This window comes from Passer domesticus, chromosome 1, assembly GCF_036417665.1.
Source record: "Passer domesticus isolate bPasDom1 chromosome 1, bPasDom1.hap1, whole genome shotgun sequence".
Classification (NCBI taxonomy): domain Eukaryota; kingdom Metazoa; phylum Chordata; class Aves; order Passeriformes; family Passeridae; genus Passer; species Passer domesticus.
Window position 1 is genome coordinate 149,477,866 of NC_087474.1, and position 60,948 is coordinate 149,538,813.

Here is a 60,948-nt window from a genome sequence, read left to right on the forward strand (position 1 = left end):
TGCCTGATTTAGGAAGTGGTGCCTACTTTGAACCCCATCTGCCCCAACAAGCCTTTCTATTGCCAAACACTGTAATGAAGTGTATTGATTTTTTTTTCTTCAGATGTTGCTTCAGACATGGAATTACTCAGCTTGGGTGAATTCTCAAGCCTTCCAGCCTCTGCAAAGCTGAGTTTTAATGGATGAAAGACTTTCCAAAAGTGAAAAAAAAAAAATTGTCCACTTCACCGGAACAGAACTTAATTGGTGAAGCAACATAAATTCTGGTTTTTTCTCAGTTTTTGACTTCACAATCTTAATTATGCAGGTTTTCTCTTATTCTAAATATGTTCAAGAGAGTTCCCATGGGATTAACTGTAGAAAAATATTATGGAAATCCCCTGAAAAATTATTACACAGAATCTTACAACACATCCCTATGTCAGTATAACTGGGTTCATCGGACAGCACTTCATCTGTCTTTTTACCCACAGGAAATTCATATTATTTGCTTTCAGAAGTTAAGCCCTAAACATTTTACAAGATATTATTACTTGCTAGCCAAATCTCTTTGATTGCCAGGAATAAAGCAGACAGTAAGATTTTGTAGAAACAAGTCTGGCTGAAGTTTCTTTAACTTCACATCAATGTGAATTATTGCTTCCTGTTAGGGAGAATTATCTTTTACTTTATTTTTTCAGCCCAGTCTTCATTGGGAAAAATGTTGCCAAAAGATACAGCCCAAGTCATATCATAGTCTCAAATCATGAAACAAGAAGTGAAAACATTAATACTTCAGAATCAAAGCAAGAAATATTTATGGTAGTCTTATTTCTCTTTCTTGTTTTTCTCCCTTTATATGTTTATGTACATATGCACATAGATACAGATGCACCCTTAGCTCTATCTACACATGTACATGCATACACACAACATGTTGCTATCTCTGTGTGTTTGTACTTTATGTTGTGTGTATGATAAAGCAATCAGTGAACAAATGAACAACAGCAATATCTGAATGTCTAACCAGTATTCAGAATAGTTAAATCACAAACTCTGCATATTTGACCAAACTAAAATAGGAGCAGCACAAATATGGCAATTAACAATGAATAAAGTTATAATCCTCAATAGTTCACAATTTCTCTGTCAGCTGAGTGGTGCTCTGCTATCTGCTAGGGTGATTTGCTGTTTCCATATTCCCTTCCTGCACCCCTCCAGCTCAACACATGGTGGAGAGGAGTGTGCTTCTAGGAAAAGCAGACAGTGCCAGAGGGATGATCCCAAGTACTGACCACACAGGCAGCACCAAGACTAGAATTCCACTGAGTCTCACTTTACTGCCAGCAATCAGGGAGGCACATGAATGAGCAGAGCAGCACTGACAGGAGGGTCAGAGTAAGAATGGAGATGCTGTCAGAAGACAGAGAGGAAAAGCTTGCAAAGAGAGACTGCAAAGAGAAAAAAGCTTGGGACACAGTATCTGTCTGATTTGAATCCAATCTGAGTAACAGCCTCCCCTCCAGCTTCTAGCTAGTTATGCAGGCAGCAGAGTGCTGCCACAGAACTTAGAAATTCACCACCAGTTCTCAGCTCAGCCGATCCACACTGGTCACCCTCCAGGAGATATTGTGGATCTTTTCTGCCATATTTTTCGAGATGGATGATATTTGGGAGAGAATTGCTCAGATGTGAATCTGAATATGATTGAAATAACCCCCAATAACACTTGTGGACACAGGTAACTGGCTGTGTCTACACTTCTTTATACACCCCATCCCTGAGAGCAATGTTTGCCTGTCAAGCCAATACTGACTGTGTCCACACTGCACTGCATCTGACTGAGCATCTCCTTTGGACACCATCTCACAATGGAGTGGGAGAAGAAATCATCTCAGTGTCTGAAATAATGTGGGACAATAATGTGAGAGTACCCTTGTGGAAGCTCAGAGGAACAGATTTGGGTACAAAACCTGTGGGGAGTGCTGGAGGTTTGTACCATGCAAAGGGAGTCCAGGTGTGACCTGCAGAGTCTGCTGAAAATAGGAGAAACCAGTAGAAAGTGCCCGGAAGCAAATCTACATTTTGTTTGGAAGAAGGCTGGTTGACCGGAAAAGGAAGCTCAGGAATGCACTAACATTTAGGCAGGAGACCAGGTGTAAACTAGGCAGAGACTGTTATCTGATAGTGTGAACATGCCCTCTACATCTGCTTCCCAGCAACAGTGAAACAAAACAGATTCAAAGACTGGATCAGCAGACTGGAAATTCTTAGATCTGACTCCAGTCTGATATCTGAACTCACAGTTTTCAAGCAGTTTCTTTATGCCATTGTTCACATATCCCACAAACAACCTGCAAACTGGTACTTTTAAAGGATGTATTTTACTGACTAACTGCTCCTCTGTCTACGTGGGGCCATTCCCCAGCTGCCTGCTCACAGGAGTATTTTGGTGGTATTACCTTACACAGACTGTATGATCAGAACCAGTTAAGCCAATGCAAACACTGTCATGAGGCAACTGTAGAAGGAAAAACAAACACGTTTAAAAATTCTGTTTATACATGTCTTTAAAACCTTGTCATTAAAAACACTGTTCAACATGCCAGGCAGCTCCCAATATACACAAATTTATGCATTTATGCAGAAAGAAGTATCACAGCTATACTTCATTAAATTAAAAGACATCACAACGAACTAATGACACTCAGGTAAACACAGAATCTTAGTTTTCCAGATCTGCTGTAGCTGGAATATTCAATTATCCATGCTTCAGGTAAGAAGATCCCACTGGTGATCACATAAATGAAATATGAACAGGACCAAATAATTAATGTATGATGTCTCCAATACTACAGAAACAAACATTTTGTGGGAAAGGCAATGATGACACAAAAGGGAAGAAATTTTAAGTTTCTGGATCACATGATACCTCAGAGATCTCCATTCAGCAGTTCTCATTTGGGGAAAATTCCTGTGCATCCTGACTGGATCTCAGGATTGAACTACCAGCATGGCATACTGCAAATACTTTCAACAGCAGATGGCTGCTCCTGTTGCTGGGGGGTGTCCTCCACATATGCACAAAGCAGGAACAAACCAGCTGATGGATCTCTGACAGGTTCAGTTTCAAGAACATCCCTAGAAATCTTGCAGAGGCTCTATTGTCCTTGACAACACCTTTCTTAAAATCCCAGAAATGAGGGTCAAGGGGTGACCAGAGGTAACCCTAGTAACCCCCTTACAGCTGTAAGAGTCCCTTTGGAAAAGGACTTCTGGCAGCTCACACCCATTGCTCTCAAGCTGCTGAGCACTGCATGGCAGTGCTTCAGCTTGGGCTGGTCAGGGATGCTGCCAGCTTCCTCATGCTTCCAGCTCTCCAGAAGATCCCCACTGAGGGCACCAGACAATAGGAGAAACACCAATTTCCTGATTGCAACACAACTATCCTGGATTTTGGCACAAAAATAACTCTGTAGTATCATGTGCTGTCTGGTGCCTCTCAAGGGCTTCACACAAAATTTTAAGTGCTTTAAACATATAAAAATACATAATTATATATTCCAGTACAGTGCTAATGTAATGGCAAAAAAAAAAGCTGTCTCTATCTTAATGATGATGGAGAATGTGTTGATTTTCCAGATTGAACAAGTTTAGAGATATTTAGATTCTCCAACCCAAAAGGAAACCTAGCTCCAAACCAAAGTCCAACAGAGCCCCCATTTGATGAATAGGGTCTAAAAAAGCCCTGACGAAAACCCAAGGGTGCTACTCACATGAGTGTGTTCAGCATCACCCATGTGAACCTGCCTGGAAAATCTGCAGCAAAGCCAGGGCAGAAGTGCCAATGTCAAGTGAGGTATTCCAGCCTCTGCTTCTGCAATGTTGCACTGCAAAAGATTCCAACATGCAAAGAAACCCTGTGTCATGTGAAATGAGCAAAAACTAAGCAACTGACCTTACATTTACAGTGAAAACATTTATATTGGTATTGCAAAGATACATTACTTGTACGTGCCCAGTATTTCCTGTTTGTGGTATTACATTTATGTCCTTTGTCAAAATGTAACAAAACATGTCTAGGAAAAAACCCTTTCTGTCCTCTCAAGAGGATGCACTGCAGAACTTTAAGTGCTCAGCAGTGCTACAAAAGTGAGTGGGAGCAGTAATGAATGGAAACATGTAATGATATCTCTGGGCCGGCAAGAGCAAAGCTGGAGACAGAGTGCTCAGTGATATGGAGATGAGGGATCACTGGTGACACATGGGGCTCCCTCCTGCACTGTGTCACCAGGGGCCAGCTCGGGCCGGAACCGCGTGGTGACACCAAGATAACGCTGTCCTGTGAAGGCAGAACCTGCTCCAAGGCTGAGAGCACGGAACAAAGCGCGTGGAAACTCTTAACTCATTTTTGCTACAGGGTTCTCTGCCTACCACTGAATTCTTTCCCAATGCACAGGGAACTGTATTTTTTCATACAGTCAGGCATACATAAATTACCCCAAATGCTGTTGATCTTAGAAATTCTAGAGGATTGCTGGCAAACACTTGGTTGCACATGGTCGCTTGTTTGGACAGAGCTGGGTGACTACCTGGGGGAGCCAACTGTGCTTATCGCCTGTTCTTTGATCCACGTTTTCTCTCAAATGCTTTGTTCTGAGTGCATGATTCCCAATCTGAAACAAATTGGTTAGCCCTCATTTGATCTTGGACAAGAGAGCTGCAGATGTCAAGATAAATTTAAACCCTCTGCAGCAATTCCAGTTGGTCAAAGAGACAGCCTAAGAAACAGGTCTGAAGGAAGAAAGCTGCAGGGAAGAACTGGCAGCCAAAAACCCAAGGCTCCTTTGAGACTCTTGAAGGGTCTACAAAGAGATAGAGTTATAGCTAAGCTGGAGATTGTGGCAGGGACTCTATTTAAAAAGGACAAATATCTACTTGCAGGAAAGTTCAATGGGAAGAAGGAGATCCAAGGACACAGCATACCTCCTCCCCAAATCTGACTGCAATCCTATGGATTCTGTTTTGCCTAAAGCTATACAATAATGTAACATCAGATAAATAATTTTTTCTCCACAGTTTTTGATCCTGACAGGTTTATAAATTGCCAGAATAAATTCACTTTGGTTTGAAATTAATGTGTGTATTCTCAGCATGCAGCCAACTTTATTTCACAAAATGGATACCAAAAAAAAATCCCACTAGAAAAAAAAAGAGTGATGGAGACACATTTTAGCCAGGGAAAAAATAAATAAGACACTACAGTGCCCTTTTCAGAAGTGCAAGTTTTTTGCTGTTTCACTAACTGAAAACAGCTTTGTTATAGTCTAAAAATTATTTTTTCTCTAACTGCCCACATCTATAAACATGCACAAAATAAGCAAAGGGGGAAAAATGAGATGACCAAGTTATTGTGGTTATGAAAGAGCTCTGTCACTGGCATTATAGAATTATAGTAATATACTGTTTACATAAATTAGACTCTGAATCTCTTCTAATATTTGGAGTCCTGTTGATATCCTGCCGTTTTAGAGAAAATCCTTTTAAAGGTCCTGTAGATTGTTATGCCATGGACAGAATAAAATCTTGGCTTTACTGAAGTGACTACGAAAGGTCTTATTGCTTTCATTGGAAAAGAGAATTTAACCTATTACCTTCTCAGGCTTATACTTGACCTGATGCATTAGGCAAGCAATGAAGAAAACAGTAAACATTACTCTGGTGTGACCAGAGAGTTGAGCAGAGTAGGTCCTTACAGGAAAAGTAAACTCTGTGGTTTTTATATTACAACACCAGCTTCTGTACACTCAGGGCAGTATATTTATACCTTAGTAAGATAAACCCTTCTTTCTTAAAGACCAGACTGGAACATGAGGGATGATGCTGTTGTGGTTTAACTTGGCAGGCAACTAAACACTCCACAGCAATCCACTCACTCCCCCAGTGAGATGGGGGAGGGAATAGAAAAAATGGTAAAACTCTTGGGTTGAGACAATATAATAGGACAGAAAATAAAGGGGGAATAATAATAATAATAATTGTAATCATAATAACAAGTGAAACACAATGCAATTGCTTAGCACCCACCGACCAGTGCCCAGCCAATCCCCAAGCAGCAGATCACCACTCCCCAGCCAATTTCCCCATTTTATTCTACAGCATGGCATGGAATATCTCTTTGGTCAGTTGGGGTCAGCTGTGCTGGCTGTAACTCCTCCCAGATTCTCATGCACCCTCAGTCTCCTCACTGGTGGGGTGGTGTGAGAACCTGAAAAGTTCTTTGAAGTATAAGAACTGCTCAGCAATGGCTAAACATCAGAATGTTATCAACATTATTCTTACATTATCTAAACCACAGCACTGTACCAGCTATTAAAAAGAAAATTAACTCTATCCCAGCAAAAGCCAGGACATACACCTACTTTCCATACAGCTTATGCAAGAAAAGGAAGTAAGATTCAGGACAAATACAGAAGCTGCACATTAACCACTGTTCTCTACATGTACAGGTTCAGGTGGTTTGGACTCCAACAAAGTTTGCACTGCCATGCTTTAAGAGACATAAAAATCTATCCTCACAATGCTGTCATATTAACTCAAGGATTCTGCTCAATACACACCTTGAAGGGGAATTTTGTTAATGGTCAGATGAAAAGTGAGATTTCCTGTCCTCACTGTTTCACCACAATTATGGAGCACTTTTGTGTATTCTCAGTGTTCAACTTCACAGCTTTTCTTCCCACATTAAGAATCACAGGATTTTTGAGATTGGAAGGCACCTCTGGACATCAACCAGTCCAACCTTCTGCTCAAAGCAGAGTCAGCAAGAGCTCACTACTCAGGGCTGTATCCAGTCAGGTTTTAAATATCTCCAGTGATGGGGAATCCATAGCCCCTCCAGGCCCCCTATGGTTGTTGGCAGCTCTAGGCACAAGGACACATTACTGCTCAACTTGTTGTCCACCAAGATCCTCAGACCTTCTCAGCTAGCAAAGCTGCTTTCCAGCTGGTCTGATGAGGCTTTTCTTCTCCAGGGACAGGACATGGATTTTTCCTTTGCTGAACTTCCTATGTTTCCTGACAGCCCATTTCCCTAGAATGCTGAGGACCCTTTGAATTGCAGCACAGGTCTCTGGTGTGGCAGCCTCTGCTCTGCCTTTTGTGTTATCTGTGAATTAGCTGAGGGTGCGCACTGTCCTATCACCCAGGCCATTAGTGAAAAGTTACAGAATACTGGCAGTGCCAGCCCCTGGGGTACATGTCTGTGTCTGGCCTCCACCTGGACTTGGCTGCTGATCACAACCCTTTGATCCTGGAAACTCAGCTAGTTTTTCAAGCACCTCACCGTGCAGCTACCTACCCTGTGCCTCATCAGCTTGCCTAGGAGGATGTTATGGGAGACATGAAAAGTCTGGCTAATGTCAATTTAAACAACATCCCCTGCTCTCCCCTCACCCAGTGGAAGAGTGATCTCACACAGGTTATCAGACAGATGGAGCAGGATTCCTCCTCCTTGTCAGTAACCCCCAGTGACTACTCCCAGCCATCTTGTCCTTCATAGGTTTAGAAATGGTTTCCAGAATAATTTGCTCCTTCCAAGAGAAAGAGGTGAGGCTGACTGGCCTAAAGTTCTCCACATCCTTTTTATAGACTATTCCAATATGTTTAGAAGGAACCAGTTTTGCAATCACATATGCTGTACAGCTAAATAGGAAGAAAAGACACCAAATTAATAGAATATATTGTCTGCTCTAATTCTATAGCCTGATGATGGCCATTATTTTGTGTTTAATGATTTCCTATGGTTCAGAACAAAAGATTAAGGGTAATTAAATTGGAATCATTGACATAATTCAATGATTTGGCAAAACATGATTCATTTATATCACTCATTGGTTTTTCCATCATAAAAGAAATATTAACTTCCCACATTTTAAAATACTTACATAAGTGTCAATAATATTTATATTTACTTGTACAAAAGTATACAATGATCATGTATACAACGTCCACTCTCATATAAGATAGAAAATATTAATTGCCACTACTTATTTATTTATTTAAAAGCATCTAAGTACACTTTGAACAATACTTACCCAGCCTGCAAGAGAGTTTATGTTATAAAACACGAGGGCTTTGTGTTTTGTCATGCAATCACTTCAGGATATTCTACGTGTGTATCTGAAGAGAACCATTTGCCAAAATGCTCTGCTTAAAAATGGTGAAATACAAAATTAGGGGTTAAAGTTGTCACTACTACCTGAACTCAAATGCCCAAATGCCACCTCTCAGTCACAGATACTTGCACAAATAGGAACAGTTGCCCTTAGGAACAGTTTAGACCACTGCAACGTAATTTATTCCAGGAAGGATTTCAGGACTGAGATTTTTTTTTAATCAGGTTTTTCTTCCAGAGCGGGGCTTATTCATGTAAGCCCACGCAACTGTGCCACCACAACATTGATTTAACTGAAAACATCTTTTGCTAATGGGGCATGGCATTTCCTTGTTGCATCACATTAACTTAATTTCTTTGGATCTGGTAATTAAGGCCAATTGTCTCTTGAAGACAGCAAATTAATTCCTGACACTGTTGCACTTTCTCGACTTCACATCCAGATTTTACATTTAAAAAAACAACCAAAAAAAATCCCAGAGATTTACCAAACTATTTAAACTGTGTTTGTACACTGTATGTGCTGACTTCTGCGGGCTAATGCAGTTTACACATTACCCAATACCACCAACTTCCCAGCTTTGGCACAGTGGAGGGACATTGCAGCTGAGGATGCAACGTCAGATGTGCTTGGCCTTTGGAAAAGACAGCCCAGAGCCCAAACACCAAATCTGTCAGCTGATAGTTTGCTCACATCATGGAAACGAGTGAGATAGCAGTGCTCAGAAAACAAATCTGCAAACAATCCTTTCTCAGCTTTGGGGAGATATGTCACAGGGCTTTTTCTTACTTCTTCTCAAATGTATGAGGGGAGAATGCCTTGGCTTGAGTGACTGTTCAGAGGAGCACCAGTTTACATCAGGATGTTGCTGTCTGTGCTTGTTGCACAAGCCAGGAGGAGCAGGGCACAAATGGGAAACTTGTGCCACCAAAGGACTCTGCTGGAGCACCATTAGTCTGGGATATCTGTGACCAATTGCAAAGAGTACATATATACTTTTTTACATACACAGGTATCACTAATTAGCAGCCATCAACAATAAAGACAATGAAAGAAAAAGGAGACCAAATTTCATTATTATTTGACAAATTAAGAAAATTAAATTGAATTTATTATTTCTTGGATGTTACTCAAGGCTGTCTCCCAGAAGCCATGAAGGAACAACTTAGCCATGAAACAAACTAAAAAGCTTTATCAGGTATCTGCCACACTTTTTTCATAAAAGAATTTCAGTTTGGGGATTGTCTTTGGAAGGAACCGAACAAGGTTCTCCCAGTCCCTTTTTTATTTCTGCCATGCCTTTGGCTTTCATTTTAAAGACTGTATATATTTGTCTCCACTCTGAGGACAGCTGGAGCTGCTTCAGGGTGTTAGCACAACTGCTCTGTTGGTATGAGAAAATTACTAAAAGCACTAGATAACAAAAAGTTGTTTTGAGGTAAATATCAGGGCAAAGGAAAGGGAAATTAATATTGGAGCAATTACATCATTTTAATAACTATCACAGCAGTTTAAATATCTGGTTCAGATCTCACTTTCCTTCCCCTTTCTTCTCCATGACCTCAGTTATTATCATGTTGGCTTTATCTGCCAGTGCCCATAGTGACACACAGACTTCCGTAAGACTGTGCAAAACACTAACCTCATTTAGCTGATGCAAATGCCCAGCATTGTTCCAGGGAGGGAACAGGCCTGCTGATTCAAAACTGCTCTGTTTATTTCAGGAAACTCATTGTTTCAATAAGCAACTTTCTTGTCTGGCCATTCTGGTCCTTGTTTCAGGATGTCAGTCAATGTCAAAGAATTGGCGATGGTGGGAAGATAAAACATCTTCTAGTCTCACTGAGTGGCACTGCAGCTCAGCACAACTGTAAATGTTCCCAGCCAGATCACGCAACAAGCAGAAACTAATTGCAGCAGTATTCAAAATCTCACCCTCTCCTCTCTAAGGCAAAAATCCCCTTCATTCCTGGGCTCTGTAACAAGGCACTCATGTCAAAATATGACATGACATGACATGACATGGTCCTTTGGATCGTAAGGGGTCACTAGGAAATACATATTTCTCATGGTCATTCAGAATCCCAGAAGACCACACTATGTAGAAAGTCAACCTAAATTAAGGATAGAGTCCCAAAAACTCCAAGACAGACTCTAACTATAGTGCATATAAATAGATTTCCCAAACAAATCTGATTTGTTTTCCCTTTCTTTGGTGTCTGAATATGAATTCAACTAAGAAAAAAATTAACTGTCCATGCTACATATCCCTTCTATCAAGAATGGGGCTAGGCTCAGCATTTGCTCTTGCGAACAATAGTCTTGTGTTTCTGCTTGACCTGCAGAGCATGACCACAGTGCTTAACTGCACCTCCAGGATTGAGACATGGTATGAAGCTGTACATGTATATATAATTTAAATTAATGTTGTATGCCATGTCTCTGCTTTCATGATAGGTTGGTATTTCTGGGTGGTTTCAAGGAAGTCACAGCAAAAGATGAACTTTTGTATAGATATTGTTTAGAACACATACACATATGTAAATTACATAAAGTGTTTATACACATATCAGTACTGTAAAACATATCTACATGTATGTATATATGTGTACATATGAATGTATATTTATTTCCAGTTCTGAAATCAAAGCTCCTGCACTACCAATGCCTTCTGCTTCTGACAATGACATTGTGCTTTTTCCCTCAGCTTAATTCCCTCACTTAGTGCAAAGACATTCACCGCTTCTACCCAATATATTTATACCAGCAAACCCTCACCTGTAAATGTAATCTCTCCCTCTTCCCAAATCTATGCCATTATAGTAGCATAGCAAATGTGTTTATGGAAGTGAAAAACACATCTCAGAACAAATTTTGCTACTACTCTCTGCTGTGCTTTCAACCACAGCTGCAAAGAGCTCCAAGATCTTCTCAAAGAGACTGAAAATTTCAGGAGCATCAACCACCCCCCACTGTGGTTACAATAGGAGGGATGAAACTTGCAGTTTCAAAGATTGTCTTCTCAGAGGAGAAACAGCAAATGAAGGAAGAGTAAAAGAGAAAGTGGAACCTCCTCAGAAGCATCTGGGAGTCTCTCACATTTTAGATAATAATTTTCAGGTCACGCCCAAAGCAGGGCAGAAAGCAATGGTTGCTCTAGTGGTCTGAAATATATTTCTATATTTCACTCAGTGAAGTTACAAGTGATAATAAAGAACTTTTGACATATGGTTGGTTCTCCCAAATCTTCTGGGCCTCTATTTCATATCCCCTGCAACCTCCATGTGGGCTCTCATTTCATGTTCCTGCTCACAACAGATACAATAGGTTTCTCTAACAAAAGACTTAAAAGGAGGAAAATTGTTGTTAGTCCTTTTCAATGCTTTACCAACTAGCTGTCCTAAGTACAAATCTGATATCCTTCAGATTCTGAATTATGCAAATATAACCAACAAGAGCAGAAATATAGGCAGCTTTGGGGCAAAGGACATCTGTTCGTGTTTTTAGGCACAGGACAAAAAGATCAGGGAAAAATATTTTTTAAAATATCTTATTTTCAATTCAGTTAAAATTACACAAGTAATTGCACATAAAAGCAATTATTCAAGTGACAAACTGGCAATTTGCATGAGGAATTATCCATTGTATGTAAATAACCTTCACTCTTCTGTGTGTTCCTGACTTCTAAAATTTCTTGTGTTAGATGGTAACATAGCCACTGCCTTTCACACTGGTCAGTTTTCTTCAATAAGGTGCTGGCAATATCAGTGTGACAATACTCATGCTGAACAACAGGATCCCACTTTTTTCTCACATGTGGCACACATTTCTTACACTTCAGCTAGGAGAGAGGTGAGGAAATGAACCCATATCTCAAGGAAGCCTTCCCATTCCTTACCTCTCATGTTGGATTGAGTCAGAACAGGCAGTCACACTGCAGCCTGCAGAGCAACAGAAGTACACAGAGTCCAGTCAGGAATTCATATTGTGTCCAGTATCATGTCAGACTTTGTTCCACCAATGTATATCAGCTGCTTTAGCAGGTGGTACTGCTAAGATTTTATTTCATTAGCAGGAATGTAAAATAAGGCAAACAATTTTAGGAAAAATATTTAATGGAGAGTTGGTAATTGGAACAAACCCCTCACAATCCTGTAGTAAAATAAAGACTTATAAAGTATTTTCAGTTATTAGCATTTCAAAAACAGCAGGAAAATCAACTCATTTACAAATATAGCCTCCTTACAACTAGACTAAGAGGATTTAGGGGATTCACCAAAAGCCTGAATAGACCCTATTGTTCAGAGATAATTTAAACCATCCTGTGCAGTTTCAGTAATTTAAAGGAGCACCAGCAGAGAAGATCCTGCTTAGTTCCCTGATTTTTGATCACACAGGAATCAGGGAGCACCTGAGGTTAGGAAGCATGTTTGACAGTCTCCCAGATATAAATATCCATTCCTATGTCTCCAAAGAGGCATCAAGTGCATACTTTGTCTCATTCTTTGGCTCTGTTCACTCTCTGCAACCATTGCTGGGAACACATTGTCATGAGACATAAATGCAGAAAAAAACATCCTGCTGTTTATGTAGGCCCTAATCCTACATAAAATATTTTGTGGGAAAGCCCCCCACTTAAGCAGTGTCCTACTAACTACAAGGGTTCCTCACTTGGGCTCTGGGAACTGCTGCAAAAAGTCCCTTCAGAGGCATGTCTGCATCCCTGAACCTGTGTCTCTTCTACGCAGCCAATGCACACACATCTCATTTAAAACTGGATTTTTGAGAAGGCACTTAAATATGTGTTCAGATTTAAGCAAAATCACAAGTGACATCTGAAGTCACAGGAGTTTTCTGGGCTTGAAATGCAAATGAAGTGAGACTAACTCAAGCCCAAGCCAGTTGGAAAACATTAAAAAAAAAAAAGCCTTTGTTTTCATTCTCACCACTGAGATTTGAAAGGGAAATAAAAAGAAAGAGGAAATAAATGGCACAGGGACATCTTTTGAGGGACAAGAGAGTGGGTGGGAGGATGCACTGAATTCAGAAGGAAAAAATTGAGAAGCTGGGCATTACCATGTTCCAATGAAGTAACAATTCAGAGCTCAGTGCAACTTTGATTGTTCAGTTCCCACAGGAGGCTCCTGTATTCCTGATGCAATAGGTTATTACTGATTTTATTTTCCATGAAACAAACACAGAACATTCTTTAGGAAAGGGTTCATTTACATCCACCGTAGAAGTCATGGGCAGAAAGTGAACAGGACAGTTAGGCCCCTTCATGGAAACTGGAAAAAGGAGTAGGTGTTGGAAGAAAAAGGAGTCTGGACAAATCCTAGGATTCTGTGTGCATATGGGAACAAAGCCCATCCAGATTGCAGCATTTCAGTAAGTAAAGTTCATTGTTAAACTTTGGCCCTGAGACAGAGTAGAACAGAATTAGACTCATTTGTGCTTAAAAGAGGAAATATTTGCTATGGTCATACCTAGTGAAATGTTATAAAAATTAGTTTTAAAGCCCTCACTTTAAAGAGACAGGACACAATATATTTTACTGGAGAGACTGGGAAAACAAGCAGAGCTAGGCTGTAAGGCCCTGTAATCCAAAATAAACCAAGGGACTTAACACTGACAGCAAAGGGTCAGGCACAGACTCCAGGCAAACAATCCCCATTGAAAGAGAGTGATACTGAAAATCCAGATTCCATCAAGGGCTCTTCCAGAAGAGGAGTGAAAGAATGAGAAAATACTGCACAGACTGTGGGAGTTGGTCAGATTTCACAGCTGGCCTGTGATGAATGACAAGGAGAGACCAGGCTGACAAACCCACATCAGCTGCCAGAGAGCAAATGGCAGGGTAAAGACCAACGAGTCCTGGAGTCCACCAGGACTAAGGTCACCGGGGACTGAGGTCACCGGGGACTGAGGTCATCAAGACTCAAGACTGAGGAAATTCTGAAAGACACAAGTAATTGGGAAGTACCTGGATGAGAAACTGTGAAACAAGTCAAGCAACCACCAGGAGCAGCCACCTGAATGGACTTTGTGCACAAAAGTGCAGGTGCCTTCACACAGTTAAAGCAAAGTGAAGAAATATGGTGATAGTCATAGACCACAGAACAGGTACTTGGAAGAGTAAAACTGATCAAAAGGAAAGCATAAAACACTACATAAAATATCACAGCCTTACAGAACAGCTTGAATGAATGTGGAGTGTAGGATGAGGGGCTAAATAAAGCCAGGCTATGGCATCCACCAAGAGATAAAGGAAGCACACCCAGAGAGACCCTGGGATAAGGATATCCATGGTCATATTTAGAATGGAGGGATTACTTCTATTTACCTTTGGGTGAATGGCACAAGTTTTGTAAAATACTGTATAAAAGTCAACCACAAGCATGTTTAGGCAAACACATTTTATGAAAACACATTTTATGTGGAGCCAGGAGAGGAACTGAGGTTTGTGCTTTGAGAGCTGCTGCTGCTGCTGAGAGCTTTAGGGCAACCAGTAAAGCTCCGTTCAGAGCAAGGTTCTACAAACTGAAACAATTCAGTCTAAGCCTGGCCATCTTACAAGAAAACCTACTCTGAGACATTATATTTTATCCCATGTAGATGGTGCCAGGATGTATGTGCAAGACAGGATTTAATTCCATGGTGGCTTAGCAGTAATCTCACCAAATTTAAGATTTGGCATAATAAAATAGAGGAATGTGTGTACTCAGTAGTCCTGAATACTCAGCTTAAAACACACCACACACACGTCATGCATTAACAAAGAGGTTTTGCAGTAAAAGCAAAGATTTGACAGATTTCTGAAATCTCAAACAGATATTGTGAGAAAATATCTGAATTGGAATACTCTTTCTGTGTGTCAGGAAGCAATAATGCTTCAGCAGATTACAGCTCTAGTTGGGAAAAGTGGTCAGCTGGCAGCCTGCAGAAATCAGCTATGGCCAGGAAACTGAGAACAAGTTTTGTAACCTTATTTTGTAACAGCAAGAGGCCACAGAACACAGAAAAACCAAACCCACTGCTGCCAAGTGGGAATTTTAGCACAAAACGAGCCTAACAAAGCTATTTGAAAGAAGAAAGCATAGTTTAAAAATATGACTGCAAAGACAAAACACAGGGAAAAAAAACAAAACAAAAACAAAACAACCTCATAAAACTGTTTTGTATTGCTGTGTACTCCCCCAAGTACCTGACAGCGAGGTTTTAAAGCACCATGGCTGACAGCACATATCAAAATTTGGGATGATGGGATGAGGTAGGTGACTCAAGTCTGAGGACAACACACAGCCTATGTTTCTGAATCCTGTCTCATACAGCTACAGAGGAATGGTGAGGTGCCACTGTCATGTGTCACTCAGGGTAACTGCTCTCTTAATAGAGGTAAGTCTAAACACAGCTCTTGAAGAACCAGAGAAAGACAAAGCCAGGATCAGATCCAGGAGGACTGAGGCAGAATCACAGGATCACAGATTCACAATAAGCTGAGCTGGAAGGCACCACAAGAGTCATCATGTCCAACTCCCAGCCCTGCCATTCCCAAGAATGACACCATGAGCCTGAGAACATTTTCCAAACACTGCTTGAGCTCTGGTAGGTTTGGTTTCCCTTGCCACTTCCCTGGGGAGTCTGTTCCAGTGCCCAAACATGCTCTGGGTGAGGACTCTTTTCCTAATATTCAACCCAAACACCCCCTGACACAGCTTCAGGCCATTCCCTCTGGTTCTGTCACTGGTCAGCACAGAGAGGAGATCAGTGCCTGCGCCTCCTTTTCCCCTCATGAAGCAACTGTAGACTGCAATGAGGTCCCCTCTCAGTCTCCTCTTCTCCAGACTGATCAGACCAAATGACACAGAGGTGCTGTCATCAAAGGAAATAAAATGTACTGCAGCAAAACATACTTTTTCCCTGGCCAGTCATCCTCCAACAAAACAAAAACAGAAAAAAAAAATGCATGCGATCTGGCTCTACATCAAGAATAATAACAGAAACAAGATATAACAGAGGAGTTGAAAAGTTGAAAATTTGCCCAAAACCCAACAGTTAAAGGACCAAGTGGATTAGATGGCATCCTTATAAGCACCACCTATGTGCACATGTGCTTTCACACCAGCCATTGCGGGGGTACTGCAGGATCTGAAAAGCCCCTGCTCCTCAGGTATACAATATCAAGGAAAAGGGAAGCTGTGGGAGGAAATGATACAGTAATATTCACAAAACAATAAACTGAGAAAATTAGAATTTTTTAAGTAAAATTTTAGAAGACATGACAATATCAGAAAATTTTCCTGAATGGGTCATTTTCCTTATTAAAAAGAAACTATTATGAGCAACAAATTTTTCATGTAAAACATATGTTGTTTTGTTGACTTATACTGTTCAAATTCTGCAGAAGCTTCAACTGAAACCAAACCAGAAGCATTTGTTTGTCATTGACCTTTTCAGAGACTCAAAGAATCATCTGGAGTGTCAAAGCAACATAAGTACTGATCTTCCCCTATTATTCCCATTCCACAGCAAGCTAAAAAGCAGTTTGCATTGGCATTTTTCTGTTAGTCACAGAGCCACTGAAACCTAATGGAGGTAAAAAAACCCTACACATCTTCAGCATTATGCATCTGAGTCTTCTCCATCCCCATCTTCTCAAACCACACTCTCGTCCTACATGTAATGAAATGAAACCTTTTGGCTTTCTTTCAGTACAGTAAAACCTGCAGTAGCTCTGTTTCTCGTACTCCAGAGACTCATTCGGTTACACTAGGCTGTGGGGAGCACACATGAAAGCAGGATGGTTTTAAAAAACTGCTTTAAACTGCCTTAAGGGACCTGTTGGCACCCAGCCTTAAGGGCTCTGGTGGCTCAGGGGCTGACACAAAAAGGTCCAGGGCTTGTTAAGACACCAGGAGGCTCCTGCTCTGTCACTTTGGCCACTGATTACTTCAATACCAGATGAGGAAACACATCATGAATGGAACACATTAATAGTGAAGCTATCCAAAGGCACACCTTCAAATTACCAACTTTTAGATCATATTTCTTTCAGTGTGCAAGGAAAAGACATGCACAAAGAAAATTTATGGGCACAGGAAAGTAAACCGGAACAGGACTTCAAAGGGGGTTTAGACAATCCCCTCACTCAGATGCCAAATCTCCCACTTGCCAAGACCATTTCTGACAGATGGTTGTCATGAAATCTACAGATTTCACTGCCTCTTTCAGTAGCATGTTGCAATGCTTAATTGTGCTTATAAATTTTTTTTCTCCTAAAATATCACCTGAATCTTCTTTGCTGAAAGGCCAGTTGTTTCTTGTCCAGCTTCCAAATGTTCACAGAACAGTTTACCACTGGCCTCTTCATAATAGCTTTAAATACATCAGAGAGCTCTTATCATGTCACCAGTAGACTCTGCTTCTCCAGACTAAACAAACTGTGTCCCTTAAACCTTCCTTCAAAGGTCATGTTTTTCAAGACTCTTGTTATTCTTGCTCCCCTTCTCTGACTATCTACAATTCGTCCACTTCATAGAAAAGTGGGCTTGGAAACTCGATATAGAACTTCAACTGGGAGATAACCAGAGGCAAAAAGAGTGAAAAATAATTACCCCTGTTATCTAACAAACAATACATAGGATAATCCATTATGAAATTTACTGATGCTCTGACCAAAAAACACCCAACCAACCAACCCCCAGCACTGATCAAGTGACTGCACACCAGTCTGTGTACACACATTGTTTGCATGTGGAAAGCAATACTGCCATGTGTGAGGACTTCTGTTTTGTTAAGCTGCATTCCTTTCAGTTATACTTAACACAGGCCAAGATTTTCAGAAGTACATGTTAAAATGTGGATTTCTAAATCCCTGTTTGGTTGCTGAAGTAATTGCCTTTGATCTTCATACACTGTCAAGATGCAGTAGCACCTAGTTCTGCAATCTCACAATCTCTGTAGACCTTAATACAGGCTTTGAATCTTAATTTTAAGCATCTTTTTGTTATTCAGAGCTGAAAACAAAAGCACTACTCCTTGATGTGTCCAGTTTACCATATTCTAAACTCTACAGGTCTGGTAGACAGAGTCAATTTGTTTTTACTCCAGTTCCCACACAGAGAGCTAGGGAGCAGGTGGTCAGTTCCTGGCATCACTCAGCACCATGTCCTGTTACACTTGGCTTTAAAAGAAGATCAAAATTAAAGATATTTCAATAAAGAAAAAAACAAATTTCTCTTAGAAGTCCATCCGAGTTAATGTTTGGGAATTCTGAAAATATGTCACCCTCTTGGGAGGCTCTGGAGTTAACTATGATGGCTAATATATTTGAGTCCACTGCTCCTGGGTTTAAACAGATGATGTTGAAGTTCTTGCTGGAATCCCCTTTTATCTTCTGGCTGCAAAGTCATAAATCTTCAGATATACTCTTATAATGCTCCAGGAAAAAAGAAAGATGTGAGAATTGAGATTGCCTAGAACTTAGGGGATTTTTTTCAGAGATTAAATTCTTGGGTGATGTGACCATAGACTGCCAGTAAATCTTGCTATTCTGCATGGAAACATCCATGGCTTGAACAGCTGGGGAGGAAATGCCAAATTGTCTGGCATGCAGCACTTATGACTGCTCCTCTCTGATGGCTGTTGTACTTCCAGGGTTTCCCATCAGAGCTGCAATGACTTTCAAAGATATCAACAGCATCATAAGACTACACTTGGTATCCCTTCCTTACTCCCCAGTGCCACAATTTGCATGAGAGATAACAAAACCAGTGGGTGTTCATCTGGAGTGAATGATCAGTGCTGCCCACTTCCCTGGTATCACCAACACAAGGCTGTGACAGTTTTGAGCAGACTCCACTAACACTGCAGATTTGGGAGTGACAGATGCTGTGGCTCCTGAAATCACTCTGAAAAAAAATAGAGGGTGGCAAACTCTTCTCAGAAATACAGAATCACAACTCAGTTGTCCTGGGTAATTCTTCAGACTCTGAAGCACCTTTAAAGATTTATCTGCTTTTTTCACCTTCTATTGCTTTACAATGACAGTAGCTGTGTGAATAGAAGTGTCTGCACATCACTGACAGAATAAAGAACATCTTGAGTTACACAGCTGTCACCGCAGCCCTAGCTCAACTCTCATCCTCACTGAGGTCTTATTTCCTTAGCTAGGCACTTTTGAGTAAATCTCAGGTCACAAAGCCTTGATTAGAATTTGTAAAGTAATAACTGGTAAGTAGATAAGTCACAGAGGGAGTTCCTCAGCTTCATATAGCACTGTCAGAAAGAACTCTCAATAGCTGCCTTGCTGGAATAAAGCTGGCAGCTAGGAGGGCTGAGACGACACATTGGCCCTTCATACTCAGTAGCAACAAGCACATTTTCCTCAGTCTGATAGGCTTCCAAGGCACAATTTTAAAATTCGAAGTCTCCAAGCAATGTTCATGGATATGGTAACTTACCAGTAATGTGCAGGTCTGACACTAAATACTTATTTGAAAACACTTTGGTCTAAATTCTTGCATTTCTTTACCTGTGTATTTTATTGTTGGCAAATGGTTAAAAATTTTTGTCCTAAGGAATTTCTCCTAGTATTATTCTCTTTCCTTTTCTCTTGTTTGGAACTGGGATAAGCCTACATTTTTCCTCCCAGTCCTCCATAGGGATTTTAGCAGAAATAGTATTTAAATACAAGTTCATGTATTTGTTCTATCAAGCATACACTTCACTGACAGAAAATGTAATACCATGAAGTAGAAGGTGGAAAATAATAATCTGTACTTGCTAGAGAAGCAAGTACTGATTTTAGCAGGTTAACACAGTAATGTCAAAATTAGATCTGTATCTATTTTACAATCATATTCTGAATAATTCAGTCAACCAAACATGTTGGTTTATATGGCCACAGGTTTCCAATCCAACTTCCCTCTGCTGGCCCAGAAGGAAGCTGAGTTTCAGAGGACACTTGTCCTTCTGCCAATCACATCCAGACGTCAGGACATTGTGGAGTATTTCAGACCAGACTAAATACCTATGCTAAGGCATAAAGGTTTGCTAAGGCAGACGTCAATCCTGGTGTCCAATAGATGATCCCTAACAGCACATGGATCATTACACACACCACATCTGTCTGCACACATAGACACCCACACCCCTTTTATAACAGTATACACCCTCCACTGCAGCTGGCACTGCCCTGAGCCATTACAGGAGTTTTCAGACTGTTCTTCTACTTGAGAATTAGTCTCTACATTAGGTCAGTTTTTCCTAGTTTTTCCTCTTTACCAGGACACAAAGAGGAATTCATTCATCTTGCTTATCTTGCGTTATGTCACGCAGATAAACAGAACAATGTGTTTGTCAGCATTGTGCATTTTCCATAAGCACAAACACGGAGCAAAGCACACAAGTAGAGAGTACCAAAGTGGCAGATAATCATCTTCCAAACAGATGGACACTACAAATTTTTCGGGAGCTGCGTGCTGTGTGCGCACGCACATGCAATAGCAATTCCATGTTCATTCCTCTTTTGCGAAATGTCTCTTCTAAGTACTTGTGTAAATTTCTTTCTAAAGATATGCAAGTGATCCCTTTGGCAGAATGAGCAAATTCAGAATTTCCTAATACCAGTCTGGAAACCTGAAAATAAATTGAAAACAGCAGATGTAGTTTACCTTGAGATTACTTTTTTCCAATTTACCCTTGTCCCTTTCTTTTTCTCTTATGTATTTTTTCTTTCAAACTTTATCATCTAACAAAAGGAAGCAAATGAGTTCTTGGGGGAAAAAAAAAGTTTTTAGAAGTTTCAGGAAAGAAAATTATAAGTCCCATAATTCCTCACCTTCTTGTGAACTGTATCCGTTTTCCAGTTTGATAGACTCCAGCTGGAAATTTGTTTGAACTCAAATAAAAGGGAAAGATTTTACAGTTGCAGCGAAATTAAGCCACAGTTCTCCACTGAAGATTTGTCTTTCCTGTCTCAACACTGAAGGGACTTTCCATGAAATTTTTCTCCAATATGAGGAATTCCTTTGGCTCTAGCCTTAAGGGTCTTTTTCTCAGGGTCCTTTATTGCACACCCTCTGTGAGCTTCCAAACAGTGATTGCTCAAACTTGTGGACAGTTTTTAGATTTTCCCTCTTTCTATGGAAATTTCTTTTGTATGAGTTACAGAAGTCCCTCTCCTAGGAATTTGTGTCTCAGAGGAAATATGAGATGGCTGTGATTTCCTTTTTTTTCTGGATTTCATTCATGGTACAGCACAGTTACTCCTAAACAGAACAATTTTGCAAGTCTATCTTGCAAGATTTCAAAAGGGGTTCAGAGTGGTTTGATACCACTTGAAACCAGTCATCTCCCATGTCTTCTAGGATACTGCTGACATGTCCTGACTGATTCCAAATATCAGTGCTTATTTCACAAGCTCAGTGGCCCAAAGAAATTCTTCGTGAACTGGATGGCAGATGAAACTTAACCTAAGATCATAGGCTTTGGAGAGCTGCTTGTAATTTCCTCTCAATCCCATTGTCTATATTAGATGATTTCAAAGGTTCAATATCTCCCCTAAAAGATTAGTAGCAACAAAGCAGCCAACATAGAATAACCCTCTGCTCCATTTCACAGCACTTCTAAATCAAATATTTGGATGTTTCTAGTCTGTTGGGAAGTGTCACCGTCTCTTAACTAGAAACTGATTACTCCACCCGTTAAATGTTGATTTTCAACAATATCCTTGCGAGTTTTGCTTTTGTCACCTCCACAGATTTAACACCACATGTACATACAGTGATCAGTTGTACTCGTGCATTTTTAAAAAGGCTTGAGTACATGAGCTACAGCCCAGTGTCAGAAAGTGTCAGGCCTTTAGTTAACATTAACAATTACTACCAGCTGAAATAATATTCAAGTTTAATTACTATTAATATTAATACACCACCTTACACACATATAAATAGCCTATATATGTAAATATCTATGGAAGCATGTAATTTATTTCACCTCTCTTGTGGTACATGGCGCATGAAATAAGCAGCAGATATGTCACATGTGACACAGGTTCTGTAGCTCTTTGCATGAATGGCAGTGGGTGGCTCTAAGAGGCATATGGCTTTGTTATATCTAATAATTTAATGTGAAGAAAAGGGTTGATCATAAAGAGAAGGCTTTTATATTACGTTTGTCAAGTAGAAAGTTCAATCAGTTTGAATCCTCATAAAACACCAACTTGTCTGTTCCAAACTAGTTGAGAGTACATACTCCTAAGGTCAAAATTAGCTGCTAAACATCCTCTAGCTTGGCTTGACAGATTTCTCCAGGACTCAGAAACAACACAGTCTAAGGTTACATGTACTACACACCTGAACCAAACAGGAGCAGATTATGAATTTAGGAATTAAAGTAATATTTGTGTTTGTACTTTTGAGCTTAACTATGACTATTATTCAAGCATTTTGAATAATACACAGGTTTTCAGGCTACACATAAAGAGAGATGTTTTCTATTCATATAGGACATTTATTTATGCATTCAATCAAATTTTAATAAAGAACTCCTGAAGTGAGCATAATTTGGTATTTGAAAAAACTGTTCAAATTTCATATTCTGTCAGAGATCTACAGAAAAGTCACTGTCTTGAAAAGACATTTCCAATAGAAAAGCATTTAACAGAAAGCATTTAATCTTGAGTTCTCAGATGTTAAGAGGTAAATCAGATTTGTTGCTCCATTAAAGTTTGTAACTGAAATAAAAAACTGTCAGGCTGTATTTTGGCAATTATAGACAAATAACAGCTATGCAGTCAGAAACAATGCAGTCCTACACATCTTGATCATAAATATGGATGTACTTAAAATGAGCTATTCTCCAATGAATACTTAAACCTCTTTCATCACAATTTGCTTAGCTACACATAAAAAATGGGTACAAAGAACTAAGACATCATAACATAGTAAAATATGTCTCCAGGAAGCTGTCACCACTACAATTGCATACTTAGGAAAACATTTTTCAAAGCTCCACATTTTGCAACATTTCAATACATGTCTGACAAACCCTAGAGCCACACAGTTCATCCTGCAAATGCTGCCAGCAAGGTTAGCTGAGCCTTTTATGCTTCCTGGAAGGGAGGATGCAGACAAAGGTACTGCTGTGATGAAGGAGGGAGGCCCTGCTGAGAAGTGCTGAGTGCCCTCCAGTCCCAATAAATTGCAGTTCCACTGGAAGTAAAAGGATCAAATCTGTTCTCCCTGATGCGAATGGAAGTGGGGTTAGACAAACCACCTGCAGCCAGCAATTGAGAGTACAAACTGATAATTACCAACAGTGATTTATCTGCTGTTAACTTCTGACTGCCTGCTCGGCCCTGCAAGTGTGCTGTGAATTGGCTTATCTCCCTTGAATGGAGCTGTGCTGGAGATGCACCAAAGAATCTGTTCTTCTGGACATCAAGAAATATTTCTCCAGATGCATCCATGTGGAATCATGTAACTGGAAGAATTACTCCTTTCTTACATTAAAATTGTCTTGAAGTTTTAACTTTCTCAGACATCTGCAAAATTAGCTTTAATCTATTGTCCCCTCTTAGGCCATATGCTTTTCATTAGTTTTATTATTATTGTTAGTCTGTCATTGTCCTTTGCTAGATAGGTTCCAGTATGCTACTGAGACAAATGCATGGTTCCAGCCATCTGGGATATGACAAATGTATCATTTGGAAGTGCTTCTTTAAATCCAGTTTCCACTTTATTTGTACCTTTTGGGGCAATCTCACATGCAAGCCCAGATCTGCTACCACACAGACTCTCAAAGTGAAGTTTATGAGTCACGGAATTGTGTGCCTTGTCTTGTGGATCATCCATGAATATGTGAGAGCTTGGCCTCTGCACAGATGTGACATTTGGCCATCTGGATGTCCTGGTGTACCTGAAGTTACTTGGGATTCCAGGTCATGGTTTTCTCACATGATAGTTGACATCAGGTACGTAATTTTTTATATCAGATGTCCAAGATTCAGAAGCACTGAGCCAAAGGCTGGTTTTGATTTTCAGAAACAGGAATGAGTTGAGAGTTTCAAGAGCAAGGACCTTCTGAATGCCTCAGCTTACAAGACAATGCTTAGCATTTGTGAAAACTTGTCCCCTTTTGCAAAAGCAGAAAGCCCATGAAAACAAAGTACACCATCCCTTCTTAACCAGCATTTCCAGCTCAGTGACTGTGCTTCCATAACATGGAAAAATTTTTACCCTGACCTCTGTGAGAAAATAGTACACAGACAACAGAACCAGGAAAATAAAGTGCTGCAGTGCCCAGCTATTAGTGAGAGGGATTCAGTGTACCTGGAAAGATGCTCTGGAGCAGCAGGTGATGCAGTGGGTTGAATCAAGGGCCTTGTGGCTCAGAGAACTATTCAAGGCACTACTGTTATTACATGGCAGAAAAGCTGCTGAAGCTGCAAACAAAAAGATCTTATTGCCCACAAAATTCATTCCACATCACTTTAATGAAGAGCAGGTTTTTCTCCTCAATTACTATGTGACAGAAATTACTCCCTGTGGTCCTGTCCACCAAACGACAGTCACCAAATGAGAGACTACTGTGAATAAAAAAACCCAGCAGGTTTCCATAATGCTTAACAGCCTGATCTGCCTGATTATAATCAACCCCATGATTGTTATCAATCCCTCACAAAAGGAAGAGAAGATCTGTCACCACTGAGATAAATGTTAACAGACAGAAAATTGTGAGTGCAATCTTGTACTTATGTTCTCCTTTTTTTGTCTCAGTACTGTTGAAAACTGATGCTCTATGGTTCAGTGGTTCCACAATGATAGATACACTAGTTAAATTCTGCAGAAGATGAGAAACACCAGTAAATCTGCTAATACTGAACTTCTGAAGTCTAACCAAGGTTTTTCAAGATTCAAAAGTTCATGTATTTTTTACTGGTTCTACTAAACATGAAGGTTAAAAATGTGCCTTTTTCCCCTTAATATTTTGTTATACATATTTTTAAAAAGGACTCATACCCTCATAAAATTACCAGTTTAATTCCATTATTTAAATTCTTCCCATCTAAAAGAAAGCAAAAAGCCTGGTAAGACACTTAAAACACTAACAAATCAAACAACTTAGGGTTTTTAAGATGTAAACTAGATATTTGAGGATCCTGTCTAAACCATCTTATCCAGGAGAGGACAGTTGTCTTCTGGAAAAAAAATTATGGGAATGAGAATGTGAATCTCATTAGCTCATGTCTGAAACTCAGAAAACGTGAGAAATATATACAGTGATGACTAAAAATCATAGTTCTCTATGTTACACATTGTGGAATGCCTGTGCCTTCCAAACTGAGATATGCACTTAGCAGTTAAATCTGGCATCATCTGAGATGCAAATTGTAGCATTACAGGAAACGTTCATTGCCAGATTCTTACAAACCAGAAAACTCAGCTCATACTGTAACTGATGACTTCTTTGGGGACATACTGTTCCACTTGCTGAAGGAAATCACCATGCAAATAATATAACTATAACCAAAGGGTGAAAAAATTGATTTTACCCCTTCCAGATATCAAAGAAGAAAGCAGCATGATCCTCGCTGCAGCAATAAACTGAATGTGAAGCTGTAAAGGTCAACTGCCTCAATGAAACACTGAATAGGCAGATGTTTGCAGTCAGCAATTACTTTTTTTTGCAATTAATATGAGGTGGCAGAGACACAACAAAAGAGATAGCAAGATCATTCAAGATCATTCCTGAAGTGAGTAAGGGGTGCAAAGAGTCCCAGCACAAGCTGAACTCACACCACCAGTACATTTTATACTGCAGATGTGTCAGTCCTTTAGAAATTATGCAGATGTTAGTGGCAGAAGGAGCAGGGACAGCAACAGCCAGAAGCAGCTTACCAGCAGAGCTAAGAGCAGCTGCCTTTTGTCTCCTTCCCACCCAGAAACATTTCATTACACATTTAAGACTGTCACGTCACTTCCACACTCCAGCAGTGCAACTGCAGCATTCAGCACTGATATCCCAAAAACTGCAGCATCCAACACTTGATAGCCCAGCTGCTCCAGCAGCTGCTGTATGGAGGCACTGCAGCCAAGCCAACAACATTATAATCTGCCAACAGGATCTTAGAAAACTTCATTTCACCTGTGTCACTAAATGTGAGAAACAATACTCAGGAATTTTACAATAAATGTTTATTTTATTATATTGTTGTTTGTCAAAGCAGGAATCTTTTGATGGCATATAACTTTACTGGAGATAGCACCAGTGTAAGCACCCACCTGCAACCTATTGCAGATGGCTGATATCCCCTCCTGAAAGAGATAATATGTCAGTGGTTCTCAGCCATCAGAGAGGGCTCTTACAAATACTAGGGGAATTACCTCATCTGTGAGTTTTATCTCTCCATTAAATAGAAGCACATTTTTTTCTGGCCTATATTCGACCACACAGCTTGGCTAGAGCCACAGAGCCACTGTGTGCCAGGAGATAAACTTAACTGCTAAGGTTAGAAAGCTCACCTCATGCTGAGTGCAATGATATGAACTTCAGTGTAGGTATCACAAACACTTAGATTCTAGGAACTTGACAATGTGGTAGGACATCACAGTTCTATTATTGCTATGTGTAAAAGGAAAGAAATGTTGCAAGAGAAGCTATGAGATGGTATAAGGTATCTGAAATGTATCCAGAAGGGTTAAATATGATGGTTTGAGAAGAAAACACTATACAATAAACTGTAGATCAGATCTGAAGATATTCTCAAATCATCTGACTTCAAATAAGGCTCAAAAGTCCACACCCAAGGACCTTGGGTGCAGTAGCACCCAAGCCACTTGGAAGCTGGACTCCTAAAATCACTCTAGCATTTGTAATGTATCACTCTGAGGAGGAAGAACCATTGCAAAGGTGCTTCTATGCATCTAGAAGCTAAAAGCAACACCTCAAGATTAACATACTAAGAAAGAACATAAAAATACCAAACAAAATGGAGAAAAGGGAGTATTCATTACCTAATCACAAAATAACTTTACAACTACAGTTCTTTATGATTCATTTAAAGAGCTGATACCCTTGATAAAGCATTAGGAAAAAAATCTCCTGTGAGAATAGGCTGGACTAGGCTGAAAGAGTCAATTGCATTGAAGCACCATCTCGGAACCAGCTGGGGGTGCTTTGGGTTACAAGGAGTCTGTGGATTTTGTTGGTTGGTTCTGAGTCTACAACAATCCCAATAAATGGTTATTCCAATAAAACAGGGAAGCATTAAGTGTCCAACATGACGGCATCAGACCACCCCATAACACCAATAAGTGGAACGTCATAACACCCCTCTGAGCTGTACAGTAGAGACACTTACATGCTCATAATTGAGCATGTGTGTAAGTGCCTGTAGGACTGAGGCCAAAGGTTGAAACAGCAGCCAAGGGAATACCTGCTCAACCTCTTCAAGGCAAGGATATTTTTTTTGTAAAAGGATATTTTAACCTTCAGAGGCCATGGACTACATAGTGGTAATGTGACCTTTAACTTCTCTAGATCAAATGTTTATACAGGTGCTCTCATTTCCTGAAAGAGGAGTAGAGGTTTTAAAATTATACAAACACTATTAATTTAAATATTTTTCCCAGTTGCTGTATCATGCCATTGAAAATAAATATATTTATCATCTTTACTTGGATCCACACATGTAACATAAGATCTTGAAAATCCTTATGGTCATCAGGTGGAAGTTTTCAGGCTACATGTATAGGAAGGTACTTTAGTTGCTATCTAGCTTGAGTTCTAGAGATTACAACAATGAAAAATTTCACGGAAAAAAAGCTCTGAAAGTTGCCCTAATAGTTATGAAGAATCCTAGTACTGCTGTGGCTACAGATCAAGTGAAAGAAGACCAGGGGTCCTGGGATTCCTGTGGTTGATAGGCCAGTCCTGAGGCTTTCCTTGTCCCAGTTTGGTGTAAATGTTAACAGTCTGAACCAGGAACACCAGCTTTGCATGGGAAATGCCAGACACAAAAATTTCTCAATTGTTCCTGCTCCATGCCTGCTTGGATGCAACAAAAACTGCTGTTTTCCACATCGCTTTTTTCCCTGATTTCCACATCCCAACGATCTGCTTTTCCAATAGCTCAGGACAATGCAGTGTCCCAGCAGAGACTCTCTCTCTGGGTCAGTACCACCACGGAGAGCTGTGTGGGGTTGTGCTGAGAAAGTGGTGCTTGCTGCATTTGCTTTTCTTGTAGATTCTTTTAGGTCAAGTCTGGAAAACATACAGACATAAAAGCTCTGAGAAATGCTGCACGTGAATGACTTCACATCCATCTCTGAGCCAATTAATTAGTGAAATGTAATTCTGGCTGCCACTTCGCCACTTTAAGCCATGTCTCAGACTCTCAGGTAAGTGATTTACAGCAGATGCTTGTGCTTAGAAAAGCACTGTGTGAATCATATAAGGCTCATTTGCTGTGCTCTGTTAGCCAGGCTGAAAGTCAAAGCAAGTAAAGAGGTTGTGTTGAGATGGAGAATATACCCAGTAATGTGCCTTTCTCAGGAGGTAAGTGAGAAATAGGAGTCCTCCAGAAGTGCCACCATGGGAAATTTCTTCCATTTAATTTACAATCTAGGTCAATTCCTAGAGTGTTTTCCAGCAACAGCCTAGAAATATGAAACCTTTGAGTAATGCTTGCAACACACACACGTGATACTGAAGTGCCTGCTCTCCCACAAGCACACAAACACTAGAGTAAGGGTCAGGGGTTGGGACGGAGGATGCTAAAAGAATGTAGAGGCTAAACATACCACACACAAGAGCAAGACACGTGCTTATTGGGAAGAACATGTTAGTCTTGATATGGGGTAGAGATTTCTACTTCTACAATTGCTGACAACCCCCCTGATGCCAGACAAAGGTTGGAAAGGGACTGGATGAAGGGTCCTCCATATCCCTTGATCACTGATGGAAATGCAAATGCTTTGGAGAGATGTCACTCTCCTTAGCTATGTACAGTCCAGACTGTCATAAAATATTAGGGCAGCACGGCACAGTCTGAAAATTAATCTCTGAGTAAAAAAACATGCAGTACTCTGTGCTAAAGCAGAGCCACGTAGTTGTTATAAGGAACCTCATGAGATACTAATCTTAGGAACAGCAGTTGGGTTTCTAATTAACAGCTTTTGCCTGAAAGTTACTCAGAGTATTTCAAATGTCACATATATCAATGGTGTTTGCAGCAGATTTTGTACATGTTAAATATCTGTTTACTAAGACATTATGTCATATTCTCTGAAGAGATCTAAAAAGTGGTAGCAGGTACTGATTGGAATTTAGGGTTTAAATTTTAGACATCTAAATGAAAGATGTTTTGTTTGATGCTAAAAACAAGGGGAGGAACTTGATGGCCAAGAAGGCATCTGAGCTTTTCCCAGATACAGTGTGGCCAGCAGGAGCAGGGCAGGGATTGCCCCCTGTACTCGGCACTGGTGAGGCCACACCTCGAGAGCTGTGTCCAGTTCTGGGCCCCTCACTACGAGAAGGACACTGAGGGGCTGGAGTGCAAGCAGGGAAGGGCAACAGAGCTGGGGAAGGGTCTGGAGCACAGCTCAGGTGAGGAGCAGCTGAGGGAGCTGGGAGTGTTTTGCCTGCAGAAAAGGAGGCCCAGGGGAGACCTTGTCACTCTCTACAATTCCCTAAGAGGAGGCTGTAGCCAGCCTTTTCTTCCAAGTAACAGAATAAGTGAAAATGGTCTCAGATTCTGCCAGGAGAGGTTTAGATTGGATATTAGGAAAAATTTCTCCTTGGAAAAAGTTGTCAAGCTGAACAGGCTTCCCAGGGAAGTGATTGGACTACCATCCCTGAAACTTTCAAAAGCCATGTAGATGTGGCACTTGGGGACATGGTTTTGTGATGGACTTGGCAATGCTGGGTTAATGGTTGGGCTCAGTGGTCTTAAGGGTCTTTTCCAACCTAACAATTCTGATACAATGGTTCTGTATATGTGTTTGAATACATGTATCTATCAACAAATCTTACAGGATAAAGGGACAGTGCTTTCATGTTTATAGATAAGCAAGCCCTGGACAGACTGTACAGATGTTTTAAAGCCAGCTGGGAAGTAAATAATGGAAAAGTAAAACAATTTCAAGTTTCATTACATTGGAACATGTTGAATCTAATGGAGGCTCAGAAGGAATACAGTATTATAAATCCTTGTTGTCATCTTTTTGCAAAAGCTCCACACTTTCTCATGATTTTTTATGGGCAGGTCCTTGCAGTACTGACTCCTCCTTCCTCACAGCACAGCCAACAAACGCCATCTAACTCCTCCACCAGCCAGCCCACTCTTTTACAATACCCATCCTGATTGGATCTAGCTGTGGCCTATTCAAGGCAGGCCTGTTCCTAATGTTTGGTAATTAACACAGCTGTAACCCCTTAGGAGTGAGATTACCTTCATCACTATTTCTATTTTCCTACATTCCATCCACAGTTCCTTATTTTCAGCTCTTTCTAAAATGACACATTTGCTGAGACCTTCTCCATGATGGCAACCAACTGTTGCAGGATGCCTTTTGATAGTTAATTTGGTTTAGTATTATCCATTGGACTGATGGAAAGCCGATACTGGACTTTTCTCCAGGAGGCAAAAAAGACCACAGTTTTTTGATTATATGGTCATTTTACAGGTAGTGAGTCCTTTTTGTCAGCACAAGCAAAGGAAATGCACTTGAAAAGTTATTCAAACAGATCTTTCTGCACCTTTAAGGCAAGTTGGAGTTTGTTATCAAACTGGATATACTGAAGGCCTGGAGCTGCTGGTCCTGTCATGATAGACTTCTAATTTTCATGGCTTTCAAAATTCCAGTGCCCTCACATTGCGTTAATGAATCTTTCTGGAGAGTGTTTGTTCACAAAAAGCATGTACTAAGCCTTACGTAATCACTGATACTCACAGAGTACATGGCCCATCTGTAATTGCATTATGATATAGAGAATATCATTAGAAATAATTCAAGACATGTCACTTCAAATGAAATATTTGTCTAACTCAAGACCACCTCTGGTGGCAGGCAAATTCTGCTCTCCCCTAGAAAATGATGCAGAAAAGGAAAATGGATATTTTGAATGAGAGACTTGATGTTCACCTAAATATACCCCAAGGATAAAAAGGATTATTTATGGATTTATTTGCATTATAAAGTCAACATTCATTGATCATATGTGGAAGCACTCTGTTTAGACATACTGCAACTGTGAAGCTACTGCAGTATGTACTTGAAGTACGTGTGATTTTCATGGGATTATTATAAACTCCGATTTGAGATGTGCTTTGGTTTTCAAGCTTGTATCTGAAATACTTCAAATTGGATTTTTCTGTGTCCTTGGCTTTTAGAAACTGTGGCTCATGACTTCAAGTCTCCTATTAACTGGTTCACACTTTTTTTTGTTTATGCAGGATGGCAGAATCATAGTGCTATAAGTGCAACAATTGTTGCTAAAACACAAAGGTAACCCAGATCTTCCAGAGATACTAAAATAAAATTAAAAAATTAAAAATAAAAAAAACAACAACAGCAACAAAAAGCGCACTTTATTTTCCATACAGATTTTTAAATAATTAAATAAGGGAATAAAAACAAGAAACAGTGTAGTAGTATGACTAGAGATTGAGACAGAAGATAATTTTAGCAATGCTGGAAAATCAAATTAAACTTTGCCTCAATTTTCAATATGATGGTTGAAACAAAGCATGATGACAAAGTCAGAATACTTGATCAAGCACTTGGATGGAAAAGCAAAGATCTATGTCAAAAACACTGTTCAAACATCTTGATAAACTCCAATGGGGTGTGGAGGGGGCAAAGAGTCTCCACAGAAAAACACAGAGAAATTATCAAAGTACTGGTCCACCATCAAAGAGAGTTAGCAGATTAAGGACACTGAAACTGAGTAAAGAAAACCTCTTGCAAGTGCTCAAAAATAGAAGAGATATGATCTAAAATATAGATTTGTTACTCTGACTTCAATGGTATGTTTGTTTATAGGAGGAAAAACATGAAGAAAAGCTGTCTAAGTGACTGAAAGATGAAATACAGTTTGTTTCTATGAAAGGACTATAAAACCCAAATCTGATATTTTTATTCAGTAAAATGGCTGATCTTACAGCTGGAAAAAATACAGATATCATTAATACCAGAAGACTAATGTATACATTGTCATATAGGGTATTTTAATCCAAATAAGGAGATTAATTAAACATTTTCAAGATGGAGATGACTGATAAAACATAGCTTGTTCTGGAAAGGGATGCTTGGACTCTCAAAACATGATGCTCAGGTTTCCTACTCATTCCCCTGGATGCAGGCAAGGAGGTCAGTTTCACCTGCTTACACCTTCCCAACCAATCACCCAAAAATCCCCAAAATCACTGATGTTTACCACGTTCTTCTATGCTTCTGCCTCTATTTTGGGCAGGGACATTAACAGACTCATACCAGAATCCATTTTCGGTGGGGGGAGCCCCGCCCCCTAGTAGTTCCTGGTAGATCCAGAGCAGGAGATCTTCATCCCAGAACACTCCACTTTTGCTCCCTTCCATGAGCTGGAGCTATCCTGGACCTCTGGGGAGGTCTGTGGGATCTGTCTCATTGTGATGCTGCTGTGATGTTGGACACAGCCATCACTGGTTCCTCAAGCCCCTTCTGAAACTTTGGGAAAGGGAACAACTCCTGGGGGGCTGTGCATGCCTTCTTCATCACTTCACATTCAGGGATACCCAGCCCCTCCCAACACTTTTTAAATCACTGCTATTTCCCCCGACAAATGCAATGCCTTGTTCTCAAAACCAACAACTTCTTGCTAACACTGCCAAAGTATCATGCAATCTCTTTCTGGTTTTCCTTTTTATTTTCATCTAAACTAGGAGCACTTCATGCCTGCAGTTGGCAGTGACAAAGGGGGAGGCAGCAGGGGAGGAAGGGGAGAGGGCTGAGGAACATCTGTTTCACATTTAACCTGGAACCAAACTTTTTCATCATGCTTCTCCAGCCTGGCTTGTATATTGATTCAATTACTAGGCTCTGCTAGTGCAAGAGATTTATATTAAAGCCTCATACAAAGCTATTGTGTTTTGTCACACAACAGTACTGAACCAATTTCAAATGTGCTCTACATGATCCCTCTCTATAGAACACATTTTCTTGGGAACAATCTGACCAACCTAGACTCCAGCTGGACTTTTCCTTATCTCCAGGAAGGTGTGACACAGCTGGCTGGGACGTGCTAGCAGGAGGGTCACATCCTGAGCATGTCATTCTCACTCTTCCTGTCCCCTGTGTGCCACATTTCTCAGCTCTGCCTCATCAAAGTTTTGCACAAAGAGAGAGAGATACTGTGAGAGGTACGAGGCTTTGAGACACAGTCTCAAAGGTGAGAGATATGAGGCTGGACCCACGTGCACAGAAGCCTGCCTTCAAGTCTCAGCAGCTGGGATAAAGGTCCCTCAGGTGTGCAAAGAGCAGTGGTGTAATGCGACACTCCCCTCAGGAATGGGGAGAAGTTGGCCAATGCAATCACATCCCAAAAATGGGAAGAGGCACTTGGGGCTGGTTGATACTTGGGGAAAAGAAGGGCAGAAGAAACAGTCTCCTTTCCCCTAAGAATCCAGCTTCCAGGTAGGGAAGAAAATTGCTCTTTGCAGAACATGCCCCATACAGACAGTCAATTTGCTGCTTCCATCCTTGGCCACTGACTTGCCATGTAACCGTAACCATAACTTCCTAAGCCATCATTTCAAATATGGTGATAATTTTGGATAATACCAATACTTTCTGGGCTCTCAACATGAGTTCTCTGTAGAAAGCCACCAGAAAGCGACCAGAATGACACCATACCTTGAATTAAAGAACTTTTTTTAAATGCTTAAACTTACCACTTGTTTTTTCAAAGCATCCAGGAAACCACACAATACTTTATATATTGCATGCTTATCTGTAGAACATCAATTGACAAATTTAGCATCTAGGGAGCTTCCAAACTGCTCAGAAAATGCTGCACAAAGAGCACTGAGGAGCAGCAGAGCAAGTTGCTGTAGCTCTGTCAGATGGACAGATGCTCCTCACTTGTCCACACATTTCCTACTTATTTATATTCACAGACAGTTTTTGCCTCTTCTCAGCTCCAGTCTTCCAAGATCTTCCTGGTGGGGCTGTAACCACCAACCAGCTCTTCTCTGAGTCCACATGTGCCCTGTTCCCAAGTAAATGCAGCTTCCTAGACAGGCACTGCCTGCCTCTGTGCAGGTTCTCAGGCAGAACTGGGGCTCAGATTGTGAGATGTCTTGGGACTTGGCTTTTCATAACTAAACAGATGCTGAGATCCTGAGAGGACCCCTGAGATACTAATGTGCATTAACAGCAATATTAATGATACTGTATCTACCAAAGTAGACTTTCAAATGCTCCTTTTAACAGCCTTGAAAAAGACAAGTCAGGGTTATGCAAGATAAATTCACCTTTTGTCAGAATAATTCCCTAGTCCAGCTACTCCTTCCTGCCTCAGTTTACCTCCTCTCACACTGGAAATAGTATCTAACAGGGAAGAGAGAAAGCTCTTATGGCACAAACTGATGCTGTGAAGCAGATATCTATGGATTTAACCCACATACAGACATGACCCATAACTCCTCAGGAGAGCTTTGTCCTGTGGGTAAAAGATAACAGGACCCTGTATCCCTAGTAAAGGTTGAAATTGACTGAACAGATGGAGTCCCAGTGTTCAGAGATTCGGAGCTAAAACTAGCAGGGCTCTTTCAAAGCCAAACCATAACTAGCTGTGATTACAGCACTTACAATGAGCTTTAGCTAATTTTGAGCTCTTTGGACATCCTTTCATACAAATGACGTGCAGAGAATGGCAGCAGCTGTGTCTGCCCGCGCGTGCTGCGAGCCAGCTGCACCCGAGGCCCCATGGCTGCATTATCTCAATGCTGGCCCGTAGTTATTATACTTCATTTCTCAGCAGGGCGTTATTGCTCCAGGTTGAGCATCCTGCTAATGCAGCTGCTCAGCTTCCTGCCCTGTCCCCAGCTGGCAGAGAGCGGGGCAGAGCAGGCTGAGCCTGCAGGAGGGGATGGATGCACCCCAGAGGGTACAGGGGTGTCCCCACCTGAGGACTGCGGGCAGCACCCTGGCACTAGCATTAACCAAGCAACTCCAGCAAACTTCCTCCTGGGAAACACCCTGAACTATCTTGTGCAGCCCCCAGGGAATCTTGAACCACCAGAGGCTTTTAAGTGGTCTTCAGTTCTCTGAGTGAAATCTAGCTCTGCTTCTTCTGCCCCTCTGAGCACAAATAATCACTGCTGGATCGTGGTTACATCCAAAACAATTTTTGTCATCACCCATGACAAATAGAGCAGCACAGACACCCTTGAAGACAAGTTTCTTGTCATAAAATATGCAGGGTAGATATTCCCATTACCATGAAATGAAAGTTTCTTTAAAATCCAGGGAAACATGGCCCACCATCAAGTATCCTCATATGGCCTAACATGGTCAGAGTGTGAAAGGCAGTAATAACAGAAATAAGACTTGTGAGTTCAGGATTTCTGACAAACAGTTCTGAAGAGATATTTTACCCATTTCTATGACCAGCGTCTGGGAGTTTATTTTTCTCTGCTTTCTGTACATCTGTTTAAAATAAAGAGCCTTTGTTGAAAAACCACGTGTCATAAGTTGACATCTTAACACCATGGAGACCACCCCTCTCTGAGTCAAATCATTTCAAAAGTTTATATTCCTAGAAAAAGAAGACAGAAATATGATTAGGGAAATCCGTTTTGATTAGCTGCTGCCTGATTAACCTTGGTTGAAGTATCTGCACTCCAGCAATTTGTAGTTTTTCACTGGTGGTTGATTAGACCTGGTGATTTTCTCTTCTATCTGAATTACCTTGTTCTACTCTACAAGAAATGTGAATTTATTAGAGAACTATCTCAGATTTCCCGTGTCAAAATATATTTTTTTTTAATTAACACTTTAAAATAATTAGAACTGGTGGTAGAAATTCCACAATTCTTAGGAGCAAACAGCAGCTTGCTTTACAACTGGATAGATACATGGAAGTATTATCTCAGTGCCATGGTCTGTTGTAAAGAAATCAAGTCCTCAGAATTATTATGAAAAAGGAAAGCATAGAACTCACCAATCTGGCACTGTGTGTGTTTATGCATCAGTTTTGTGAAAGTTGTGTCCTGTGGTCTCCAGACAAAGAAAGGTATAATAGACTGGGGAACATTCAGAAAAGGATAAAAAGAAAAACAAAAGGCATTCAAACTGCACAGGACAGCTTCTGTGCAAGCAATGCCTAGGAAGCAATAGTCTTCACTCTGGAAATAGTCAGAAGGGGATTTGATGGGGCTCTACAAAATCAGGGAGAGTTTGAAGGCAGGTTGAATATACATCCACTGTTGAACACAGACAAGACATACAAGATCTACAATGCAATTAGCTGGAAGCAAGTTCAGACCAAACAAAGAACATTTTTACTCACACCAAAATCTGTTTAATCTGTGAAGCTCCTCACCATCCTCTTCACAGGTGCCAGAAGATCTCAGCTTTTTAAAAGAAGACTGCAGAGACTTATAGAAAAGAAATCTCTCAGGGCAATTAATTATACACAAGATGAGCAAATTACAGAAGACTGGAATGACATTTGATAAATTATCTCTCAATTTTTGTCATATTTTGTAGTTTCCTAGGTACGTCCATATGGCAAAAGACCAGGCTAGAATGCTATTTGCTCTGGCCCAATATATCTGGTTTTATATCTTTTATATCTTTATCTTGAGCCTGAACACCCAGTTATGCCGGGTACCATCCACAGGGAACACCTGTAGAAAATGTAAACCCAGAGCTACCACTGAGAGCAGAAACCAGGGGCTGAGCTAAGGGATCCTGCCACTCACATGTGACTTTCAACGGGATTTCCAGGCATTGCTGCACAGGGGATGTGGCAGCTCAGGCCAGCTCATGCCTGTAAAATATCTGAGACCATGAACAGGATAGATGTACCCATATCACCCTACATTGCTCTTCAAGTAACTAAGAGCTCCTCACCTCCTTTTTTGATTTCAAACTGCCAATCATACAAAATGCCTAAATGCTGGATTGTTCTTTTACAATTAACCAGGGGAAAAAAGCATAGAGCTTGTAGACATAGACACAGTTGAAACTGAGGATCCCTCAAAATCCTGGCCCTGCAGTGGATGAGGCTGCAGCAGGTTCATTTCCCTGTGCCTTACAAGGTCCTGCAGAGCTCTTCAGTTGGCTGGGCACCTTCATATCACATCCTGGGGCAGGCACTGCAGCCTCTCATTTGCATCCCATAACATATTTGTGGTAAAATGCAGTACATGTGTCACTGCTATGGAAACTTCACACTGGAAGCAGGAATATTTAAAAAAAAGGAGAAAGCAAAATCATAATTTTGTCTTACATGCAGCCCACAGGACACGCAGTGTCAAATGCAAAGCAGAGGGGAAGGTGCTCTGGAAGAATCAAATGGCCAGAGCAGTCTCAGCACAAACAGCTTGGCCTGAGGAGAACAGATAATATCACAGAGGGAAACTATTTAGCTTTAGAATTTAAGCAGATGATGTTTCCAACAAGGACACAAACAATTTTTGAAATAAAATATGTTTCCATTTTAAAAAATTTATATGCCAAATGAAGTAGAAGGATCACCCAGAAGCTGTCTTTTGACCATCACTACCTTCAGCCTCTTCTTCCTGGCCACAATGAACTCAGTCTCTGTGATGCAGCATAAACCAGTTCTGCACAGATTCTCTGGTGGTTTGTGGGTTGTGTAGCACAGAGATGCTCTTACAGATTAATGGTATGTAAACCTCATAAAACTGGCTTACACTGTCTCACTATGGCATAACCCAGATATGATCCCAACATCCAGAACTGCTACCAGCAAAGAAGAGTCCAATTATAGCTCCCATTGCATTGGGTGTTTGGAGTTTCCTGACAAAGCAACTCCTCTGATGACTATAAAAATATGAGAGGAGCTAAAGGCACTCCTGGCTATTGGAGACTACACAGCACTTTCTAAAAAATGTCCTGTACAACATGAGAATCAAAGGTTTAACAGAGCCCAGACAGACCGTCAGGAAACCCAAGGCAGTTCCAGAAGCGTACAGTGTACAGGGAAAGTTCAGAGGCAACCACCACCTTACCCCTCAGTGTCCAGATACTCTTTTACCCTTGAGTCATGCACAGGGGAAAGGGGAGGGAGAAATGGAATCTGTGCCCAAGGCTGAACTCATTTCTTCAAGGTTTGTCAGGGTGTTTCCACCAATAGGTCACCACACCCTCCCCACATGAAAGAGCTGTACAGAAACCACTGCCAGTAACTTTTGGCCCCGGGCTGACGTAGCATTTTGCTCGTTCTCTGATGTGATGTGAATAAGCAAAGAAAGGTGTTGAACTGAAATGCCTCAGACACATGAGGCATAACAAGGCCCCCTTTTCTGTGTGTTACGATAGGCTCTGACATATGGTACTGAATGTACTTGATTACTGCATAAATTCTGTTAATTTCTGGGAAGCAGTAAGGAAGCAGACTTCCAGCTAAGATCCTTATCCTTGTATATCCCCTGGAGTGCACCACTTCAGTAACATTTTTCAGCAATACCATAATGAAGGAGCTCCTTATGTGAGCCACTGCACTGCCCTCACTATTTTCCCTCACCCCTTACTTGCCTCCAATAAAATTCCTGCCTAGGGAGAGAGAAAAAGGAAAAAAAAAAAGAGAAAGCCAAGAGGGGGACTGTTTTCCCGGGCCAAATCTCACTTACTCTGGCTTCCCATTAGGGACTGAAGCAGATGATTCCAAGCTGTGCTCTGCTGTGCAGTAGAAGTGCAGAGGCAGGCAAAGATCACCCTCAAGGCATGAACATCATCTGGGAACACTGACATGCTCCACCTTAACTGGTCTCAGTGTAAAGCTGAGAGCTAATGCTGAGCTGAGCTGGGCTGAGCTGAGCTGAACTGGGCTGAGCTGAGCTGAGCTGAACTGAACTGAGCTGAGCTGAGCTGAGCTGAACTGGGCTGAGCTGAGCTGAGCTGAGCTGGGCTGAGCTGGGATGGCAGCCTCCCCTCCATCCAGATGTCTGTGCCTGTTCCCTAACTAGCTGCATATGCATGCTCCAGACAGCTCTGGAGACAATATCTACAGGTGTGCTGTCTCTTCAGCAGAGGAATCAGGGCTGGGCAGTGGCTTCCAGGTCCAGGTTGGTGTGAATTATGTCACCATCCCAGCTCTCTTTATCTCTCTTTGTTCTGTCACGTGGCCAAACCTCTCAGAAGCATTCCTCATGGAAGATGTGCAAGAGAGATATGGCATTGCAGCCAGAAGTAAAAAATTCTGATGAGGTAGTAAAGCAATGGGTGATAATGTCTTTTAATGAGTAAATATAAAGTTGTTTGCTTGTCCCAGAAACCCTAAACTTAAAATTAACCCTATTATCTCTAGGTCATAAGGTCTCTGAAGATATTCTGGTTCCTGTAGTATTACAAGACTATAACCATTTTGCCCTTCTGGATTCTCTCTTAGCTCTTCACATCTTTCCCATAAGACTTTTTAGACCTCAGACCATCCATAAGGAAGAAACAGAAAAATTATAACCAATAAGAACTCAAGACAAGATATCTGCTTCCTTTGTTCTCTATTCCAGTGGATGTCATTGCCTCTGAAAACAAGTGGTGGAAACCTGAAAATTAACAAGAATTTTATATTCCTGGCAGTGTGGTTTCATTCTCTCCCATGTTGTTCCTCATTTTCTGCATCCCACTGGCCAGTGGTCTCCTGTTCCATGTCCTCATTCTTGATGTTTCCAGCCTCCTGCCTTTTCCTTGCCAGACACCAGAGACCAAAACTAAATACTAAGATCAGTGAATTAATGAAATAAATGACTGGACGTATTAAGACAGGCAGTTGTCACCTCAGTGACATCCATTGGCTCATTCCAGCACTGCTGTGTGCTCAGACCATGAGGTGTTTAAGGCAGGGATTATGCCTTATGAAGTTTGCACAGAGGTGCTGACTGAGGCCTTTGGGCAATGTGAACATTAAATAAGAGCTTGTACTAGAAAACATTCCCACCTGGAAAGGTTCAAAGAAAAGCCTCCTTGTGCAAGTGAAATTCCTGATTGCTATGCTGGCAGTTTATTTAACAGAGCTTGGCAACTGAAACAAATCATTGTACAAGAACAAGCAGACACTTCCCATTTTGCTCCACCTGTCCTCCCACAGATAGATGTCACTAACATGTGCTTGCTGTTTTACCAGCCTGGGATAGGCAATAAGATAGGGCCTTTTAAGCATGCAGAGATGATCCTTCAACTTCCAGAAATGTGAGGTGTCATCTCTGAGGAAGAAAACAATAAAAATGTTAATGCAATGGATGAGCATCTGTCATTCAAACTGTATGTGATGCATTCTAATTTCCAAAAAACACTGATACAAAAACAGACAGCAGTAATATTTTAGCATTCATTATATTTGAAGATGAAGAGAAATAATAATTTGTTCTACTACTCTTTCATTCCTATGGGTGCTTACAGCAATGTATTTGTTCTTACTAATTTTGTGTAAGGATCATAAAGAAGAATTGAAGGAGGAAGGAACAGATTGCATCACTGAACTCAGAGTAATCAAAACTTGAGCAGAAACCATTCCCGCTTTCCTGTGTTACTTACCCCTCCCAGTACTGGCTGCACACATTAAAGGGACTCTTTACACAATTGCATTTGTTCACAGACATTATATCCACTATGTAAAAAAAAATGCTAGAAAATAATGCAGCACTTTATTTTAAGTCTTCTGTGTGACTTTCTTCTTGAGTCTCTGAATTTCTAGTTTCACCATGTGCAAAATATGATACATGCCCTTTTACTGCAAATTGCTTTGAGATGTATGGGTGAAAAATGCTTCATATATACTCCTAACTATGGGCAGTTTATTTGTTCCCTTAATAATCTGTTCCTTCAATGAAGACATTTTTATTAAGATCAACAGGAGAGCAGGGTGCAGGGGGGAGGCATTTATATTGGGGTAGGATTTTTTAAAAGTGAAATTATTCCATGCCCTGGTAATATAACATATAGAAAAAGAAACATTATTTGAACAGGTGCATTTTATATATCACATGCACGTGCACTTTCACTGCTTGAAGCCCCTCTAGTGAAATTCACCTGGGCAGCAAATGAGCCTGTAAAGTTCCATTATTAATTTTCAGGCTAGTGTTCCCATTTAGATAATCGGCGTCATGCCTTTGCAATTTACTCAACTGAGCCGATTCAGCAAAATTGCCCCTTTTACAGCACATGTACCCCATATGTGAAGGCTGGATCTACCCTTTCATTCCAGCCTAGTAAGTAAGAACATGTTGTCAAGAAGATGTAAATGCAAGGCTTACACTAATCAGCCATGATGCACCATCTAAGGATTTGCCTAGAAGCTGAATACACTTTTTATATTTATACGCTGAATTGCTGCAGATGTTAGAGCCCACGTAATAAAACAACACGCTGCTCCTGATCAGACGTGGTGCAAGCTGGACTGCACGTGCAGGGTTCGTGTGCCACCATCAAAGGAGAGTCCTCACTGTGCTCCCATCCTGGCCACATCCCGACTGAGGCACAGAGGAGAAGGTGTGAGGAGGATCAGGGACAGAGCAGGGATCCTGTGGGACGGACACAGCATTCCTAACAGCTTGTCTTCAACTCATTTGGGGAAAATCAGTTACAAACAGGACCCACAGAACAGAAGGTGTCTTAAATAGGTGGAAGTACTGAATGTGTCTTAGCAAACATATAATACTGGTATTTAGTCATGGACTGAACAAGTCATGTAGTCTGGCCTTCAAACCCTCAGAACTCCTGATTTAATTTCAGTCATTTAAATGGGGATGCTCGGATGTCCTTCACACTGAGTGAATGTAGAGAAATACAGCCAGCCCCCAGCTTATTTGATATTTCAACATTATGATAGGTTAAATTGCTCTTTAAAGGAGCCTCAGAATCTTCACTGATTGTAGCAGAAACTTCAATTAGATAACAAATTTTTATATGGATGAAATTAGTCAGGATAAAATACATAATGAGTTGTATCCACTGGGAAAACTTGTCACCAGCATTTCCAAATGTCCAGTCATGCAGAACCAGGGGCAGATGGGGCTATAGTACAGACAAAACTTCAGTGTTTCTTGTTCGGTAGAAAGTGAAAGCCAAATTCAGCCCAGCTGAAAGATGAATATCACGAAACAGAGTACTCAATTTCAATAAAGATATTATAGTGGAAAATCATGTTAATTACTAGTGACTATATAGAAGGTTCATGGAAAGTTCTGAAAAAAATTCCATGTCTTATTTGCTAAATGAAGTTCACTAGGTATCTCACAAGGGGAAACACCATCTGATCCCAGAAGAAGAACAACAACAATAACAACAACAACAGCAACAGAAAAAAAACAACTTGGCATAATGTATTTGTTAAAAAATGAAGAAATTCAAACCTCTAAGGACAGTCTGCGTGAAGAGGTTACAAATATTGCTTTGCCTTGCAAGAATGATATCATGATTTCTCTCAGAATTACTAATACCAACATGTGTTTTCTGAAACATGGACTTAAAGATATATGGTCTTTGTACTCAGAGACTCATTTTCCCACAGAACTTCAGGAACTGAAAGATGAACCTTCATTACATTGTAGTAGCTTTCCTTTATTTTACAGTATTGTTAAAACCTCTCAAATCTTCATGTTAATATTCTCTCTATTTTCTGACATTACATCTGAAATGCATTAAAGAATTACTCAAAATTTGGATAGACAAATCAACAGAGCAATTACATTTTAACATTTTTACCTCAAATGTTTAACAAACTACTACAACCTCACATCTACACACCTGTCAAGGGTGAGGTGGGGGCTTCAGACAAAGTTTATTAGGGAAGCCCTCCTGTTGAGTCACAAGGTGCAGAAGGGAGTCCCTTGCTTTCTGAACTACTGCTCAGAGAGGAGCCTGGGGGCAGCTGGATCCAGTCTTAGCCCCAGACTGGTTTAAGGAATTATAGAGGTATGATTGGGCCATTGTACAACTTTTTCAAGCAGGTTTAAAGATCCAAGGGAAGATCCTCACACACACTCCAAGATGGGATAGAACAGAAGAATCTGTCCATTTGAAAGTGGAACTGGACTTCTACAGTATAAAGTGGTTGACTGTCAGTCATATATCTCCAGACAGCTCTGCATTTTTGCACAAGGGTACTTTACCATACCTGCCCCAATTAAGGAGTCAGACCTGTTTTAGCATAATTCAACATCAAAACAGCATGAGATACCCTCCCTCAGTCCACCACTTACAGCCTTGAAAATAGGGCATTACCTGAGTTACACAATTACATTCCGGTTGGAGCATCCTGCTACAATGCCAGACAGTCCCACAAGAGTGTTCCTCATAGATCTCTTTATGAAGTTCATAATGCAAAATGTATTATATAATGTAGATTCCCACTTGACTTGCTGCACAGAAATATATGTCTATAGACATTTTACAAATTTAACTGATTTGAAATATAAGTGAGTGTGCACCAGTTTGATTCATTGTATATTGAATCAGCAAGAATGTGAAATAACATAACTGGGAAAAAAGTAAGACTGATTTAACCAACAAAACTGGGAAAAAAGTAAGACTAATTTATCCTTTTCTAAAACTCATCCCATAAATTTTAATTGTAAAATTTCCTTCCCAAGAGCTCCAGGTATAAAACCCCTCAACAGATTTCTTTGTTTTCCATCAGAATAATCTCATTCAAATTCAGAATTGTGCAGCCCAACACATGTCAACCAGGCCTGGAATCAGAGGCCAGAAAACACAATCCCGGAACAGGATCAGCACACACAGGGATTTCCTGATCACAGCCCAGACTTCTAGATCTGTGACTAGGCAGAGAGGGAGGGAGAAAGAGGAAACTTCTGTCAGGGTACATGTGGTTGTGGTCCAGCACTGGTAATAGATGAATTTTCTGGCAGCAGTTTCCACCAAGTGGTTTCATAACTGCTCATGATTTTATGAGGCAATTCTACTAATACAGGCCAAATCTCTTCCAGTTGTGATGTGACATGAACTGATATACTATAGGTATTATTTAATGTCACACTTAGGCATTCCAAACTATCTAAACCAAGTTAGACAGTCCGGCCAGGAAGGTTCAGATTAGATATTATGAAAAATCTTTTCACTTCAGACTGTTCTGACATTGGTGAGTTAGGCATTCTCACTACAAGACTAATCAGGTGCCAGGAAAGTGGTGGAGTCACCATCTCTTGAAGTGTTCAAAAGGCATCTGCATGTGGCATCTGAGGATATGGTTTGGGGTGATTATTGTGGTGCTGGGTTGGCATTGGACTGGATGATCTTGAATGCCTCTTCTAATCTGAATGACTCCAGCATTATTCTTTGGCTGATCAGCTGGCAATCCAAATTATGAGGATTTTATTATCAATTACCAAGACAGGTTAAAAAGAAAAGAGAGGGAAAATTAGCACATGGAAAAGCTACAAATTTACTGTATCCTATACAATACTGATTTCCACTGAGATTATGCTTGAAGACAATGTGGAGAAAGGTGGGACAACAGGATCTGAGAGGTGATAAAAGCAATCCCAGTGACTCCGTGTTTCAACTTCCATGGCCCTCACTTTAGATTGGCAAATAGAAGAGAGATTGTAGAGCCATCACATTTCAAAATCAACAACAGTTCAAACCCCCAAAGGGGCTTAAAAGCTACTTTGTGTCCTGGTGGAATGAGACGACCTACTAGCTCTACAGCAGCTGGCTTCTGGATACAGAATAAGTTCTGCTGCTCACAAAGCTGGACAAAAATATGACTGTATAAACTAGAAGTCTGTTTTTGCTTTTAGTCACTTTTGGACCTGCTACAATATGTACTTGGTGAGAAATTAATCTATAGTTGTAGCAGTCCATTGCATTGGCAGATCCATTTTTACTTTGATCTTGATTGCATTGGTGCTAACAGTCTTGAACAGCCAAAAAAACATTGTATAGAAAAATATGTTCCCCAAAATGCATTTCACCTCATGAAGAATACATTGGTGATACAAACAACAGTGATGAGGCTCACATTGTTTTCTCTATATCAGCAATCCTGAAGAAAGTGGAAAAGACAAAAGACTGGTGCAGGAAAAATGGACTCAGTATCTTCCTCAACACAATACCTGCATTACAGAAGAAAATCTATGTATTCTTTGCTCCCAAACTCAAGGAAGTGCATCTATCAAGCAGATATTAATGTAGTACTCTTACAGCTATCTAATTGCTGTCATTGAATATATCTTCTTCATCACTCTTAATTAATAATGGAATTTGAGAATGAAAGTGGCTCAGAGCAAACAGAAGAATTTGAAATGCATTGGTGCTGCTCTCTGTGGTATAAAAGACATGAAAAAGAGACAGACACAAATTAGATCATAGAAGTGAAGGCTGAGTGGCATACACTAAACACAACCATTCTGGAATCTGAAACCCCTGAAGAATGATTCATTTTTGTAGCACAAATTTAATTATGAAAATGTCAAGTCAAGAACACAGAATTTGACTGGCACTTCAGGGCTCCTGGATGAGTCCAAAGATGAACAGGAGAAAGCTCTGAAGTCAAATCTTGGATAGTGATGAGAAGCTGGATACTTCAAAGTTCACACAGCTGTAGAAAGGATGTTTACAAATTAGGGCTCACTGAGGTCAAGGACACCTGCTAGTAAAAAAATGCTCAATTTTTGTCATTAGCCAAAGATGAAGAATCTAGTGAAGTCTCCCTGCTGTGCTTATAAAGTCACACCATGTTCTTCATTCTGATCATTCGTGCAAAGTTAACTTAGCTCTTTTCTGTTTCCTGCTATCCCCTGACAGATCATAAAAAATTTGCTAATAATTACTTAAATAACATCCATTTTTCTAAGGGTGATAAAAATTTTGTTTACCCTCTGCAACTGCCAAGGTGTTTTAGTTGGATTTGGATAAATGCTTGTTTGCAACATTAGAGATTCCACTGGGGGAATCCAGCCTGGAAAATTGCTGATTACATTTTTCCCTCAAAGTCACAAACTACTCCTAGTGCTTTTATGTGGTTTTGCCATTCAGAATTGTCATTTCAGAAATGCAGCCCTTGAAGACTTTTACTTATATAAATAATAAACTGCAGCCAAATCCTGAAGTAGTTAGCTTCTCACTGATATAATTAAAACTCTAATTCAACAGAATGACATTCTTCAGTTACTAAGCTCAAAAAGATAAAAAATAATGAACCAGTTATGTTGGGAAAAGAAAGATATGAGCTTGCAATACTATGTCCTTTGTCTCACCGCTTGAATACCTTTCCTAATCTACTTCAGATCCCATAGGTATAAATGTATATATCCCATAGAGAAACAACAGACAGCTCTGGTTATTTAAAACACCAGAGACACTTCACCCTGCTGAGTTTTTCCAGTGGTTTTGACTTGATTACCAAAAGTAGCATCCCCTTGAACTGTCCTGCTTTGGGCTGGGATAAAGTTCATTTTCTTCATAGTAGCTGGTATGGAGCTGTGTTTTGGATTTTTTCTGGAAACAGTGTTGATAATTCTAGGATTTCTTAGTCATGAGCAGTGCTGACACAGAGTCAAAGCCCTTCCTCACACCACCCCACCAGTGAGAAGTTTGAGGATGCAGAAGGACTTGGGAGGTGACACAGCCACGACAGCTGACCTTAACTGATCCAAGGAATATCCCACACCATATGGCATCATGCTCAGCACATAAAGCTGGGGAAAGAGGAAAGGAAGTGGAGGGCATTCAGAGTGATGGTGCTTGTCTTCCCAAATCACCATTAAACATCACAGAGCCCTGCTTTACTGGAGATGTATGAAAACCTACATGCCAATGGGAAGGGATTAATTAATTCCTTGGTTTGCTTTGCTTGTATGCATGAGTTTTGCTTTCCCTATTAAACTCTTCACAGGAATCTTCTCCAATTTTGCAGCATCAATCCTCAAATACAGACATCAGAAACAGAGGATACAGCACATACACTGCTGCCCACCCGAAGTCTGGACGCTTTCAAGTGTTATGAGTTGAGCATGAAAAATGACACCACCTAAAATTACTAGACATTTTTGAAAACATTGACCTTAATGACTGATTCTTTTTCAGCATACTCCAGTTCACATTACTAAATGTCTCATCCAAACTGATTAGTCATATCAGTTGCAGTGGAAGAAGAATCATATCTTCATGTTCTGACTTCAACTGTTGATACCAAGAAATTGTAATAACTTAAAAAAGTAAAACGTATGTCAAAACGTTGGAGACTTTAAAAAAGGAATAGGAAAGAGAAACTCCCCTCCCTTTCCTGTTTCAGTTTACTTTAACTAGTGACCATAGTGCAAATAAACTAAATAAGCAGCAAAAACAAATAGTCTTTCCAACATCACCTAAACAACTGTTGTATTCTCAGGGTTTGCGAAGAAAAGGAATATATGTGATTAGTTCAGCTAACACAGCTGTAGAGACACAGTTTTTTGGACATGTGAGCTGTTTGTTCTTTATGAAAGCTGGAAAGGCTGTGTTTATTCCCTCCTGCCCTCAGCATTTGCAAGAGGTTGTGAATTCCTTGTGTTAATAACTCTCAACTGTTGTGATGATTTCTCTGCTTAAATGTAGAGTGACTGCACAGTTCCCAAATGTGAAATCTGAAGTGAAAAATTTAGGGGGGATTCTGGAGTACAAAGAATATCTTCAGGAGGGAAAGAAGATGGGAGTCTGCCCTTTGGGACAAAGTGCCTGATTATAAATCAGTGCATTATTAAAACAGTGGGTGATTTTATTTGAGCCACATAAGGAATGCAGTGACCATCCCAAGAAAGGACTGCTACCATGACAGTCAGCCTACTGTTCAGTATATCCATAACATCTTAAAACTCTAGTTGCAACGTACTCACTGGGAAAAGTGAAGCACCAGCCACAGAAAGCTCTGCAGACTGTCTTTGTCTAACCTGAGTTGTTTCACCTGTGGCTCCTGGATGAGCTGCCCAGTTCCTGTGGCCCCAGGTGCACCCCCAACCCCCTGGGAAGCCTAGAGGGAGTCAGGCACCATTCCTGCATCCTAAAACAACCCACAAAGCAGACATGCTGAACAGATCGGACATGACTGTTATGCTGCCACAGATCTTCCCAGGGTCCTTCAAGAACACTGACATTAAAAAGTTATGTTGTCCAGGCACAGAGCTAAAGCAGGACTTTTTCAGGGTTAATGAGATTTGGAGTCCAGAGTTCAGTTTGGATATGTTGTGACTCATTCTAGGTTTCTGAATCACAAAGGATGATGAGCCTTTAGCTGGTGAACTCACCAGTGAACAGAGCAGTTGATTGTCTAGTAGTTAAATGGTGGCTTTTGTCATCAGTGAACAATCACATCAGTGACCAACATTTCCAACATCATGTCTGTGCTCACGGCACAGCTGCATGCTAGGTGAAAACATGTGGCATTTTTTACCACATTACACATCTGGAAATTCAAAGCTAACCTGCATTTGGAGAGTCTGATCTGAAAAATAAATAAAATCAACTGTGGTTTCACGTAACCTTGGAAAGAGTTGTCTTGAGAGCAGCTGTGCTTTGCTTTCAATGCTTTCTGATACACTACAATCAGTTGCATCCCAGTTACAAGGAAGTTAGCCCTCCGTCACATCACTGAGGGCGATCTTCTGCACTGAACGTTTGTTGTTTGTGGTGCATCACAGAGCTGCCAACCCGAGAAATTCCACAACCTCAGCATCAAATGCAACTGGGGCTGTGCCCTGCAAATGCTTGCAGGCCAATTAGTGGGTCACACCAGTGACCTCAGCAGGCATTCACTATGTGCCACCTGCAAATCTGTGTTGCAGCCCCTCTGCCACAGGCGAGTCCTGGCACAGCCCACCCCCCTTACCATGTGCCAGCACTGTGCTAATTGTATCCTACCGCACAATATTTTCCTGAAATAGAGTTGAGACTCTCTACCATGCACTTTACAACTGATTTTAGGTGCCTTATGCTATTTAGGGCCTGCTCTAAGGCTGATAAGGTCAGTGAAGAGGTACCACTCAGAAGAGAGGGGCTCCCAATCTGACAGGCGTGGCTGCCTTAGTGCTAGGAAGGAGGGAAGGAAGGAGGGAAGGAGGGAGGGAGGGAGGGAGGGAGGAAAGGAAAGGAAGGAAGGAAGGAAGGAAGGAAGGAAGGAAGGAAGGAAGGAAGGAAGGAAGGAAGGAAGGAAGGAAGGAAGGAAGGAAGGAAGGAAGGAAGGAAGGAAGGAAGGAAGGAAGGAAGGAAGGAAGGAAGGAAGGAAGGAAGGAAGGAAGGAAGGAAGGAAGGAAGGAAGGAAGGAAGGAAGGAAGGAAGGAAGGAAGGAAGGAAGGAAGGAAGGAAGGAAGGAAGGAAGGAAGGAAGGAAGGAAGGAAGGAAGGAAGGAAGGAAGGAAGGAAGGAAGGAAGGAAGGAAGGAAGGAAGGAAGGATCCAAAACTGTGGGTTTTTACTTAGTATTAGTAAGTATTAGTATTAGTATTAGTATTAGTATTAGTATTAGTATTAGTATTAGTATTGAAAACTACAAAAGCAACCAGATCCTTCAACTGTAGAATTTGTTCTTGGAAGCCTAACTTGTACTTTCTAATATGCTGGGGAAACAAAGTCTGCTTCAAGAAAAGGTCTGAAATCCAAAGGATGGAGGGTTTTTTTAAGGGGGAAAAATAAGAACTGATTGAAGAAATTATTACAACAATTTTTACATTTTTTCCCCTTTGGGAATTATCAAGCAGTGAATTAAAACCTCTGTTAAGGAACTCACACTGTGTAACAGGGCCTGGAGACCTCACAGAAAGGGGCACCCATGCATTACCACTTCACCATTTATCACTCACTGAGTAGGCTGTAGAGGTTACCTCAGTTTACTGGGATCTCATGAAGGGAACTCCAGCACACTTGTTCTCTACACCAAGACTGTGTTTATGTTGTAATTATAGCCATGACAGCCAATTGTGTTTCTCTAATCAATCACACTGGAAGTTTTGTTTGTTTTCCTGTGCTAGGGAACAGGAAGGTTTATCCTTCTCTAAACAGTGAGAAAAAATGAAGCATATTTTTCAGACACAAGTTGAAAATTATTATTGAAGAAGGGTTCAATTAGCAAAAATCCTACTTACTATATGTGAGAGTCTATGTGTGATGACACTGAGTTCTAGCTGCAATTTAGAGCAGATGAAAAAAGCCCCTTTGAAACAAAAGTGGGTTTCTCTTCAGTTGATACATGGAGAGGTAAAATAGATGCCACAAAGTTACTTCACAAGCTGGAAGTAATTGTCATGTCTCTTGTGCACAGCTCTCTAACTATTGTTGGACCATACAAGCTCCACCATCAGACAAGAACCATGCACTGATTGCAGCCAGGGGTGTCCAGCCTCACTTGACACAACAGAAAGAAGAAATCTGTTTGTTCAGAGAAACCACAGCAAATACAGGAGCCCCTGAGATAAGGAGATGTGTTTTGCCCTTCTCCTGTGCCTTGCCATGTTAATTAATGACTCTGATTGCTGACTATACAAAAACTGTCACAAGGCTGGGCTTTGCTCCAGGCCTCCACATGCACATCTCAGTGAGCTGGTCACTGCTCTGAGTTACTGGTCCATGGGACAAGAAAAATACTGCAGCTTCAATCAGTGCAGTCACACTGCTGTTCTTGCACTAATACAAGTACAGGCATGTCAAGTTTATTGTTGTTACAGTTTATAATAATTTTTCTTATATTTTCTTATATACTTTTTCTTACATTTTCTTATATACTCATTTTTTCTTATATTCGTGACAGAATTTCTTACTACATGAAATTAACATTTTGAAAACACTTTCTGTCTACCTTTATGACTCAGTAAGAAATAAAAAGGCACAGTACATCCCTAAAGAGTTCGTGTGACTGTTCTGTGCATAACAAATTTGCTCTGAATTTTACAAATCTCTCAGGAATTATTCTCACAGAGCCTAACCTACCTCAGAGCAGAAGAATGGACTAAATAACCTGTTTTCCACTTTTCTGTGTTAACAGATTTGTGGAAAAACAGCCAAGGAAGTGTACCTTATACAGAGCAAGTTTAGACCCAATGAGAATGATGCCATCTGGCCTTTCACAGGCCACATAAAAGTAATTTATGCTCCCATTTGCCAGGATGTCATGGACCACAGCCCTAAATCATCATCAGGTACAAGACAGCCTATCAAAGTTCCTTTACTCTTTATTGCGGGCATTTCAAATAAAGTTATGTATATAGATGATCCAAAAGTTTATCATAAAGAAATCTACAACCTACATATGCCTCACTAGAGGGGAAGTGAGTTTTTAGCCAGCCTGCTGCCTTCTGCCACTTGAGTGTTCACCTCACCACTCACAGCCACAGAGGAAGTTTCTGCATCCTGTGGGAAAGCTGCACACATGGTGCAAGAGAAGCTCCGGGTGGTCACTGGATTTATGAACAGGCAGGTCTCTGACAAATAAACAGCCAAACACTGTTGGCTCACGTTCCCAGCCTCACACTTTTTTGGGGGGTGAGGAATTCTTTTAATAAATCCACTTATTTAACTTCTCTGCTTAAAAACAAAGAAGAAGTTGAAAGGTCACACAACCATCTCTGCTTCCTTCTAATCCTGGAGAACAGTTTTTTTCCTGGATATATAAACACAAGGTAATGTTCTATTGGTGACTCTAACAATTGAGCTGGAATTTGAGTTGTAAAATGCTCCTGTGGAGAAACAGAAAAATTAGAAAATCTGATAAATTGGAATAATACACAATACTGAAGAGGTTGTTTCCTCAATGGTCCAAGAGGATGAAACCTCTGATACAGACCCCATGACCTCTGACTGATACCAGCTTCACCTGTTATTAGAATTACTGGGCTGCCAGGCTGCTGGATGTTTCTGATACAAAATTAGAGGCTAAAAAAAATAAGATTTGATAAGTTATGAAAAAGATTACATGAAATATACTGTGAAATTACATGTTCACCTTGCCCCTGGCAGGACAAGATGCTCATCCCTGGCAAAGGAATAGCTAGATGCCAGTGACTTATTTAATCCCTCTTAAATGGTTGAATTTGGGTTAAATTGAGATTTAAATGATACTTGAGATTTATGCTCACTTTCTTCCTTTAAGGCATTTTTGCTACTGTATTTTGGGGAAGGCTGGATATCAAGTTATACCCTTTCTGCACTGGGAACTGCTCAAAGACTTCTTTACTAGAATTCATCATAATTACTTGAATTTAAAACTGATATTAAAAAATTCCATGGCTTTTTTTTGTGTGTTATACATCTCTCTTTCAGTGTAGCAAATGTTGACTTTACAGGACATCAAACATTTAAAAACCCCAAAATGTGATAAGGAAGACAATTTGCAAAAGGGTTTGAATTATCTATTGTCCAGTGATTCAAAACATAAATTCAGTACTTTATTGATCATTATTCCTTCACTCTTGCCAAAATCTCTATTTAATTTTTCTCTGTGTGTTCTGTTGTATCTACTACTGAGATGTAAACAGAAAACCTGCAGACATAAAGGAACTAAAACAAAACCCAAGAACTCAGCTATGCTGAGATCCAAACTGTTGCTTCAAACAATTAATAAAACAGAAAAAAAAACAAGTTATTTGAAGTGTGCACAGTTTTGATCTTTTTTTCCTAATCCTCCATGAGCACTATATTAATGGTGATCCCCTGTAGGCAGGGTCTTGGATGTCAAAGGAATCATAAATCAACAGCAAGTTATCAATGTAAAGGTTGTCTCTTCCCTAAGAAAAGAGATATATTTTAACTTGGTTTAGCTACCACAGTGTTTAGCCCTAATGAAGACAAAGTAGTTTATAACTTTCATACAGGTTCACGGGTCAAAGTAAACCCTGTGACTGCCCTAGGCTTTAATCAGATCTTCCAACATCTATCTAACCTTTCTTCTGGAAGATTTTACCTCGTCTTAATATACTGTGTTCTCTGTCTTGATTAAAATAATGAAAAGGAAGTCTTAAGGATAACAGGAGGTATGTTGAGAATTCAAAAGAAACTTAGAGTGATGTGCCATGTCAGTCCTAGCTTGATCTAAACAGGTTTCAGATGGAAATAAAGTTTGGTCTTTGAGTGGTTGTAACCGGATGTAAAGCCTGAAGAACACCTTACCCTAGGATAATGACTGGGTATTGATTGAACTTTGAGTTGGTTTCTCATTCAACAAAATAAAGTCACACAGATCCACAGTAAGTTTGGAAATTATCTTTTTGCTTCCACGGCACTCCAGAGTCAGTAAGATAAGATGAAGAGTGGGTAATTTAATCAACCAGAAATCAGAGGAATTGCATTGACTTGAATATTGACTCTGGAGTCAATTGCATTGCATTGAATATTGACTCTGGAGTCTCCATCAGCTCTTGGCTGGTTGTGTGTCCAGAGCTTCTCAGACTTCACTTTTGCTAAGGGAAAATTAATTTCTAATATTTCCAGAAGAGAAAATTGTACAACATCTATGGAGGAGCTATTTCTGTTGTAAAGAGCAGAGAGGCAAAGGCCTCCATGGGGCGGCACTACAAATGTAACTTCCCTTTCAGTGTTTACATGCATTCACTGCCTGTAAATGTCACTGTGCTCCAATTGTCACCTTGCTCCCATGCAGAGAGAGGTATGGCACTGGTGGGCTTCTAACTTGCATGTGTTAAAACTCTGGACAAGCACACACCTTCTCTTTCCTTTTAGGACATCTCAAGTGCAGCACTGGCTCACAAAGGCAAAGGTGAATGTTGCAAACTGAGATACACCAAACCCAAGAGCACTGAAGACTGAAAATCAGCAGACATATGGTACTATTTGCTCAGAGGGCTGAGGTTCTGACCACACTGGTAACACAGAGTGGGTAAGAAAAACAAAGAGACTAATGTCTCTGGATAAGATCTAGTTGGCTGAGAACTGCACTGAGAACTTCTCCCTCTTATTCTGAGAGAGACAATCTCGCATTTTCTTCTTTTTCTTGCATTATCTCTTTCATTTGCAGGCTTATCTTGAGCACATAATGCTCATCACTTCATAATGTGGCTTTTGTGGCAGTACCACAGTTCACATTCTCACTTCCACAAACTGCTCTTCACAATGAGTATTCTGGAGCTTCCTGTGCTCTGCCACCACTTCAATAATGATCAATGCATGCTCACAGGTAACTGTGACAATACCTGTAAGAAATTTGTAATGCAGTGGCACTACATAATAAGAACAACACTGTAGTAAAGCTGTTTGTATTTTACAGCATTTATCAAGCACTAAGTAAAAATACTCATCACCATTTGTAGAGTTCATAAGCTTTATTCATCAGTTTGCTTATTGATCACATACTTTCAGTGCTGGATAATATCCAATTCTTTGTCTAATGAAAATCTCTTCCTATCATGTCATTGCTGACTCTCAAGCATTATATTAGTTTAGACACACCATAGAGGAAAAAAATTGTAATGATCCATAACTGAATGATTAAGTTTAATCCATAAACACTGATGTTAATGACTACCACGTTGGCATGTTCTTCTTTGAAGTACGATGACTGAAACTTACAAAAATCAAAAAACCACTCTTAATTTCCTGGAATAACATGGAATAAATTCCTATTCCATCCAATACAATTTGATCATTTTAGCTTTCTCAGTTACAAGTTATGTTTCTTGGAAATTTTGATATTCCTATGACTCTGCTTAATAAAGAGGAATTAATTTTCCTCTCCATTGGCTGGTTGGAGTCTTTGCAATTCCAGAGGTCATCTGAGTCCTTTATATTCTCTCGCTAAAATTGTGCAACATAATTGCTTGTAATAAATGCTCTAATACTCTTTAAAATGCTTGAGGCTATTTTGTCATGGGTTGTGTATGTAATAATGCAGAGTAATCCTCTTTTCTAGATGCATGCACAGAGAGAATGAGACATTTATAAATTAGTAATGAATACACCGTTGTTCAAAGAAAATAGCAATATAAAAAACCAGTATTCCAGATATTTCTGAACTAAAATATTACACACCTAGGAAAAGTTTTAATTAGAGGTTAATATAGTGTTAAAAATAGAAATTAAAATAAACCTGGCTCATCACACATCTCAATGAGATCTCTCTGAAATCTTTTTTAAATTAGTTTAGAGACAGTTTCAGAGGAAGTACAAATGCAACTAATTTAAACCTCATAGATCTGGGGTTTCTGTCATCTCTTGGCTTCTCACATTTCCTTACATGAGGCTCAAAAAAAGGCTCTGTATGTGTGAAGGAGTCCAGCATGTGTAAGCTATTAGAACCACGACAAAATTTTGCCTCCTGTTTGCAGTGCAGCAATTCCTGCAAAGGAAGTTAGGACATACCCCAGGACTTGGAGCGGGGGTATCAACAGGCATGGATCCATTCCTGAACGCAAGCATGGAGGGCTTCTTTCTGACCTGGTCCTTACACATGGTGATTTCCATTTCAGCCAAGGTACATGGCACTCATGCAACCAAATTAATCTCCAGCAAGTTGGCAAACAGGTGAACCCACAGAGGAAATGCCATGTGTTGTTCCACAGGCATTTTGTAGGAAAACCACTGTCTCCAGAACAGCCCATGTAGGAGCAGCAGATGCTGTAGCGCAAAGGCAGACCCTGGTGAGACTATTAAGTCAGTGGTTTCCTTGAACTGTATTCATTCCAAGTTCATACTTTTTTTTTCTTTTATTTCCGACAGACTACATTGATCTTTCACAAGAGAATGAAAAACAAGCTTTTCCTTATTGGCTGAAGTAGATTGGGAGCAAATGATTTTGACTGAGATAAGTATTTCATTATAATGCCTCTGTGGTGTAGACTCTCTCTGCTTCATTGGTTTAGTTAACTTTTTCTTCTACAGAAAGAAGACATTAATCATTATAGTTTGTCCTAAGATGATCTTCTTTTTGAAGTTATTTACCTGCCAGGAAAAAGAAAACTGTCCTAATGAAACAAAGTTATTGAAAAGTCTTAATGGTTTTTTCAGAACCACTGAATAACTGGAAATAATTCTGTGCAGGACTCCCCTCTTCTGCTCTGCCACATGAAGAGTTCATAAGGTATCCAATACATGTAGGTCTCATTCTAATGATCCTCTGCTAAACTGTGAACTTAGGTTGCTTCTTCATTTCTCAGGAGGAAGTCATTCCAAAACATCTGGAAAGTCTCAGTGCTGTCCACCTGTGACTCCTGACTGTCCCATGTCAGTTGTTCTCAGAAAACACACCAGAGCAGAGAGCAAGAGATCTGCTCTAAATATCTACCATACGGGGTTAATTTGAAAAATGCCTCATAAGTTGATCAAAAGCTGAAAAATATTAAGAGCAATTTGTTCTTTTGAACAGAAATAAGCTTAAGAGCATTTTTGCTTTGATGGTTTCCAATAGGCAGAAAATAAAGTCCTGCAGTGTGTCCCTCTCCTAATGCAGTTTGTTTATACACAGGACCTCAGTGAGACAATAGAGCAAGATCTGGTTGGTGGCCAAGCACTGTAACATGAACTGATGGAAAAGAGAGATTGGAGAGATTGGCACACTGATGTGCCAGTATTCACTTTTGTGCCCCATTGGCAGCACAGTAGAAAGGGATGCTGTGTGTGTATTTGCAATTTAAGTATGGGAATGGGTGAAGACAGGCAGGCATGAGCTACCCTGCCCCTGACCCAGGTTGGTCAGATGGAAACCAAACCCAGCCTAGAAGCTTTATAGAAGACTTCCTATGGAGTGTGTTCTCTGGGCAGTGTATCCTCTCTGGCTTTCTACCTGACATGCAGCTCCAGCCACACAACTCTCACATGAGTGCACAACCTCGGGTCTGTCTTCAGACACATCCACTGCCTGCAAGCAAGAGAAAGAAAATTAGCAGATGTGTTTATTTATATGTGTATGTGTGTGTGTGTGCATGTGTGTATAGATTTCTAAGACGTGCTAGTCGAGGAATAGGAACATATATCTGGAAGAGGCTGCTGAGTTCAGACGCTTTCATTGCAAGCATCAGAATCACCATTGTAAAAATATACATCTTCCTCTTTTTAACTTATTTCCTGAGCTGAAAGCTCTTCTAGAGTCTATCTGCTCAAATTGTATAAACTTCTTTCCATTCCATATTTAAGTAGATGCATAGGCCATTTATATTCTATTGCTTGTATAGAACATTTTCATTCTTGTGGGTTGGCATTCAGTTAATTAGATTTGTGAATTTCTTCCAATATCTAATTCAAGGATGGGAAAACTTCTTGCCCTATTGCAAATAAAAATAAAGAACTGAAAGTTAGAGCCTACTTTAAAGTGTTAACAGATTTATCCTAAATTCAGATTAAAAAGTCTGGAGAAGGTAAAGAAACCATGGGCAGTGTCAGGCAGTATGAGAGCCACCAACAGTCCACTCATAGCTGCATTTTTGTAATGACAATATGTGAAAAAGAATAAGAAACATGGTAAATAATCAGCTATGCCATTATTTGGAAATATACCACCAAGGAAACCAAAACAAAACAAAACCAAACACAAAAAAGCAGAGACCAGCTGTATTTGAAAATACAATTATCTGGACCTGCTGGCTGAGTGTACATTCTGGTTTTGCCATACACAAAAGATGACTCCTCAGGAAAAGAGATTGTACACAATGAGACATGGCACAGAATTTTGAAAGTAAAAATCTGGAGGAAATAAGAGGCAGTCAGTGACAGTATGTGGCCAAAGAAGACAGGAATGTGACAAAGGGATTGCAGAGCTTTATACATCCAGAAGTACTCTGATTTCATCACTGAGCAGATGCCTTTCTCAGAGCTTACCAGGCTTGAGCTGGGGATACACTAGGATTCAGTGAGGAAAACATAATTTTCTACATCAATAGCAATGCTTTTGGTTATGTATATGTTTCTTAGGAAGTCTCACAACAAACACAGTCAAGGTTCAACCCTTATGAAGCCTGACACAAGCCAGTCCTTTCATGAAATGTCTGCAAAACTTATTATTTCTTTTGTCTGGCTCTGAGTTTGTCTCTCAGTAATTGGAGTTTGTTTTAAAACAAAAGTTATTTATCTAAATTACTGTTGTGACTATAGTCTGACCTTCCCATTATTTCTACACTCTCTGGAGCAATTAGTGGTGAAATTTCCTCTTGCTTTATAAATCAATAAATTATTTAGACAAGATATCACTTTGAACTGCCAGCATGTGACAATCAGAAGCATAATAGCCCACAAGAAAGCAGAATACTCCTTTATGTGCAAGCTTTTCTAAAAAATTTCTATCAAATGTAGTAGTCTGAGTAAAGTAATCTTTTTTTAACTAGCTGAAGAGCCACAGTGTATATTGCCCTGTAACATGCTTCAGAACACTGACATTGGAGAATTTGCCTTCCACCAGGGATTCCAGGCCTTTGGACAGAGTAGCTTGAGTATGACTAAAATGATTGCAAAATCTTTATGCAGGATCCCATAAAGCAGATAATGTGCCTTCTCCTGCATCTACAACAGCAATTAATGCCAATAAGAATAAACTAATTGTTAACATCTGTGTTGAGAGCAGTAAAGCTGGATTTGCTCTCCCACAGTTTCAGAGAAGAAATCTCTACTTCAGCTTCAAACACCTTGAGAGAGCAGACCAGAATAACACTTGAATCCAGAAAACAAGATTTTTCACTACTGCTTTTTATTACTCCATCTTAACAGACCTTTAGCAAGTGTTAAAAAAGGCTTTATATCTTCATCTCAGTTATGTATATCTGCCCTCACCAAAATGATAGGTCAGGTCAAAAAATTGTCTTTAGCAGTGACCCAGGGATTAGTGATTTCCAATCACTGCTTGGAAGACCTTACTGTTACCAAAACTGACTAAGCTGGTGGGCAGTGATCTATTTCTCATTTTCCACAATGGCAAATTTCATAAGTGTGATGCTCATTGCTGTGATCACCTGAGCAGTGTCACCTCTCCAATCTGTGTTTCCCTCTAGAGGTCCTTCAAAGAGCTGAAAGCTGCCAGCTTGTCACACACTGTGACTGCTCTCTGATTTGGGCAATGGCAAAACAGTCCTCCTGGAGGAAGACTAGAGGTTTTTCTTAAATCTATGATTTGTGAGATATGTCCCATTCTGCTTGGAAAAGTTCCAGAAGGTGTCCTTGCAGTTAGGAGAAGGAACTTAAGTGGTTTGTGACTGTCATTTCCAAAATGAATACACACTGGGAGAGAGCAAAGACACTCATGAATGGAAACAACAGGCACTGCAGATGCACCACAGGAGTTTCAGATTCTGTTTGCTTCACAGAACCATGCCCGCATCCAACACTTCCAATTGGATCCTCCTCAGTTGGTAAAGAACAGTGTAGCCACCTTGTTAAATTAACCTTTTTTTTTTTTCTTTTCCATGGCAGGCAAAAGCATCTGCACCAAATCTTTCTTAATTTTTATAAAACTACATCAGCATTAATTTGTGGGCAACATATCAGGTTGTCTGCATCAGCAAAATTATTTCTAACCACTCTTGTAAAACACCTCTACAGAGGAGACATGTAAAGGATAGAACTCAGTCAGTTTTGAACTGTTTGAGTGTTTTAGGACACAATGGGTACAAACAGTAGTAAGACTTAGATTTTTCTCTGTACTAGCATTTGCCTGGTTTAAGCACCACAGGAATTATAAACAATGAAATAGTTCTCTTTTTCCAGTGAGATGCTATAATGCCAGTTCTAAGACACCTACAAAATCCCTGTCTAATGACAGTGCAGGTTTCCAGAAACTGTGATTCCCAGCAGCAACCACAACTTCACTACCAGCCATGAGCTTCTCTTGTGCCCTTCCACATCTAAGCCGTGGGAACTGTCTGCTTTTATGTTTTATTTGCTTGATTATTGCAGCTGCTGAACCAGATGGCAAAAATGTAATAAAGCAATAGAGTTTAAGTATGAAATCAGAAAACTGTGTTTACCCTAACTGTTAACCAGAAATGCTAAATTCTAGTCTAAAAGTTGATTTGTCTTCCCTTCATTACCTCTTTTTGGTTCTTTCTTTCTGAGAATTATATTCAATGTTTTTAAAGTCCTTTACAAAACACTGCACTAAAAAACAGGGACATGTATTTTTGAGATGGGATTGCTTGACATTACAAACAGGCACTTTTTGTAGGTCTCCATAGCTGAAGGCTCATCATATTCCCTGAAGTACTAACTTCACCCTTATTTTAGTCAAAGATTATAAGCAAGCTTTTTGTTTGGTTTTGTACTAACCTGAACCCAAATGTCCCAAGTACCATAGTGAAAGAAAAAAATAGTCACAGCATATGCTGACTGACATTGTGAACTTCCTCATTTATTACAAGCTCATTTCTTCCAATATAAAATAACAATAATAATAATAATTTTTAAAAGCTAGATGCATTATATTCTTGGCCTTGTGAATCTAGTTAGGGCCAGCTATTTTTGAGCCAGTACAATGAAAACTTCCTGTATTTTTTTTGCACCTGAAGTTTCATGGGATGTCACTTTACTTTTTCTCTACAGCTCCCTGTCATCCTGATTTTTAAAGATTTTTTAAGCCTTCTGATATTTGCATTCTTGTAACAAACTTTCTCACACACTTTCCGTAAATAACTTGTTGTTTTGC

At 40.2% G+C, this 60,948-nt stretch overlaps 1 long non-coding RNA gene across 2 annotated transcripts; it reads right to left on the bottom strand.

Moving 5' to 3' along the window:
* Nucleotides 1-40,371: 40,371 nt before the first annotated feature.
* LOC135289936 (uncharacterized) lies at nt 40,372-48,961 on the bottom strand. 2 transcript variants are annotated; one of them, XR_010352668.1, is made up of 2 exons: nt 48,814-48,961; nt 40,372-40,596 (listed from the first exon to the last, which is right to left on the bottom strand). It is a non-coding gene; the product is annotated as an uncharacterized LOC135289936 (long non-coding RNA). The 2 variants fall into 2 exon arrangements; XR_010352670.1 differs by lacking the exon at nt 40,372-40,596 and adding an exon at nt 45,790-45,953.
* Nucleotides 48,962-60,948: the final 11,987 nt, after the last annotated feature.